The 72,089-nt window shown below is 39.2% G+C and overlaps 2 protein-coding genes and 1 non-coding gene across 7 annotated transcripts in view; 2 read left to right on the plus strand and 1 right to left on the minus strand.

Annotated features, from left to right (window-relative positions):
• Positions 1-29,291: 29,291 nt before the first annotated feature.
• HEY2 (hes related family bHLH transcription factor with YRPW motif 2) lies at positions 29,292-41,711 on the plus strand. 2 transcript variants are annotated; one of them, XM_023230682.1, is made up of 5 exons: positions 29,292-29,378; positions 33,441-33,519; positions 33,647-33,730; positions 36,100-36,181; positions 40,763-41,711. In XM_023230682.1, exons 2-5 carry the CDS (start codon positions 33,496-33,498, stop codon positions 41,446-41,448), a joined length of 876 nt encoding a protein of 291 aa, XP_023086450.1. In that variant the 5' UTR covers positions 29,292-29,378; positions 33,441-33,495; the 3' UTR covers positions 41,449-41,711. The 2 variants fall into 2 exon arrangements, with proteins under 2 accessions (XP_023086450.1, XP_023086449.1); XM_023230681.2 differs by lacking the exon at positions 29,292-29,378 and adding an exon at positions 31,287-31,524 and having other exon boundaries at positions 40,763-41,584.
• Positions 41,712-58,428: 16,717 nt separating this feature from the next.
• On the minus strand, positions 58,429-58,500 carry TRNAE-CUC. Its single transcript has one exon. It is a non-coding gene; the product is annotated as a tRNA-Glu (tRNA).
• A 10,649-nt stretch (positions 58,501-69,149) lies between these two features.
• Positions 69,150-72,089, plus strand: part of NCOA7 (nuclear receptor coactivator 7) — a 149,257-nt gene continuing 146,317 nt past the window's right edge. For 2 of the 4 annotated variants that reach the window (XM_023230600.2, XM_023230599.2), the window contains exon 1: positions 69,151-69,644. The gene's annotated coding sequence lies outside the window, so the exon portion shown is untranslated. Of the gene's footprint in view, positions 69,645-72,089 lie in introns of all 4 variants that reach the window. The other 2 variants (XM_023230601.2, XM_023230602.3) reach the window with 2 other exon arrangements.

Genomic DNA, 72,089 nt, shown 5'->3' on the forward strand with positions numbered 1-72,089 from the left:
TAGCACTTTGGGAGGCCAAGGCAGGTGGATTGCTCGAGCTCAGGAGTTCGAGACCAGCCTGGGCAACATGGCGAAACCCCGTCTCTACAAAAAATACAAAAATTAGCTGAGTGTGGTGGGGTGCCCCGACAGTCCAGCTACTTGAGGGGCTAAGGTGGGAGGATTGCTTGAACCTAGGAGATTGAGGCTGCAGTGAGTTGAGATGCTGAGATTGTGCCACTGCACCCCAACCTGGGTGACACAGTGAGACTCTGTCTCAAAGAAAAAAAAAAAAAAGAAAAGAAAGAAAGAAAAAAGAAAACAAAGGAACATAAACAAATGGATGAACCAAATGGGACCAGGGAGGGCTAACTCAAGGAACTTTTGAGTGGAATATTTGGACTGTATACCTTTAGGCTAAAGACAAAAAGAATCGATAACAATTACAGAAGTCCAATCAGTGGGGTTTTTTCTCACAGGCATATGGGTTATCAATTTTGAAACTACATTCTGCATATATGCCAGAATTAGACAAATAAGTAAATACATTACAATCAATGGGAACCAGGTTTCTCACTGTCAAAAGTGTTACAAATATGGACAGGAGGAAGGCTTTGGTCTTTGCGGCTTTGAATAGAAATTGGAGGTATTAGTACAAACTTAAGATTATATATTTTGTTTGTGTGTGTGTGTGTGTGTGTGTTGTGTAATTCCATTTCCCAGCTCTGTCTGCTGAGAAGGCCTAGAAGAAAAGATACTCATACTACACTTAAAATACATCCAGGGCAGGGAAAGTACAACTTGAATCTGGAATATCTTTTTGTGCCAGAAAGTAAGAAAGTGCTCAAAGACACCAATATGGCACATGTATACATATGTAACAAACCTGCAAGTTGTGCACATGTACCCTAGAACTTAAAGTATAATCATAAAAAAAGAAAGAAAAAGAAATAATAAGTCAAAAAAAAAAAGAAAGTGCTCAAAGAAGTATGGGTACATAAGAAAAAGCCAAAGAGCCACGTTAAAGGCTTCCCATTAGTCAAATCTTGGAAATTTGAGCTTCAAAATAATAATGACAGTAACCAAGTATAACTCATTGAATAAAATAAGAATCCATAAGTTCATAATGAACTACGTACACACACATACATACATACACACATACATGCCTACAAAAGAAGAGAAAGCTCCTTCTTACAGTACAAAGCAAATTAATAAATATGAAAAGAATGATGAACTTGCAAAGTCATCATTTTGCAATGATGGTTGTAATAATTGATTCCGACAAGAATCATTCATGGATGCTAAACTAGAATGTGTAAATTTGATGAGCAACAGGGTATCTACATAGTCTCCAAGTTTCTCTCTCAAATATGTATTAATTGCAATGGAAAAAAAAATAGTAGTAACTGGTGGAGAAACCTGGCAGAAACCACCTTAACCAAATGATCAAACGTCATCAGTAATGGAACCTTTCTATATCATGCACTTTCTAAGAGAAGGCACTGAGAAGGGTACAGCATTACTTCTGTGGAATTCCTGCCAAAATGTGTAACCTGAATCTAATTACGAGGAAACATCAGACAAATTCAAATCGAGGAACATTCTACAATATAGATGGCTGTACACTTTCAAAATGTCAGTACCATAAAACACAAAGAAAGATTGAGGAATTATTCCAGGTTAAAGGAGACCAAACTGAATGCAACGTGTAATCCGTTGTTGTTGTCATTTGTGTTTGTTGTTTATAAAAGGGAATTGTTGGAACAAGTTGAAAACTCTGTCTGTCTAACAGTCATGTATTAATGTTAATTTTCTGATTTTAATATTACACTTGGTTATGTAAAAGAAGGTTCTCAATTTTAGGATACAGACCTGAAATATTTAGAGGTAAGTGGCATCATGTCAGCAACTTTCAATTTTCATCTTTTTGAGAACGTATGGGTCTGAAATTATGTGAGCATAAAAATTTTAAAGAAAGAAACTGTATTATCCTCCTGTGGTTCATTTCCTTCATTATGCATTTGGCAGTTATCACATGCTCTCCACTCTATTTCATTTTGTGTTTCATTCTTCATTTCTTTCATTCTTGTGTCTCCCACTTGCTCATTCTGGTAACAAAATTGAGAGTTTGGGTGGCATGGGCAGCTTTTGATTCTCCTCACTCAGATGTAAAAAGCAGACATATTTCCACTTTTGTTCAACATTTCCCAAGCCCATCTTCATATACAGTAGCAGTTTTTATAGGTACATATGCTGCTTTCATTATGTCATCCACCAAAGGTGGCTCCAAGAATATAATGGGGGACCTTTGGGTCAATTCCAGCCCTTTCAATGAATCTATATAAAGCAAACTGGCCATTCCAAAGCAGTAACACTTAGAGCCCTGTATAACTGGTTCAAAGACAAGAGGAGACCAAAATAGGTACATTTGTGCCTTTTTAAAGTATCTATATTCTTGAAGATGAGCTTGTGCCTACTATATTTAAGTTGTTATGGAAATGTGTGATTCATGTATTCATTCAGAAGGTCTTATGGAAAAACTAGTCCTTGCCAAATTTTATGAGTAAGTTCTGTAGATTTCAAAGCTAAGTAAGGAAATCTTCCGGAACAGCATTTTAAAGAAAGAACAAAGTGGTAAATGCTATAAATGAGTTGTATACTATGTATTATGAAAAGACAAAAGAAAACACAACTAACTTTACAAGACTTGATATTAAATCACAGAAGCAGGAGTCAAAAAAGCTATAAAGCACACGTAGGCTACCTGGCTTTGCCAGTTCCAAATCTTAAATCTTGTCTGTGATTTTCCTAACCAGTGAGCAGGAGGTGGGGTGCAGCAAGCATCCAGCCCTGTCCCCTCGAATTGACTCACAGGCAGAGGCAGGGGAAAGGTAAGGCCCCAAGGTGGGGAGAGATTTGAGCAGAGCAGCAGAGCTTCTGGACTTCTACCTTCTCCCATTCAGACTGCCTCAACTTTAGTTCTTTAAAATGTAGACTTGCCACATATTTCATTACATGATATTTTATTTGATAAAAATGTGAGTGCTAAAATAATTGAAAACTGAACATGAATTTTAGCATATGATCTCTCATATGGGTAGGGGAGGAGGTGTTTCCAATTAGAAGGTAATTCAACACCTGGTATCTAGGTACTCAAAAAGATTATTCAAAGAGGCTGTGCTAATAAGAGTTGGTTTATGTAAAAGAGTATTTACTGCTACAACATTCAAAAGAGTGAAACATTGATACAACTTAAACATCCAGCCATATGATTAGATAAATCCTATATCGTAGTATCTTAAGAAGAAATTTTTAAAGGAGGTAGACTTATATGTGCTGATATAGAAGACTGTCCCAGGCATGCTGTCAAATATACATGCAATCTTGTTAGCATTGCAATGCTAATGTAGTACGAATCTCAGTTTACAAATTCAAATGCACAAGAAATGTAACTTGGCTAAGATAATGAGCTTATTTTCTATTTTAACTCAATTTTTCTGTGATGATAGAAATTTAATTCCTGATGTTGTGTTTGAGTTCCAGGAAAGTTTCTATAGCACCAATATGTGAGCAAGGAGACATCTTGTCCTTTGTCTTGTCATCTATCAGTACTCATGTCCTCAGATATATTCTCCAGTCTGGTCACCCATCTTAGGGTCATGCAAGTCATTGTTGTGTCCTCCTCTTCCCTCCCCTCCCTAAGTGTGGCTCTCTCAGCTTCTTTCATGCTCTTCCAAGAGTCATTTCATTCATGCTAGGCTGCAGGAAATTCTGAGTACTTGTCTAAGGCCCAGTGGGTCTCAACACACTCTACTGCCATGCCTCCTGCTCCTAAGGCCTTGCCACCACCACCACTGCCTGAAGGTCTACTGGGAAAGCAGACACAACCTCTCTACCCTCAGATTCTCTAAGCATGCTTCAGTCCACCTCTCCACTACCAAGTTCATCTAAGTTGGGGAAACAGGGCAGAGTACCTTCTTTCTCAGGAATGTACAAGGAAGTATACTTCATACAGTTGTGTGGTTTGAACACTGCAAACAGTACTTGCTTGGGAATGACTGGGGCTGAAATTTAGAAGGTCAGGACCCTTGGCATAAAGCCAGGGCTGCTGCTAAAAGGAGGGGCCTTTGTTTTTACATGAAGGTGTTGTCAGCTCTTTAAGCCACTGCCTCTGGCAAGGATCCACTCAGCAAGGTATCTTATTGCAATTTAGTCACCAAAATAGGGCTTCGCTAATTTTTGAAGAGAAGCAGTATAAATTGCCAGAGGTACTTTTTCCTCTCTCTCCCACTAAGAATTGAAATCTTTTTTATCTAATCTTGAAATCTCTAAGACTTCTTATGACTTATATTCTTCCAAATCTCCTTTTATGATCTGTCTTTTTCTATTCCCACAAAGACTAGAAACTCAAAAATTTGACACTGAAAAGTTGGCTCCCTTTTTAAAAATAGGTTCAGTTGGGTCATCTTTTATCTGAGGCCATGAATGCAGAATGTGCTGATGGAATGGGTAAAAGGCCAGGACCATTAGGAAATACAGAGGGAAAAAATACTTCAGTTAATATTTTAAAATATCATCCTGCCATCGTGTGTGTATAAAACAGCTCTGGAAGGCTACACACTTGTCTCAATGATTAGCAGTAATTCCCCTCTGTAGTGAAATTTGGAGATGAGACTTCTATTTTTTTGCTGTGTAAATGTCTGCATTCAAATTGTTTTTATAAGAAGCTGTGTGACTTCTGCATCTTTTTCTTGAAACATTTTATTTTTAACTGAAAAAAATGCTCCAGTGTACTTCTAGTGATAGCACTCGGAAAGATAACTTGTTTGTTCTCCCACTTCGTTGCCTTTTTGGTGGTACATCTCTCTATGGCAGAGCTAGACTATTTTTAAGTTCTTGCTCAGTGTTTATATAACATTAACGAGAATTATAGAAATGGCAGAACTGACTGACAGAAACAATATGGATGAAAATGTACATAGTTTGCATAACTTAATATGTCTTATCTCACAGGTGGAACCTCAAAGGGTTTCATATTTTCCACTTCCTTTTGTAAATGAGTAAAGGCTAAGACTTGACAAATAATAGTAAATTCCAGAGGGTGGCTCAAATCAACAGAGCCTGGAAAAACTAAGACAAAAGCTCCAATCCTCTTGATTCCAGTCCAGTGTTCTTTCTGTTACAGAATACTCTTTCTCAGTCTGGGCTACTCCTCTGCCTTCATGAATATAGAATGGTGAGCAGAGGTGAATGTAAGTGAATGAAGCTTAAGCTTCAACGGCCTAGTCTGCACACACCCTTTGCAAAGCAATGGGTTCACATGGACTCATGACTTTTGTACAGTTTGCAAAAGTAATTTATTTTAACTGCAACAGGTTAAGGTCACTCTCTCTTTCCACTCCAACTTTCCTGCATACTAAGTGACACTGGGTAGCCATGTACTTTTCGAGGATATGACTAAGGAGTGGTTTATTTTGTTGGGGATACATATGATGTCATTATACTGTCATATATTTTTAAGTGTACAGATACTTCCATTAAAGTTATTGCCAACTAACCCAGTGTAGGAACAGATTCCAAGGATACCCTTATGGCCCACTATGCCATCTCCCAGTCTCCTGACACGAAGGTGTGGGCCAATGGTGAGTTCCGATGGTGTACAGCTCTAACAGCAAAGTCATGGAGGAGAGGCAAGGTTAAACTGTGTGAAGCCAGTAGAAGCTAATTTGTAGAAAATTCTTCCAATCACCGTATGTATAATTTTAACAGAGAATTTGGTTGTTGTGAAAATCTAATCAAAACAGATTTTTTCCTTGTCAGAAATAGTTTTGATAGTGCAGTATATACAATTATAAAATTTCAGATTTCTCATATATTTGTGGTAATTGTGTAAAATAGAATTTATTTGAATTACTAGGTTTGAAGGGAACAAATCCATAACTATACTGAAAATAGAGAGTAGGCCTATAATAATTCAACAACATAATAAGAGGTTTTCCCAATTTGACAAGTCATAAAATTTCACAGATTACTAATAATAATGAGGCTAAAAATTTGTCAGTTATCAACAATTTTTTAAATATTAAATCATACTAGAGTAAGTTATATTTCCATTTTCTTTACAGAATATATAATTGATGTTTAGCTTAGAGGCAATCAAAGAGTATACAGCCAAAAACAGTATAAAAATAGTACAGATGTGTGGCAGATGGTTAATTAATGAAAAAATTAATTTCCTAGATTTTTTTTTTGTATTTGTAGCTTTGGGAGGTTTTATAATTTTGTTTCTGTGATTTTTTTGTACCTACCTTTGCATTTTTTTGAAAGAGGGCCTCTCAAATTGCATAGGCTTTAGGATGCTATGAAGCCCAGATTTACCCTGATAGTGAGCATAATTGTAGTGTTCTTTTGATTCTTGCCTATAGCAGCTTCATTAACCCCTGCCATTTACAGACTTCCCTTCCCATTTCTCCTCCTCCCCCTCATCCTTGAATGCAATATACACAGAAACCTTTATAAGGTACCTAGTCAGAATTAGTGGTTCTCTTTTCAATTTCCACAATAGCCAATATTTACCTCTGTCAATCTTATTTATCAGAATCTGCCCTAGATTAACTTATCTATCAAATATGTATTGAGGATCCACTATTTGCTGGGGTCTATGCTGAGTCTCAGGACCACTCTTAGACCAGACCTTGCCTACGACCTGTATTTTTAAATATTTTAAAAGGTCCCTCCATCCACATGCCTCCAAATGGGCTGAGGGTCTGCAAGGCCAAGGGCACATGCTTATCCATGGCCCTGGTATCTTTTCCTAAGTCACATTCTGGGTACCTGTAACTCCAGAATTCCTTACTGAAATCCATATTGAGTCTGCTTCCACATGGACCTCTTCCCATGACCCTTCCTCCAGAGGGTTGATTTGCCTCTGGTACACTCATTTCCAGGATGAAGAAGAGGCTCTTCTTTAGGGTGCAAGAGAGAGAGAGTACAGAGCTCGGATATGAAAGCTGGGATGTTCATGCACACGTGCATGTGATCTCATAAAGGTAAGGGGGAAGAGAAAGGGGCAGGCTAGTGGCTCCATTTGTACTCATGCCCTGAAACCTACAAATGTTAGTTATGGGTCTGCTAGAACTGTAGTTGAATTCCTACGTCTTGGTTTTATCTCACTGTTTCCTAAACTTTCTCTGTTGCTATAATTTTTTAGTGTTTCTTTAATTTTTCCATGGCATAGATGGGACAGAAGAAATGCCAAACCATTCTGTTTATTGAGTAATCAAGGCCAAACAACTTAGTAGAAGTAATTTACATGGTGTGACACATGTCACTTTGTTTCCCTCAAAAATATAAAATATCCTTCAGCTACCCTGTGAGTGTGTCACAGAAATCTGGGGTGTCTCAATATGCAGGTTGAGAATCATGCATTTATCCTAGATTGTGAGCTTCTTTGGAAAAGATGTGCATTATGGATAATTATATTTTCCAAAGATGACCATATTTCTAGTCCTACATGCTTTTATAGAACCTCACCACTATCTCAATGAGATACAAAGTCTAATTCCCCTCCTCTTGAATTAGCAGGGACTGGTGACTCATTTGAAATCAATAGGATGCAGCAGCAGTGACACTGCATGACTGTCAAGGCTCCTAAAGGTCATAAAGGTGATATAACTTCTACACTGTTAACTCAAACGCTTGCTCAGACCTGCCATGCTGTGAGGAAGCCCAAGCTGGTCAGCTTAGAGAGAGCATCTGGAGAGGCTCTGAAGCTACACAACTATAGCGTCCTCAGCTGCACAAGCACCCTGCTGTTCCAGCTCCAACCACTGTTAGAGTACAACCATGTGAGACATCCCAAGCCATAACCTGTCATTGGAGCCCTTTCTGAATTCCTGTCTCCCAGAATGTGTAATCATAATAAAATGACTCTTGTTATTTCAAGTTTTGGGGTAATCTGTTAGGTAGCGATAGTAAGTGGAAAACTCATTTTTTATTGCTTTGACAGAACAGTATTTAGAATATTTTGGAAGGTCAATAAATATTCATCAAATTAAATTGAAAACTGAAAAAATTTCAAAGTATTCGTGATTAATTCAGATGATTATAAAGATGTTGAAAATATGAAAACTTAGCTTAAATGTGTGCTGACCCTAGAGCAAACCCTGCATATTAGTCTTTGAGTTTTTTAAGAGTTTTAATAACTCCGTAGACAAGTCTGTTTCCTTGCCCTTTGCTTTTGTCTCTTTACAACAAAGGGCAGAAAAAAAATTCTAAGCACCCATTTGCAAACTCACTACATCATTAAGTCATCATAGAGGTCACATATGTTGAATTATCAATACCAGTTAATTGAGGATTTTAATTAGTCAATTCAGATTAAGGTATTACTATAATTGGTTAATTCCAAAGACAGCCATCTGTTCCCTTTGTGAGTATTAATATTATGCCATATAAAGTCTAGCAGAGAGAAAAAATTGTCGAGTAGAAATTGTCTCACCATTAGCAAAAGGTAGATCCCTAGGAAATAAAAGGAAAGGGTGGGGAAGCAAACTGACCAAGATTGGAAAAAGAAAAAAAAAAAGCCTATGAAGAAAGGAGACTGTCAAATTATTTGCTACGTTAAGAGAATCAAACTGAATTTAACCTTGGACATCTGCTTGTGCCTGGCATTGTTTTTCACTGGAGTGGAGGGAGGTAATTAAAATGCCATGTAGCTACTTGCCTTGTATGCATTGCTAAGCATAATTCAAACTCTTATGAATCTGCCCTCTCAAAGAAATAGCTGATTATAGAAACAGAACAAAACCCCTTTGATCCCTCTTGCGATACCACTAGGTCATGAGAAGCAGAATTCCAAATATATTCTCAGTTTTGGATGACTCTTCATGGAATGTTTAACTTTGGGAGGTTTCAAAATGAACAATGAGGGAAACTAAGGCAGATAAAAAACAATTAAGACTTGTTGGCACGAAAAAACAACTCACCAGAGGTAACCTGAATGGACTTTTGTTTACATGGTTATTTTTTCCTAACCTCCATTGCAATGGGTTTTTTTCCTAACAAACAGTGCTTATAGGGTACAATGATAAATATCAGGTGTGTGAAGCATGGATAAATTGATTGTGGCATGCAAAAGCCCATAAAATCTTGGATACTTGTGATAATCACAAAATGGACAACATTTATGAGTTTCTCATAAACTTTACCAGTTTTTCTAGTGGCTTTGTCATCTAAAATACACAAATGCATTTTTGTTTTCTAGTCAGAGAAGAACTTTTGTGCTTTTGGAATGAATTGTATCTCCTTTTAAAAGCAAACACTTAATCAAAATATTTTGTGAAGAATCTAGTATCTTATTATTTTCATATAAAATAATAAGATCACGATAAGGCTACATATCAGTTAAGATTTTTTCCCCTTTACAACCAAAAATAAACTAGTTATAAAACAAAAGGGACTTGCTCACATAACAGTAAAGTTCAGAGGTGGGACTGGCTTTGGGGGCAGCTCAGTCAGGGACCTGGCTCTTTTCTCTGTGGTTTCCTACGTTTTGCCCTTCTCCATATGTCACCCTCAGGTTTCCCTCCTGTTTCCAAAATGCGTCTCCCATGAAAGTGGGTCTCATGAATTCTCACTCACATCTCTTAATCCTCTCACTGATTGAACTCCCCCTAAACCACCCTAAAGGCCTAGGAACTGACACATATACATACATAAGCCTATAGTAAGTGAGGGAAGAATGTTCTGATTGGTTGGGTAATATAAACTCAGCATCCCGCCGGGCGCGGTGGCTCACGCCTGTAATCCCAGCACTTTGGGGGCCGAGGCGGGTGGATCACAAGGTCAGGAGATGGAGACTATCCTGACTAACACGGTGAAACCCCGTCTCTACTAAATATACAAAAATTAGCCGGGCGTGGTGGCGGGCCCCTGTAGTCCCAGCCGCAGGGGAGGCTGAGGCAGAATGGCGTGAACCCGGGAGACGGAGCCTGCAATGAGCCGAGATTGCGCCACTGCACTCCAGCCTGGGCAATAGAGGCAGACTCTGTTTCTAATTAATTAATTAATTAATTAATTAATTCAGCATCCACCTTGGACTAGAGTCCATGCAATCTCACCCAAACTGAGGGCTGCTACATGGAGGGGTGGCTCTTCAAAGGAAAATCTAAGTACTGCAAGGAGGGAAGGAAAGTGGGTAGTGGATGCTGGGAAGATAATTAACGTCTACTACAGGTAGTTCCTATCAATTATCACAGCAGCTCTTATGTTTTCTGGGCAAGTGTAACTATGAAATAAGACTTTTCCTGGAGAGAAGAAAAAAGAATTCTTCCATTCTGAATTATGCAAAGATTTTCAAAATGCAGAAATCATCTTTGAGTTTATCAAAAACAAGTCAAGGAATCAAACGAGCAAGAATTTCAACCAAGGAAAATGGCTCATGATAGTAATTCCAATTCATTTAACAAATATCAATGGAATGCTTACATGTACCAGGTACTATGCTAAGTTCTTGCCCAGGTTGGAGTGCAGTGTCTACTCACAGGCATGATCATGGCACACTATAACCCTGAACTCTTGGGCTTAAGCAATCCTCCTGCTTCAGCCTTATTATTATTTTTCTATATTAATTTTACATTTAAAAATGCCTATCAAACAAAACACAAAACAATTAATTTGCTTTCCCAGATTAAAAATTAATCAAAGACATAAATTATAAATCCAAAAAGGTAAAAAATAACCAGTACTGAAGCATTAAAGACAGTTGGCATTTTTAGTGGTATATTCAGCATCATTGTGACATAAATAGATATATTATCTATGGTAGTCTAAAAAGCATTATTAAAGATTTAAATAAATGTGTGTAATTTCTTTTAGACATTTTGAAGTAACAGCTTTTTTCCCCAAAAATATCCATTACTACTATTCTGAATCACTAATGATGCAAAATTATGATCAAAATAAAACAAAAAAGATTCAGACACATATATGCTACACATTATATATACAGCGATAGTATCATATAAATCTTAGACACTATTCCTACAAACACTGAGGCTCAATTCTCCACTAAATCATTTCCTGGTGGTAAGATATATTCTGATGAGAAGCCATCAAGTTTCTTATTCACCATGTAGTACAGGAATCAGATTGAGCTCAATTTGGGGATGTCTCTTCATCAGATGATACTAAGTAACTCAGTCCCAGACATCAGGGTGCCACTGACTATGCAGTATGCTGAATTAATCATAAAAATTAACACCTTTTGTATTCAAGCAGCTCATATCGCTCACAAATTTCTCTTTAACAAAGAAAGGCATACATTTCGTACATGGGTAGGAAATCTAGCAGAAGTATACATAGGACCAGCCAGCGCCACACTGCTGACTTTTTATCAGCAGTGAATGCATGCCGAGCAGCCACTTCCCACTTTTCCTATTTCCATACTGCCCCCATATGCCAACCTGTGTTCAGATGATCACTTTTACTCAACACTTAGCCTCCCACAAAGCAATAGTGTGCAAGGTTTATATAATTAATGTTTGTGCAGGGCTATTAAAGCCTTGTCTGAAAGATGCCTTTGAAGAGGAAAGGATTGTTGATACTATGATGTCCTGGATTTGTTATCCTTATCAAGACTGTTTCTGTGAGGAAAAGCTACAGCAATGATAGATGAAACCACTTTTATTCAACATAGTTACAGGTGGCAAAACACTGCTGCAGGACTCAGGCAAGAATGCGTCCCAGGGCAACATCAACATGCGTCCTATCAATCACTAAGAATTCAGGTACCGTATTTTATAGACCAGAGATAATGTTAATTCTATCCTGCTTACAGTATGCTCTGTACTAGAAAAGTTTGAGGTGCCTTGCAAGCACCATAATTTAGTGAAGCATGAAATGAAAGCTACACATAGGAAAGTTAAGGCATTATGAAAGTTTAAGACATTATCTTTATTCAGCCATTAATCCAAGCAGGGTTGACATTTGGTGCTAGAAAATATTTCTTCTATGCTACTGTTGTTGTCATTCAGGAAAGAAAGAAAAAGGAAATTGATCTTCATTGCATATATACAATGAACTATATACTGCCAGGAGTTTCACATTTAAGTTACTTGATCTTTAAAACAACTCAGTGAGGTATATTTTTTAGTTGAGGAAACCAAGACTCAGAGAGAAAAATTAACATGGCTTAGATAACATAGGCTACTTAGTGACAGGGCCATGAATTTAACCCAGGTCTCTATGATTCCAAAACCAATGCTTTTCCCACTATATATACAAAGCAGAAGAACTAATATTACCCATCTAAGTTTCTTTCTCCTAGGATTTTACCTTTACTTTTAAAAAGAACAGAAGTTCTATAACTCACATTTCCAAAGAAATTATTCTAGAATTATCCATGAAGCAGTCTCATACCACGCCAACCCTCATTTCTCTTTCCCATCCCTGATTCGTGGACTGCAATATAGAACTTAGCATTTGGTTACTTACAGGAAGATTTCATCTTAAAATAGTACCTGATTTACACCTACCCACTGCCAATCACACATGCAAACCACCTCCCATTTCCACCATCGCTGAGGTCACTAATGTCAGTACTATGGTAGGAATTCCAAAATAAAATAAAATCAATGGATTCATTAGTGAAAATAAAAACAATTTCTGGAAAAAAACGAAAAAACAAAAAACAGGAATGCCTTAAGATAGCATGTATGGGAAGCCAATGCAAGAAGCTGGCCCTCGATTCAAAAATATGTTACCCATGTGTAGAAAATTTTAAAGGATACTTTATTATACTATTGGAATTCTACAAAATAGAAAATCATTTAAATTCACAAACATCTTTTTCCTAAAACACACATTTCACCAAGAGGGCTAAGAGGATGTAACATTCACAACCTAAGGACAATTCGTTCAGACTGTTTCTTCCCAATACCTCTATGAGATCAATTGCACTGAAGGAATGTCTATTTTTACTAGAACGAAGGTGGAAGTCAATAATTTTTTTTTTTTTACGTAGATGACAGTAAGTCATTTATTTATTTATTTATTTATTTATTTATTTTTTATTATACTTTAAGTTCTAGGGTACATGTGCATAACGTGCAGGTTTGTTACATATGTATACATGTGCCATGTTGGTGTGCTGCACCCATCAACTCGTCAGCACCCATCAATTCATCATTTATATCAGGTATAACTCCCCAATGCAATCCCTCCCCCCTCCCCCCTCCCCATGATAGGCCCCAGTGTGTGATGTTCCCCTTCCCGAGTCCAAGTGAGCTCATTGTTCAGTTCCCACCTATGAGTGAGAACATGCGGTGTTTGGTTTTCTCTTCTTGTGATAATTTGCTAAGAATGATGGTTTCCAGCTGCATCCATGTCTCTACAAAGGACGCAAACTCATCCTTTTTTATGGCTGCATAGTATTCCATGGTGTATATGTGCCACATTTTCTTAATCCAGTCTGTCACTGATGGACATTTGGGTTGATTCCAAGTCTTTGCTATTGTGAATAGTGCCACAATAAACATACGTGTGCATGTGTCTTTGTAGTAGCATAATTTATAATCCTTTGGGTATATACCCAGTAGTGGGATGGCTGGGTCATATGGTACATCTAGTTCTAGATCCTTGAGGAATTGCCATACTGTTTTCCATAATGGTTGAACTAGTTTACAATCCCACCAACAGTGTAAAAAGTGTTCCTATTTCTCCACATCCTCTTCAACACCTGTTGTTTCCTGATTTTTTAATGATTGCCATTCTAACTGGTGTGAGATGGTATCTCATTGTGGTTTTGATTTGCATTTCTCTGATGGCGAGTGATGATGAGCATTTTTTCATGTGTCTGTTGGCTGTATGAATGTCTTCTTTTGAGAAATGTCTGTTCATATACTTTCCCCACTTTTTGATGGGGTTGTTCGTTTTTTTCTTGTATGTTTGTTTGAGTTCTTTGTAGATTCTGGAAATTAGCCCTTTGTCAGATGAGTAGATTGCAAAAATTTTCTCCCATTCTGTAGGTTGCCTGTTCACTCTGATGGTAGTTTCTTTTGCTGTGCAGAAGCTCTTTAGTTTAATTAGATCCCATTTGTCAATTTTGGCTTTTGCTGCCGTTGCTTTTGGTGTTTTAGACATGAAGTCCTTGCCCATGCCTATGTCCTGAATGGTACTACCTAGATTTTCTTCTAGGGTTTTTATGGTATTAGGTCTAACATTTAAGTCTCTAATCCATCTTGAATTAATCTTCCTATAAGGAGTAAGGAAAGGATCCAGTTTCAGCTTTCTACTTATGGCTAGCCAATTTTCCCAGCACCATTTATTGAATAGGGAATCCTTTCCCCATTTCTTGTTTTTGTCAGGTTTATCAAAGATCAGATGGTTGTAGATGTGTGGCATTATTTCTGAAGGCTCCGTTCTGTTCCATTGGTCTATATCTCTGTTTTGGTACCAGTACCATGCTGTTTTGGTTACTGTAGCCTTGTAGTATAGTTTAAGTCAGGTAGCGTGACGCCTCCGGCTTTGTCCTTTTGCCTTAGGATTGTCTTGGCAATGCGGGCTCTTTTTTGGTTCCATATGAACTTTAAAGCAGTTTTTTCCAATTCGGTGAAGAAACTCATTGGTAGCTTGATGGGGATGGCATTGAATCTATAAATAACCTTGGGCAGTATGGCCATTTTCACGATATTGATTCTTCCTATCCATGAGCATGGTATGTTCTTCCATTTGTTTGTGTCCTCTTTGATTTCACTGAGCAGTGGTTTGTAGTTCTCCTTGAAGAGGTCCTTTACATCCCTTGTAAGTTGGATTCCTAGGTATTTTATTCTCTTTGAAGCAATTGTGAATGGAAGTTCATCCTGATTTGGCTCTCTGCTTGTCTGTTACTGGTGTATAAGAATGCTTGTGATTTTTGCACATTAATTTTGTATCCTGAGACTTTGCTGAAGTTGCTTATCAGCTTAAGAAGATTTTGGGCTGAGACAATGGGGTTTTCTAAATACACAATCATGTCATCTGCAAACAGGGACAATTTGACTTCTTCTTTTCCTAACTGAATACCCTTGATTTCTTTCTCTTGCCTGATTGCCCTAGCCAGAACTTCCAACACTGTGTTGAATAGGAGTGGTGAGAGAGGGCATCCCTGTCTTGTGCCAGTTTTCAAAGGGAATTTTTCCAGTTTTTGCCCATTCAGTATGATATTAGCTGTGTGTGGGTTTGTCATAAATAGCTCTTATTATTTTGAGGTACGTTCCATCAATACCGAATTTATTGAGCGTTTTTAGCATGAAGGGCTGTTGAATTTTGTCAAAAGCCTTTTCTGCATCTATTGAGATAATCATGTGGTTCTTGTCTTTGGTTCTGTTTATATGCTGGATTACGTTTATTGATTTGCGAATGTTGAACCAGCCTTGCATCCCAGGGATGAAGCCCACTTGATCATGTGGATAAGCTTTTTGATGTGCTGCTGAATCCGGTTTGCCAGTATTTTATTGAGGATTTTTGCATCGATGTTCATCAGGGAGATTGGTCTAAAATTCTCTTTTTTTGTTGTGTCTCTGCCAGGCTTTGGTATCAGGATGATGCTGGCCTCATAAAATGAGTTAGGGAGGATTCCCTCTTTTTCTATTGATTGGAATAGTTTCAGAAGGAATGGTACCAGCTCCTCCTTGTACCTCTGGTAGAATTCAGCTGTGAATCCATCTGGTCCTGGGCTTTTTTTGGTGGGTAGGCTATTAATTGTTGCCTGAATTTCAGAGGCTGCTATTGGTCTATTCAGGGATTCAACTTCTTCCTGGTTTAGTCTTGGAAGAGTGTACGTGTCCAGGAAATTATCCATTTCTTCTAGATTTTCTAGTTGATTTGCATAGAGGTGTTTATAGTATTCTCTGATGGTAGTTTGTATTTCTGTGGGGTCGGTGGTGATATCCCCTTTATCATTTTTTATTGCGTCTATTTGATTCCTCTCTCTTTTCTTCTTTATTAGCCTTGCTAGCGGTCTGTCAATTTTGTTGATCTTTTCAAAAAACCAACTCCTGGATTCATTGATTTTTTGGAGGGTTTTTTGTGTCTCTATCTCCTTCAGTTCTGCTCTGATCTTAGTTATTTCTTGCCTTCTGCTAGCTTTTGAATGTGTTTGCTCTTGCCTCTCTAGTTCTTTTAATTGTGATGTTAGAGTGTCAATTTTAGATCTTTCCTGCTTTCTCTTGTGGGCACTTAGTGCTATAAATTTCCCTCTACACACTGCTTTAAATGTGTCCCAGAGATTCTGGTATGTTGTATCTTTGTTCTCATTGGTTTCAAAGAACATCTTTATTTCTGCTTTCATTTCGTTATGTACCCAGTAGTCATTCAGGAGCAGGTTGTTCAGTTTCCATGTAGTTGAGCGGTTTTGATTGAGTTTCTTAGTCCTGAGTTCTAGTTTGATTGCACTGTGGTCAGAGAGACAGTTTGTTATAATTTCTATTCTTTTACATTTGCTGAGGAGTGTTTTACTTCCAATTAAGTGGTCAATTTTGGAATAAGTGTGATGTGGTGCTGAGAAGAATGTATATTCTGTTGACTTGGGGTGGAGAGTTCTATAGATGTCTATTAGGTCCGCTTGGTGCAGAGATGAGTTCAATTCCTGGATATCCTTGTTAACTTTCTGTCTCATTGATCTGTCTAATGTTGACAGTGGAGTGTTGAAGTCTCCCATTATTATTGTATGGGAGTCTAAGTCTCTTTGTAAGTCTCTAAGGACTTGCTTTATGAATCTGGGTGCTCCTGTATTGGGTGCATATATATTTAGGATAGTTAGCTCTTCCTGTTGAATTGATCCCTTTACCATTATGTAATGGCCTTCTTTGTCTCTTTTGATCTTTGATGGTTTAAAGTCTGTTTTATCAGAGACTAGGATTGCAACCCCTGCTTTTTTTTGTTCTCCATTTGCTTGGTAGATCTTCCTCCATCCCTTTATTTTGAGCCTATGTATGTCTCTGCATGTGAGATGGGTCTCCTGAAGACAGCAGACTGATGGGTCTTGACTCTTGATCCAGTTTGACCGTCTGTGTCTTTTAATTGGAGCATTTAGTCCATTTACATTTAAGGTTAATATTGTTATGTGTGAACTTGATCCTGCCATTATGATATTAACTGGTTATTTTGCTCATTAGTTGATGCAGTTTCTTCCTAGGCTCGATGGTCTTTACATTTTGGCATGTTTTTGCAATGGCTGGTACCAGTTGTTCCTTTCCATGTTTAGGGCTTCCTTCAGGGTCTCTTGTAAGGCAGGCCTGGTGGTGACAAAATCTCTAAGCATTTGCTTATCTGTAAAGAATTTTATTTCTCCTTCACTTATGAAACTTAGTTTGGCTGGATATGAAATTCTGGGTTTAAAATTCTTTTCTTTAAGAACGTTGAATATTGGCCCCCACTCTCTTCTGGCTTGTAGAGTTTCTGCCGAGAGATCTGCTGTCAGTCTGATGGGCTTCCCTTTGTGGGTAACCCGACCTTTCTCTCTGGCTGCCCTTAAGATTTTTTCCTTCATTTCAACTTTGGTGAATCTGGCAATTATGTGTCTTGGAGTTGCTCTTCTGGAGTATCTTTGTGGCGTTCTCTGTATTTCCTGAATTTGAATGTTGGCCTGCCCTGCTAGGTTGGGGAAGTTCTCCTGGATGATATCCTGTAGAGTGTTTTCCAATTTGGTTCCATTTTCCCCCTCACTTTCAGGCACCCCAATCAGACGTAGATTTGGTCTTTTTACATAATCCCATACTTCTTGCAGGCTTTGTTCATTTCTTTTTCTTCTTTTTTCTTTTGGTTTCTCTTCTCGCTTCATTTCATTCATTTGATCCTCCATCGCTGATACTCTTTCTTCCAGTTGATCGAGTCGGTTACTGAAGCTTGTGCATTTGTCACGTATTTCTCGTGTCATGGTTTTCATCTCTGTCATTTTGTTTATGACCTTCTCTGCATTAATTAGTCTAGCTGTCAATTCTTCCACTCTTTTTTCAAGATTTTTAGTTTCTTTGCGCTGGGTACGTAATTCCTCCTTTAGCTCTGAGAGGTTTGATGGACTGAAGCCTTCTTCTCTCATCTCATCAAAATCATTCTCTGACCAGCTTTGATCCATTGCTGGCGATGGGCTGTGCTCCTTTGCAGGAGGAGATGCACTCTTATTTTTTGAATTTCCAGCTTTTCTGCCCTGCTTTTTCCCCATCTTTGTGGTTTTATCTGTCTCTGGTCTTTGATGATGGTGACGTACTGATGGGGTTTTGATATAGGTGTCCTTCCTGTTTGATAGTTTTCCTTCTGACAGTCAGGACCCTCAGCTATAGGTCTGTTGGAGATTGCTTGAGGTCCACTCCAGACCCTGTTTGCCTGGGTATCAGCAGCAGAGGTTGCAGAAGATAGAATATTGCTGAAGAGCGAGTGCACCTGTCTGATTCTTGCTTTGGAAGCTTCCTCTCAGGGGTGTACTCCACCCTGTGAGGTGTGGGGTGTCAGACTGCCCCTAGTGGGGGATGTCTCCCAGTTAGGCTACTCAGGGGTCAGTGACCCACTTGAGCAGGCAGACTGCCCCTTCTCAGATCTCAACCTCCGTGTTGGGAGATCCACTGCTGTCTTCAAAGCTGTCAGACAGAGTCGTTCACGTCTGGACGGGCCTCTGCTGCTTTAGCTGAGCCCTGTCCCCAGAGGCAGAGTCTACAGAGACAGGCAGGTTTCCTTGAGCTGCTGTGAGCTCCACCCAGTTTGAGCTTCCCAGCGGCTTTATTTACCTACTTAAGCCTCAGCGATGGCAGGCGCCCCTCCCCTAGCCTCGCTGCTGCCTTGTGGTTAGATTGCCGCAGACTGCTGTGCTAGCAAGGAGGGAGGCTCCGTGGGCGTGGGACCCTCCTGGCCAGGTGTGGGATATAATCTCCAGTGTGCCGGTGTTACAGCGCAGTATTGGGGTGGGAGTTACCCGATTTTCCAGGTGTTGTGTGTCTCAGTTCCCCTGGCTAGGAAAAGGGACTCCCTTCCCCCTCGCGCTTCCCAGGTGAGGCGATGCCTCGCCCTGCTTCAGCTCTCGCTGGTCGGGCTGCAGCAGCTGACCAGCACGGATTGTCCGGCACTCCCGAGTGAGATGACCCCAGTACCTCAGTTGAAAATGCAGAAATCACCGGTCTTCTGTGTCGCTGGCGCTGGGAGATGGAGACTGAAGCTGTTCCTATTCGGCCATCTTGCTCCGCCCCCCGGAAGTCAATAATTTTGAAGCATGGGTTAGCTTGAGAGGAGGAGAGGTTCGGGGATCAGGTACAAGGCTTGGCTTGGGCCAGGATAAAGGTACTCAGTATTAACAACCTGAGTAGCATTACTAGATTATAATAGAGATAGAAAGGGACATGAAAGGATGTTAGGAAGAAATTAGGAGGATTTGGGAGAGTTTCAACAAAATTATTCTGAAGTTCTTCCAAAAGTATAAATACAAGGGATGTCCTTAACAGAGGAATAGACTAACAAAATGCGGTATACATACAATGGAATCTTTTTCAGCCACAAAAATAAATGAAGTTCTGATACATGCTACAGCATGGATGAATCTTGGAAACATTATGCTAAATGAAAAAAGCCAGACCAAAAAAGGACAAATATCATATGGTTCTACTTCTGTGAAATATCTAGAATTGGCAAATTGGTAGAGACAGAAAGTAGATTACAGGATACCAGGAGCTTGACAGAACGAATAATGGGAAGTTATTGCTTAATGGGTACAGAGTTTCTGTTTGGGGGTGACAAAAATCTTAGAAATAGATAGTAGTGGTGGTTGTACAATATTGTGAGTATAATTAATGCCACTGAATTGTACATTCAAAAAATGGTCAAAATAGCAAATGTGTATATATTATACCACAATAAAATTTTTTTTTAATGCAAGGGACAAGTCGAGGCAAAATTTTAAAAGTAAGAAGAATGAAGATAGCCTTTGCCTTACTATTAAAATGCATTGTTTTAAAATTATAGTAATTCAAACAGATGCTGACACAGATACAGAGAAACAAATGAATGGAATTAAATAGTAAGTCTTTAAGCAGACCCAGTTCTGCACATGAATTTGGTACGTAATGAAGCAGACATTTAAGTCAGTGAAAAAGTCATGCATGGGCATCAACAGTTGATAATGACACAACCAGCCATTTGAAGGAGTAGCTGCTTCATGAGGATAGGAATTCTGCCTGTGTCATGCACCAATTATTCCCTAGGCAAAAGCATGATACCTGGTACACTGTAGAAATGAAGTTAAGGTTTTCTTGAATTAATGGACTAAAAACAACTCTTATATCACAAAATATATACCAAAGTAAATTCTAAAGTTTTTTTAAGTGGGAAAAAATATTAAAAACTGATAAACTTTGGGGTGGGGGAGGAGGCAGGGATAGCATTAAGAGATATAGCTAATGTAAATGACAAGTTAACAGGTGCAGCACACCAACATGGCACATGTGTACATATGTAACAAACCTGCACGTTGTGCACATGTACCCTAGAACTTAAAGTATAATTAAAAAACTAATACACTTCATAAATTAGAATATAAAAATTTCAACATGTACATATCAAAAAGTTCATAAGATTTTTTAAACAGCAAACTGAAATAAATACATATGTAAATTTGTGATATATGAGGCAAACATTAAATGCCTTGATTTAAAATGACCACTTTTAACTTTCTAATAACAAGACAATTATTTCAAAAGCATTAAGTATACTAATAGTCAAAAAAGTATAAATAGCCAATAAAGACTACGAAAACAATCTCTAACATCATTAATAGTAAGAAAAAACTAAAATTAAAATGATAGCTCCTATTTCACCTATCAGGTTGGCAACTATCAAACTACCAAGTATGAAGACGATTCAGGGAAACGAGTATGAGTACTCATTTTTCTGGCAGAGATATAAGTTAGTCAACTGTTATGAAAGGTAATTGGGCAGAAAATATCAAAAAGTGTTTAAAGTGTGAACACCATTTGGTCACCTGACTCTATTTCTAATAATTTAGACTACAAATAATCTAAAACATGTATACTTTTTTAACCTGTAAGATTTCTTCAGCACAATACATTTCTTCAGTCCACAGTAGAAAAAAATGTAAACATTTAAATGCCCAATAATAAGGAATAGTTAAGTCAATGTATGATACATTCATACCAAGGATTACTACGCTATCGGGGGGACAATGATGTTATAAAAGAATATTTAATGAGACGGAATATCCAAAAAAGAAAATCAATGAAAGAAAATCAATGAAATATTAACAGCAACTGTCTCTGGTTATCAATTAAGTGGCAATTTAAATGTTCTTATTACTGCTAACATGATTTACTAATTTTTCTGCATTTAACATGTACTGATATCATGATATAAAAGCAATAAAAGATGCTTTTAATTTTAATGAACAAAAAATAATAGGCAACTTTGTCCCCTGTCCTTGGGAGTCACGATTAATCAGCTACATCACCAGGCATGGTGGCTCACACCTGTAATCCTAGCACTTTGGGAGGCCAAGGCAGGCGGATCACCTGGGGTCAGGAATTCGAGACCAGCCTGGCTAACATGGTAAAACCCCGTTTCCACTAAAAATACAAAATTAGCTGGCCATGGTGGCGTGTGCCTCTAATCCCAACTACTTGGGAGGCTGAGGCAGGAGAATCACTTGAACCCGGGAGGCAGAGGGTGCAGTGAGCCAAGACTGCGACACTGCACTCCAGCTTGGGCAACAAGGGCGAAACTCCATCTCAAAAAACAAAAACAAACCAAAAAAATCACCTATATCTGTCTCTTTCCATATGTCAAACTAGTTTTAAAGCATTTTATTTGAACTTTACTCCACTGTTAGGTATCATTAACCTCTTGGATGAGGTCTAGATTTCAGAAAAAGTAGCACACTCAAGGTCATGCAGCTAGTGACAGCTGAATATGACTGGCCCCCCTGGCATCTGATTCCAAAGCATATGTTCTTTCTTTATTATTTCCATAGGTTTTTGGGAAACAGATGGTGTTTGGTCACATGAATAAGTTCTTTAGTGGTGATTTCTGAGATTTTGGTATATACATCACCTGAGCAATATATCTTTTACCCAATGTGTAGCATTTTCCTGCGGTTTATTGTAGAGTAGTTAGGCTTTACGAGAACACACCCAAAAAACTAACTGCCACATATCACATAGTTTCTGTGAAAAAGTTTGGCACTCTAAATACCACACTTATAAATGGCCATTGGGAAGCTATTTTTTCTTAACCTATGTGTTGCTTCTGACTGTTTACACTGTTTATGTTTGTGTCACATGCATTATTATTCTTGGAGGCAATGTCCAGTAATGGGTAGGAGCACTGGCTCACAGTTAGATTCCCTTGGTGGAACCTGACTCTACCCTTTAATACCAATAAAATACTTATCTTCACTGGGTCTGCTTCATCACCAGTAAAATAAAGGTAATGACTGTACCTACCTTAGGTTGTTCTAGTGAGGATTAAATAAATCTACATGGTGCTTTGTGGATTTAAAAAGTGTCAGACACATAGCAAGCACTAGATAAAGGGGATCTATGATGATCATTATTAATGTATTCGCTAAATATTAAATCCCCCCAAGGGCAATAATCACATGTTGTACTGCTTTTGAATTCCCTAAAAAGCTCAATAAATGGTTGATCAATGGATAAAGCTGGAGGTAAGGTAATTTCTGACAAGAATTTCTCAGTGCTGCAAAATACCCTCTCTAATTCAACAAGAATGCTCCCTGATTAACTTGTATTGACTAATAGAGGCCTTATTTTTATCTTATTTTTTCTTATCTATGAAAGGGGTACTTAAAATTACTATTTAAAGCTGTCTTGCATTTCCTTATTAAACATCACTTTAATTATTGATTGAATACTCAATATTTAAATGCAAGTTACTTCCATTTCAACAAGGCCTTTCAGGGAAGGGCATAACTTTATGTGACTAAAAATAGTTAAATGACACCTGAGTTTTAAAATCCTTGAATGTTTATTTATGGCACCCTGTAGAAAGATAACAGTAACATAGTTCTTTCAATAAGAAAGTAGCAGGAAAGAATCATGGCTCAATCTTTCACTGAAAGTATTTAATCTGGATAAGTCCATGATAGCTAGCAGTGTTAATGTACTATGTGTTACTTTGAAGTCAATGAAGCTGAAAATCTCACTTTAGAAAGTTCTCTTAATCGCTGAGAGTATAACCGTGTTCTGATTTTAATTATGACATGGCAGATTTTAAAACAAATCTGTAAAAATTGATGTGCAAGTCCTGGCATAATTATTTGAGTACTCCACCAAGTAGGCAGTGCACATGTTTTCTTTTTCATATAAATTGGGTCATATTAAATAAACCCAAGCAACCCAATTAAAAGCAATGAGCTTCCCAAGTGCTGAGCCAACAGTCCTACCTGAAAATGCTATTCTAATGGCCAAATGACTTGCACTGAGAAACAAAAAACATAAAAAATTCCATTTACCAATGCGAATTGTCCTGGAATTTATCTTTTACTGTAATGTTTTCAATTTGATGTAGTGACAACTAGAAGAAGAAAGAAACTTGACTAGATTGAACAAGCATATCTAATGAATTAATAGCTCTGAACCTGTCACTTCTCTTAAAAACCTCCAGTGGCTCTCAAATAACTTCAAGAATATATCCTGCTCAGAACGCAAGCTCCTCCATGATTTGTCTATAGCCTAATTCATTTTCCCAAGACAACTCTCTCCCCCTCTTTCCTTCCATTTCCCTCATTCCAACTAAGAATAATCCATCTTTCCCTAAGAATCACATGCACTCTTCAGCTTCTGTGTCTCTTTGTAAATGCTGGTCCCTCTCCAAGAAAGTCTACTTACAACTGTAGCTATTTGGTATATCCTTCAAGGCCCTGCTCAACGCCACTTTTTCCCTTAACCCCATAATTGCACCAAAGAATAGATAAGATGTTAGATACCTATAAAGTTTAAGAACAATGGAAAGATATTCCAATAAATGTAGTATCTAAGTAAAAATAGTGTGTTGGTTATATAAATGGAGCTTGGCGACAAAAATCCTTGGGCCACTCCCAGCCCTCCAACAGGATTGCTGCCTCTAATTCTATACAAAAAGTTTGGAGCTATCACTGCTGAACTCTCCTTTAAAAAGCAATCTTCTCTCTCTTTGTGCCGATAGCATGTAGTCTGCTGTTTACTCTGGCCTTGAATACATCTCATGTTGTCTAACAGTTGTTTGTTTAGACTCCCATATTATTTTCTCTGCTATTGCCTGAGCAGGAATTAAATCTTGTTCACCAGGTACCACTACACTACTTAGCAGACAGTATTGCTCAAAGTAGGTAGGTGTTCAATATTTTAGTGGTCTGGAAATAAGAATGAATGAATGAAGAGAGGTACAGTCAGAAAAATCAAGCCATGATTAATGAAAATGAGTCTTATTACTTTCAAGTGCACACACTAACAGTTTGTCAGTGATCTCTGTCCATAGCTCTTTGGTTTCATTTTTGGATCATTTCTCCCACAGTTATGTTTAAGTAGTCCCCACTATGATGTCCCTATTAGTTCTCAAACTACATTTTTAAATAAGAGCAAAGTGTTCGTTATCAAATTAAAGAACGGACATTATTTTTCCAATTCATATTCCACAGAAATAAATTAATGATTAAAACTTTAAAATTTGAATTGAAACTTTTTATCTCAACTAGAATCTATGCTCACAAATATACTATCTAATTTAGCAATATTTCATGGGTCCATGCAAAGAGGACATGACTTTTCAGGTGTTCCACCTGAACATCAGAGAAAATCATTCTCCCAACCCTTTGGTATAAAAATCTTATTTCCATCATACCAAGAGTTTTAAAATACTAGTCTGTTTTTCTAAAGGTCTACATTTTAAAAACTGCATAAAGAAATTTATTTAAAACGTAGACAACGGAATAGACAAAACATAAGGATTTCAGTATCTAAAATAAAACAAACTGAAATGAAGTGAATGTAATTTTCAAAAATAGAGAAAATATGCAAATACACATAATATATAAACTCTATTTTGCGAATGGTGGTTTAATTACAAAATGCAGCATTTTCCTCTCTGACTTGAGCTACTGTCTTCTGACAGATATTACCCTAGACTTTCATATAGTAAAAAGTCATGTTAATTATAAAACCATTAATTATTCTGTGCCTTTTACATCTATAGACAGACAAGTATATACCCACACACATCATTCATATTTGTCTTCTATTTTCTATTCATATATTGTTTTCCATTTTCAGGCTTTATTAATGTTCCCATTACAACTGTTATTTTAGCAAAATCCTGCTAGCCAGTCTTGACAAGTAAATCCTGCAGCGCTGTGAGTTTTGATACATGATTCAATAATGACTTAGGATTCTCAGATTAAAAGTGCTGTGGAAATGTACAGTGTCCCTTTCTTCCATACTCAAGGCACAGTACACTGCCCTTCTCCGCTGTGCAGTTGAGCATGGTTTTCTCTGTTAAGCAGCAAGACATTTGGTTTCCAAAGAGATTGTGTTGCCCTAATGAATACTGCAATTCCTCAATAAACTATTCGTTTCTTTAAAGTATTCATGTCCTAGAAATGTAAGGAGCTACTACTGAAGACCAAAATCAATCTCTAAAAATGTTCAGTCCAATATTCTCAATATACTAATATATTATTAAATTATTTTGAAGGCTAAATCCAGAAAAATCTAGTCAAATTCTTACCCAGTAGAATCAATCCAGTCCTGTCTAGGGAAAAAAAAAATTGCTATGTTTCTGTATCTTGTAAAGTATATATTTCAATAAGTTTGCAAAATATGGAAGTCTAAAAATAGCCTGCATTTTTTCCACAGTAAATCTAAAATTAGCAAGTTCTTATTTCCAATCTATGAAGGTTTTTTTCCCCAGAAAGTCACCTGCCAATTTAAAAACAGTTTGATAAGGGCAAAAATGTGCATACATCTAATAAAAATATTTTAATAAAAGTGTTGAGAAAATATAAATGTCATTTGCAGTCTAGTGGGAAAGACATTTAGCCTTAAATATTTCCACAGCATTTGATATTTCAGAAACCTGTAGAGCCTCCTCCTTTCTTTCACTTTTATCAAATAATGCCAAACAAGCAGATCCAGGAATCTTTGATTTAAAATTTTTTTTGTGACACCGAAAGAAGAAACTTTCCTACAGAGAATCCACATTTTTGGAACTCTGTGAGACGGTGGTTTTATTAATGTCAATTAATCTTGACAACTTAGTAGATGGTTTATACAGCTATTAGAAGATAAACTATTGTCTTCATTTACGCATAATGTAAATGCTATTTTTCATGTTATAATTAACAGAGATACATGAGAGTTTTAGACAAAATAATTTTAAATAATTAAATTATTTAAAGTCTATGAACAAGGCAAGCATGAAGTTCTTTTAGAATTCAGTGACTGGGTAATAACTTTCTTTTTTGAAAAACAGTGTGCTTTCTCTTTTCTCATTATGAAATTTAGAAAACTCACTGTGCTTCTCTTCTGACTTGGCCACCAGGAAGCTCAGTGACGAACTAGGTCTCATTCACAGTAAGTATTCCTTCCCATATGAAGGCATATTCTCTTCATCTTTTCATAGTTTTTTAATGCATGGTTGCTGACTTCTATTTTATTATTCCAATGAATGTAAATTCTACATATACATGTAAAGAAGCAGAGAGTTCATTAATTTTAACAAGCAATTATCCTGAAACCATTTATTGTACACCCACTATGTGCTGGGCATTTTTCTAAGGGCTGGGAATGTAGTTTATTAAAAGAACATTTTCATAAGAGAAGTGAATATGTTTCACTGTATCCTTAAGAGAGGGGGGAGATCTGCCAATCAAACCAACTTCAAGAAAATGGAAATTTAAAAGAATGTCCTTAAAGGCAAAGCCTGCCAACATCAATTTAACTCCCACAAAGAGTTAAGCTAATACACTGAGTGTTCTCATTGTTGCTTACTGGGGTATGGAAAACTGGTTACTTGCTATACACCCCTCTTCTCAAGGGTCCTGCAATAAAACTAGTCTTCATCCAGGGTCATGCTAAGCACTAATAACACCATAAAATAAAAGCTTTTAAATAAATTGCCCCTCAAAAACAGTTTCAAAGATCAGTTTAAACATTCTAACTTTCAAGAGAGAGAGCTTTGGGTCTTAGATTTCCTACCTTGAAGCTTCTGCTGTAACAAGTAAGTCGCACTTACTGGGCAAGCCAAGAAATACAATGCATTTTGTGTGGCTGACTGGGCAAGAAAAATTAACTGGTAAAGCAGCTCCCTTTCAGGGATGACTTCAAGGTTGGTGGGCCTAAATTAGCACTTGCTTTCAGCTTTGTTTTGCTTTACTGGCTTGCAAATATGTGTCACACAGTGACCCTAGGTTGGCCTGCCTGCTGCCAGCCTGATGTTGGAAAAGGTATTGAAATGTACAAGGATCTTGCCCTTGGCCTCCACTCCTAGGGCGCAGCATTCTCACACATTTTAAGGCGTTACCAGCTCACAAAAGCCTTGCAGTCAGGGAAGGCAGCCCAACAAGGCTGCCCACAGATACACACGTGTTTGTCACCTGCCCCAGCAATTGCAAATAGAATAGCTCTTCTCAAGGCAACCTGTTTGTCCTCCCTTTGAAAGAGAAGCCTGTGCAAATAATTATATTTCAGATGGGGCAAAATATTGGAATTTTCAATTTGGACTATGCACTTAGGCATCTCAGACTAACACAAAGATTTCTAAATAACAGAGATGCCCTTATTTCACTGAGAAACCAAGATAAAACTTTTAAATGGTGTCACGTCTTGGTGACTTTCTAAGCCCATCCAATACCTGAGTGGCCAACGTTTTTTAAGTAGCTGCAAGCAGCATCTCAAAAGATTTAGAGAAGCAACAAATAACAAAGTGTGACAGTCGGTCTTGGAAAACCAGAGGGCTCTAATGAAGCAAAAAGCAGAACACGAGGAATAAAAAAAATCCCGGTTCGTTCCAAAAGAGTTTTACAATTATAGCAAAGCAATCATTTCATCGGTTTGTGCAACAAAACTCAAAATTTGTGGGGCAAGATAATACTCGGCCAACATCGCCAAATTCATCAATGCGGGTGTAAAAACTGTAACTTTTTATTAAATGGGTGTGAAAAGAGTCGGGGAGGAGGAACAGGACCACTGAATCTGGCATTTCCACATCTCTGCATTCAGCATCTCACTCCCACGCCATTAAGTTAAATAACATTTAGCACAAAACACAGGCTAGACTACCAATTTCGGGAAGGTGTCTGAGCCTTCCCTTCTCCATTCCCTTTAGATCTGCCGTCCTGGCCTTTCTTTCCTAATGGTATCTTCTTTCTAATAAAGTCCCTCGCATCTTTTGATGTAATTAACTCATGGTACAAATACTTCAAAAAGAAAGAAAGGAAAGAACTGCGGTTTGCTCTGCGCGCGGACATCTTTTCTTCCTAAACCTTCACTTTCGCTGAAAAGGTTGTCGCAGAAGGGCTGGGAGGCTTGAAATCCCGCCATTCCCTCATTCTTTCTCTTTTCTTTCTCTCCACATACGTCTCCCCTACACCTCCCTACCCCACTCCCCACCTCCAATCCACTACCTTACTTAAGTCGGCGGGGGCGCTTTAAAGGGTTTCTTTCCTGTGTCTGTTCCTGTCTCTCTGACCCGAAACGCACTTTCGGTTACAACAGACAAGGCGCTCAACCAGGGGACAGGCAAATGGAATAAGTAGTTGAGGGGGATAAACGACCTAATGGAGAAATCTCGTGCTGCCTAATTGCTATTGTGTTTTGCAGATAAATAAGCATATTCTTTTAACAGCGTTCAAAACCCTGAGCTCTCTTGCCCTATGCATTCTTCCTTATTAAACAGACTTCTATGGCGCTTACTATATACCAGGCGCTGTTTTAAGTGTTTTTAAAATACGACCTTCTTTGCTTAAAAAATATTTTTAACAGATTTAAAATTCCTTGTGTGCTTTCGAACGTCCCTGCTATATTCTTCTTTACACATAGTACAGCAGTTAAGTCTTCAAAGATAAATATGGAAAAAAAATTAAACCAGTTGCTACTTAATTGCCAGCAAATCGTTTCCCTCTTTGCAGTTTTTCGCAATCATTACAATTAAATACACTAGTATAGTGGCAAAGAACTGTTAGATTTTTTTTTTCCAGTGATTATCTCAGGTTTTGCCTCCGGCGTTTGGACGCGCCAGCTAATTGCTCGTGTGGCAAACATTAATTGCACCTGTAGGCATTTGAATTCAGAAAAACGTGCAGCCCTCACGGAAAGTTGTGACGGTGGCGCTCGCGCCTGGCGGGCCCCGGCGCGTTCACCTGAGGCCAGGAGGTACTGGCCCAGGGCGCTCGGGCCGGGAGGTGGCAGACAACCGGCGCGCGTCAGGCTCGTCACCCGCTGGATTGAGGGGCTGGAGTGGGGACGGGGTCTGGGTGCTGGCCCGCCCTCGTGTAGCCGACCGAAGGCCCCGAACTCCGCGCCGACCCAGCACCCGCCCTGAGGCCGACAGGGGAGCTGGGGTTCACCGACCCCCGCGGCCCCGCCGCCGGGCGCGAACGCCATCCAGTCCCACCTGGCCCCGCCGAATGTGTGCTTTGCCTTAAGTTTCAGAAGCCAGGATGGAACGATTCGCGTTTCTATTCACACGGTTATTGAAGGCAAGGCGGCGGGGACCGCGCAAAAGAGATGAGAGTGTGGGGGGAAAGGGGTTTCTGTTCTAATAAGGGCTAAGCACGCTGGCTGCAGGTCCTCCGCGCCTACCGGGGTCCTTCCTGCTCTCCCCCAGGCCAAACAAACCCCGCCAGGGTCCCGTCTTTTCCATTCGCGTCCTTTCCTCTTCTCCCTGCCCCACGCCGGGCTTGTGTGGACAGAAAACGGAGTGTCAAAGGGACGCCCTGGGCCGATCCCCACGAAGCTATGAATGCGTCCGTGACTGAGGGCTGCGGGGATCGATAGACGGACCTTTCTCAGAGGCTCTCCACTACGGACCAAGCGGCCCTGCCAACGTGTGGTTTCCGGCTGGACCCCAACCCAGCCGCCACCCGTCTCCCGGCACTGCCGCGCCGGAGCAGGCGAGCGGACCCCGGCGCCCCCAGCTGGGTCTCGCTCAGTCCCTGCCCTCGCAGACGCACAGCGGGGTGGCCAGTTCAAAAGTCCTACATAACTTGGAGAGAACCAGCGGCTAGAAAACATGTTTTGAACACACAGCTTGAATTTTACACAAGCCACGTTGTCCAAGGCACGAACTGTTGGACACGAATTCATACTTTAGAAACCAAATTTAATTTCCAAGCGCCAATCTTCACGTCCCGGACTCTAACTCTGCGGCTGCGAGTGCACACACCAGGGGGACTGGAGGGAGACTGGAGGCAATTATCTGGATAATCCAAGCTCGGAAAAACTAGAACTTGAAAATCTACAATTATGTCCTGAAATGCCCGCGTCATTGATCTAGTCTTTCCTACCATCAGAGCTGACACAGCTCCAGTCCACGGGCTTCTCCGCGGGGTATACGATCCACAGTCCCTGGGGGCCGAAGACCCAATGGAAGTAACTGATGGATCGCAAATTGGAAATCGTATCTTGGCCGACCGACCTGATCGGGAAAACTCGCGTCCTTATATGAAACAGCCCCGAGGCCGCGGAAGTAGTCTCGAGAGTTATCAGATTCAAAAGCAATTTTGATTTAAGGGTTTCAAAAGCCCAGAGGGCAAATGTGACTGCTCGGGTCAGCCAGTCAGCAGTTTTGGTCCAGACAGGGGACCATCGAGTGGGGCGGCCGGCGGAGCCGCGGCGCCTCCCTACGTCACACGCGCCTGCTAGCACTCAGCCAGGCGCTCGAGGTTATTCTTTACACTTAGGACTGAAACTTCGCCCGCGAGACCGCGCGGCGCGGAGGAGAACAGAAACCCAAAGTCCAGGACCCGCCCCCGCCGTGCCCGCGCGCTCCCTCGGCTGGGGTTAGCAAGACCGCGCTCACGCTCGCCCCGGCATCTCCCGGCCGGCTCTCTGCGCCCGGGTCCCAGGTCCGCGGCCGCGTTCCCACGCCTCGGCCGGAGCCCCGCAGCAGGCATTGGCGAGCGCGGCCCCGCCCCCTGGTCCAGCCAATCGCGGGCCACGCCGACCAGCGAGGGGGCGGTGCCAGGCGGGCGGCCAGGGCCGGCGCGCGGGGGCGGGTGAGGTGGCCCCACCCGCGCGAAGGGGCGTGGCCGGCGCCGGCTCTTGCGGCCAGGCAGAGTCGCGGCGTGGGAAAGAGCCGCTAGGAGCCGACTGCGCCGCCGCCGGAGCCGCGCCTGCCCAGGCCCGGGGAGGGAGGAGGCGGGCGCGAGGGTGCTGCGCCCAGGTCGGCGTCCGAGCTTCCGGCCGGACTGCGCCCCGCGCGGTCTTTCGCCGGGATGAAGCGCCCTTGCGAAGAGACTACCTCCGAGAGCGACATGGACGAGACCATCGACGTGGGGAGCGAGAACAATTACTCGGGGTGAGCGCGGGCTCGGCGGGAGCGGCCCGCAGCTCGGGAGCTTGGGGTAGCTTTGTGCACGCATGGCTCCCTGGAAATCCCGAGGCTCCCTCTGCAGCATCTGGGTGGAGAGGGAAAGTTTTGCCTGAGAAAGCTTGGTGGGCTCTCGCAGAGCGTGAGTTGGGATGAGGCAAGGGATGTGGGTTTTCCCCTTAGGGGTAGAGTGGCCAGGATGGGAGACGCCACTGAAAGGCAGAGCGCAGGAGTTGGTAAGGGAGGGTCCTGGCTGTCACAGTTGGGCGCGCGAACGGCAACGTCCGTGCGACAGGCGATGCCCCAGCCACTGAAACCGTATTTGGGAGCACTTTCAAAACAGATCTGGAGAAAATAGAAACAATTTGATTTTTTATTTTTAGAGATACCAAAATCACAGCTTGATTTTTGGCGGAATTAAAGCAACCTGCGATGTCAAGGCTAAGTAGGTTGAACTTTGCAGGTTGACCGTGTGTGACTTGGCTAACGCAAGAGTGACAGATGTAAGGATCGGAAAGGGCATCATTTCTTTGACTGCTTGTTCTCAAGTCTGGAAGAGATCGGCGTCGTAATCACAGAAGCCAGACCTCCACTTTCCTGCGACAGAGGGAGATTACCGAGGCATTTTAGAGCCAAGGCGGGTCAAATGATAATTGCTTCTAATTGGCATCACCAGAAGCACCTTAATTATTTATCTGCAGCTGTCACTCAAAGAGGGAAATTCTTCCTACCTTTGGAAAACTGGTTTTCTTTTATATTGTTATTCTAATACATACAAAGCAAAGCCTGAAATCTGCAAGAGCAAAGATATTTACACGAAACCAACGGTTTAAGTATCTAATCATTAAAGTGTTGTGCCGTCTTTAAAAATGAGGTCTGAAAAACAGAAGCTATCACGTGAAAGGTGAAACCCGTAAAGAAGGGGTGAAAATGAGGGGGACAGGTAATTCAGAAATAAGATCCAGAAGTGAGAAGGTGGGGTAATAGCAACCTGGTGTGTGCAGCATTTCTAAAATGAAAGAGAACAAATAACAGGAACCTGGGCAATTTGAGAACACAAAGAAGCATAGTATCCATGAATTATGAAGAGAAACAGATACAAACTAGAAAGGGTTGTAAAAATTATGTGACCAAATAATACTTTGATAGAACTTTAAATATAAAAGTATATTTTCATTAGTCAATCCAAGGTGAATTGCAGCTTCTAGAGATTTAAGCTTAGACTAAAGGCTGAGACACACCTACAGTTTCATTTTCAAAATAAACCATTCACCTAATAATAAAATGAGTTTTAATTTTCCTATCAGTGGCATATTTAGGGAATATTTTTGGAAGATTAGTATGCAAAACATCAAGTTTGTCAGTTTTTTTCCTGTTGCAATATATGACTAACTGAAATTTTGAAACAGTAGATAACTTCTATTTATTTTGAAGTTTGCACCTAGGGACAAGAGTTTGACGTATGATGACTGCACATCTGTTTAATAGTGGTGATTAACATAACCCTGATTTGAAAAAGTGGCATTACTTTTTTCAGTGTGTGTGACAGGAGGGAGAAGGGAAGCTATTTGAGATTAGTTGACTTTAAAATATATGAGTGGAACTAGAAAATGCTAATACCTAACTTCTCACCCTAACTGCCCATAATTATTTCACTGGGACATTTTGGCCAATGGGTTAGCATCTGGATTACTCATTTAAAAAAAATTAAGGCATAATTTCTACCTGAAAAGAGACAGCCGGGCTGAAAGCAAAGTCTGTTAAGAGTGAAACAAGAACTAAGAATAAAATAACACAGACTTGAACTGTGGAATCACTCTGAATATTTAATGGGTGCCACAAGTACCCAGAAGAAACTATTGTTATGTTAATGTAGCACCTGATATACTCTTCTTATTTCATAGGCAAAATACTAGCTCTGTGATTAGATTGAATTCTCCAACAACAACATCTCAGATTATGGCAAGAAAGAAAAGGAGAGGGGTATGTGATTTTTTCCCCTTTTTATTTCATGTAGCTCATACTAATGTGTAACAGTTATATTTTTCCATTTGAGTAATTTTATCATTTGTGAATTCATAAACTTTGGTTGTTTGCTTCTTTTGGATAGATTATAGAGAAAAGGCGTCGGGATCGGATAAATAACAGTTTATCTGAGTTGAGAAGACTTGTGCCAACTGCTTTTGAAAAACAAGTAAGCTATCCCCTCCCCAGACTCCCCCCCCATCCCACCCACCCCCCCAAAAAAAGCTCAAACAATCCGATTCGCTCATCTGGGAATGTGGGTTCTTGTTAAAGCTCATTAAAATAATGGTGTATGTGCCCTGATCTGGCACAGAGCAGCTATTTCAATAAAATGCTTTGTTGTGGCAAAACTATTAAAAACATAATCCATCATGGAGTTGAAAAACATTTCCATTCTTTAGCTTATTTTCCCCTTAAGGGTAACAGTGTTCATGCTTTCTCTGTTCTTTCTATGAATACCAGTAGTGGTTTTATTTAAAACTGTGCTGTATACAGTATCCTTCAAAAAAAAGAAACCATTTTTTTTTCTCAAAATGTTTTTAAAATGTAATCTTTTTAATTAGAAAACAATCAGAGCCCAAGAAATAACATCTCTAGCTCTATTTCCTAAATAATAATACTAATAAAATGTATTTACCAAGCCATTTGCTTTCATTTTTAATCCCTGGGTTGGTAGAATGCCATTTGATTTGGGACATCTTTTTAGAAGTTTGGTAAAAAAATGAAATTAATCATAAATGCCCCTTTTCAGAGTTCATCTATTCCTTTACCAAAAAAGAAAGAAAGAAAAAGATTTTGCACACTTGGAAAAGCAGAAAGCCAAATGTTTAAATCTTTTGTGGTTTTAGAAAAGTCATGGCTCTCTCCCTGCCGCAATGGCTAATGACACAGATTTCTAAGTGCATCTTTCAAAGGATATGGCAGCATATCCTTGTTGAAAATACTTTCAATTTAATTCCAATAAGACGGCAGTTGTTTGTTTATTCCATTTTGTTTGTTTACTTCATGTATCTGCAAACATTATAAAACAAGCCCTACAAAGTCCTCGGAAATTATCCAGAAAGTGCAGTTTCAATTATTAGTGACTTTACTGAATCTGCTTGTACCATTTTCATGGAAAAATTAAACACTGACCAAATACAAAACAAAATATGCTACTGATTATACATTTTTAAGACAAGACACCCAATCTATATGCAGAGACTGTGTTTGATAAACTAAAAATAATGTGGAAATTGTAGTTTTGATTAGTAGCGTTTTCAGTGCCAATAGGCTTCAAGTGAAAATGCCAGTAATCAATGATGTTTTTAAAATTCGGGAGTACTGAAATGTCTGCAGTTATGAGGCGAAGTCTGTTTGATTTTTTTTTTCTTGGTTTGTTAGATTTTTTTTTCCTTAAATGTTGACTTAAACCTTAAAAGCAAACGTCAGTTGTTTGGCAGTTAGTTACCATAAACACAAGCTTTCCCATTTGCAGAGCTTGGCTACCAACCCTAGTGAGTTGGCCCTGTCACAATATGATTAGAAAAGTGTTCTTTAGAGCAGTTAAGTAACTGGCACTCTCACCGTATGTGGTGCTGATAATTTTTACAAAACAAGTAAAGCATAGAGACCTGAAATAAACCTTAGTGTCCTTAAAAAAGGAAAAAAAGAGAACATTTTGGTAATTACTTAGCTCTTCCAGGAAATGAGAAGCCACCCACAGTCCCTGAGACAGTTTGAAATGATACATTTGTATTTCAATTAATTACTAGAGGTTTCCTTATTTTGAAAGCAGGGACATAAAAGTATATTTGCAAGACGATTTTGTTAAGAACTATTTTAAAAGGTTCAAAAATCCTCAAGCATTTATGATGCTTCCTAGGTAAGTAGTAAATTATTGCTTCTTGTCTGTGAGCTTAGAAATTCACAGTGACACCTGCTGGTAATTATTGGAGGGAAAAAACCGTAAAAGTCTTCCCTTTTAAAATGTTTGGATCTGCTTGAAATGCAGATCCAATTATATTGTTCTAGTGTGAATACCTTATTTCAGGATTTAGTAGACCTGTGAAAGGACTTACTGAAGTTTTCTATTTTAAAAAAAATTTAACAATCTATTGCTAAAATTCTATCTCCTTATCTTCTGCAGTTGTTATGCAACTCCTCTAGACTTTGGCTTTATAGAAGACTATTGATGCCCCATAATAAAACATACTGTTGACCAAGATACAGATTGCATGCAAAGTTTGAGATTTTTACAACTGAAATCGTTTTGCTGTGGTGATCTTAGGAGAATAGTTATTCTTATGATTTAAAAGAGTCATTTATTCTAGTTTCTTTTAGTCTTTAAAAGTTCAAATAGCAAATAGTTGTCATTAGGTATGACATTAATTAGTGCTTTCATGTAAAGTTTGAATATAATTTGAAGTTTTCTGTGAAAAAATAAAAGTTGGAATTGTCTAGTGAGAGGGAAATTGAAGCCATACTGCTAAATTCAGTGTATAATGTTTCATATTAGTTTCTGTAGGACATATGATAATTTATTATTTATTTATGAAGGGATCTGCAAAGTTAGAAAAAGCTGAAATATTGCAAATGACAGTGGATCATTTGAAGATGCTTCAGGCAACAGGGGGTAAAGGTAAGTAGATGACTTCATTTTTTTTTTTTTTTTTTTTTGCCTTTTTTACCTTTCTCTTTTCATATTATTCCCACTAATATTGTAAGGAAGTCATAGCTGAACAGTTCTTTAACAAGCTGAGATAGGTGGCCCCAGATTAAAGCCCTGGAAATCAATGCTAATGGCAGGATTGAACTCGTGGGAAAGAACTTCTGGAACAAAAGAAGCACTTGACCCTGGGCTTGTGTTTGCTTTCATAATACTGTGGGAGTAAAGCTTCATTCACAGCAGCCTGGTCAGAGATTTGTTTAGGACTTAAGAAGCGTATGCTGGAATCTGTACAGAAAGAACAAAAAACAAACACACAAACATCCAAACATAAACAAGGAGGTTAGAGGCAGTCCTTTTCTCCTCCTTCTCCTTCTTTCTTCCTACTCCTTCTCCTCCTCCTCCTTCATTAAATGAAGGCTAAGACTGAAAATAATTCAGCTATTCCAAAGGAAGTGAGTGTAGAGTTATTTTCATTATTATTTTCAAATTTTGACTGGTCTTGAATTTAGACCAAACAGAACAGTTGAAGTGCAAGTAGGAAGTCTCTACACTAGAAGCCATTAATGGAGCAGAGTCATTCTTGGGGAAAGCAAACAGGGGCAGGCACTCCAGGTCCAGGGCCCTAGAGAGGTGTCCTCTGTACTGAATAGTGATTTAGGGAGGAATTGTCAAGATGGTGAGAGAGGATCTCTTCATCAATAGCCTTGAGATCCTAGTTCACTCAGATTTCTTTATCCCACTTACGTATCACAAGTCGGACTTGATTTTGCCCCCTTAATGTTTTTCATCCTTCAAAGAATCCTTGGATATTCACCTTAGCCAAGGGCGTTATTCAGTATATTTAACAACTGAATAAGGAGAAGGTATCAGAAGGATTTAAGGGCTCCAACTAAATCCTGGAGGCCTCCCTGTGCTCAGCATTAACCTTTTACTACACAGTATATGGGTCCTAGATCAGGGCAGAGGCAGGGCACTGGAGGGAAGCAACTGTTACCAGTATTTAATTCCTATATGGCCATACTGTTGAGGATCTCTAGAACATCAGCCCTGATCTTAACCATCTTTCTCCTGTGGCTAGTAGGAGGGAGGGTAGCCATTGTACAGAGATGCCCCAATGGGTTGATTTATCCCAGATTGTACCTTCTCAAGGAACCGTCCTGAATGATGGCATGAAACGCAAACATTCTTACATAACAGAAAAGATAACTGGATTAAATCACAGAAGCCAACGAACCATGTAGCTTGACCACTGCTGTGCCTCTGACCTAAGAAAAAAGTCTGGGCTGCACTTTGAAGGCTACACTAGCAACATGAGCACCAAAGGCCCCTGCAGCCCCATGATGCTGTCTCTACAACTGCTACTTCAGGATATTAGGATACTGATTGAATTAGTCATGCTACAAGAAAATTTGTTTGATTGCTTTACTTCCCTTAGCATTGTTAGCCATAAGTCTAAGTTTTCTTATCAGGGTTTCAAATATTTGGCATGAGCTGTACTTCTAAAGAGTAATATTGTTCTTAGGCTTTATTATAAAAACTAAGTTCCATCTTGGTTGCTATTCTTGGCCACCTAGATAGTCCTAAAATTTGTCCCAGAATAGTTTGTGAACAGATATTTCCAAGTAGGCTCCATCCACCCATCCACGTCGCCTGTCAGGTCATTGAAGAGGTCATTGCACTGAAGAATGGCCTTCAAGAAGGGAACTGGCAGCCGGGAGTGGTAACTCATGCCTATAATCCCGGCACTTTGCAAGGCCGAGGTAGGCAGATGACCTGAGGTCCAGAGTTTGAGACCAGCCTGACCAACATGGAAAAATCCCGTTTCTACTGAAAATACAAAATTAGCTGGGCATGGTGGCGCATGCCTGTAATCCCAGCTACTCAGTAGGCTGAGGCAGGAGAATCACTTGAACCCGGGAGGCAGAGATTGTGGTGAGCCAAGATCGCGCCATTGCACTCCAGCCTAGGCAACAAGAGTGAAACTCTATCGCAACAAAAATTAAAAAATGAAAAAAAAGAAGGGAGCTGGCAGTTTGGGTTAACATTGTAAAAGACTACCAACTGCCTCATAGAGCAGTGGTGAAGAGCATCGCATCTGTAGCTGGATTGCCTGATTTCAGATCCTGGTTCTGTCATTGATTAGCTCTGTGACTTTGGACTTTGGGTAAATTACTGTCCCCGGGGAGCTGGTCCAATTTTATCATCTGTAAAAAGAGGACAGTTGTAGTATCCATACTATATAACTTATAAGGCTGTTACCAGCTAATTCAGTTAAGGCTGATAGAATAGTGCCGGCATAGAGGGAGTGGGATGGACATGTATGTCGCTCTTGGCCCAAGATCCATGCACAAAAGGAAGCTACTTATCCTCAGTTCCCTCTGAAGTCCACAATAGGATAGGAATTGCACAATTTATATTCCTTAAGATACAACAGAGAGCTCAACCATATATGACAACATAGCAGGCAAGCCACAAATTTCAATTACTTCATGACTAGTAATGAAAATTCTTAGAAGCTCTTGGGGCTCCAATTCTGTTAGTTCATTCTTTATAGTCTGTCTTGGTATGACAATAGTATCTAGAGAGGATTTAGTAGAATAACCTAAGTTTCGAAATCCTTCTGGATTTCCTGACTCTGTCTATTCTATTCATTACCCCTGTCTTTCTCTCATGGGAGTCAGAAGAGGTCTGCAAAGCCCTACAGAACCCTGAGGACCAAATGTGAAATCTTTCCATTAATACCTCTTCTTCAGGAATAGCTTTTCATCCTAATCCAAGAGGCTCTGTTTGTTAACTGTGTCAGAGTCCTGGGATGATAACTATTTTTGCTGCTGATCTTCCATATTTCATGGTATTCTCTTGGTTTCAGCTTTGTACTATTGTTGTTTCTGTTTTAGTAGTATATATATTTGCCACAAATATCTTTTGGGGACTTCCAGATTGTTGGAACTTTAGCTTTAGGAATTTGAATATATGTGACTACTATTTCTGAAGTTCTTTGATTACAAATTAAGATAGTCAAATTTTTAATAGATGATGAATAAATAGGTAATGCTTTGATCAGCAAAAACTTAAACAGATAATTTAGTAAATGTTCTAGATAAAAATAACTGCTGGGTGTGGTGGTTCATGCCTGTAATCCCAGCACTTTGGGAAGCTGAGGCAGGAGGATTGCTTGAGATCAGGAGTGCTAGACCAGTCAGAGCAACATAGCGAGATCTTGTCTGTACTAAAAATCAAACAGATTAGCCAGGTGTGGTGGCACATGCCTGTAGTCCCAGCTACTCAGGAGGCTAAGGCAGGAAGATCATTTAACCCGGGGAGATGGAGCCCGCAGTGAGCTGTGATCGGGTCACCGCACTCCAGCCTGGGTGACAGAGCGAGACCTTGTCTCAAAGATAAATAAATTAATAAATAACCTTGTTCGAATGTGATATTTCTTATTCATGTATATACACATCCCCAAAATGAATAGACTAAAGTTTTGATTTGGAAATTGCTTTTTAAAAAGTTGTAAATGAAAAATAATCTGTTTGTATATACCAGGTGTCACTCATTCAAAGAGGGCAATATTTCCCCAAATGTCTCATTATTATTGTGCCTTACATGGGCACTCTGATAATTAGACATGATTGTTTTCTATTCTAATGTATTATCTTCAGACAGACACTCAGATAAATGTGACCAAGATCTAACCATTTTTATGGTAGTAACCATAGGTATAGGAGTGCATGCATATACACTGACAAAATTAATATACATTTTTTTCTGGGGTGTATGCCAAGAAAATGTAAGGACATATATTTGAACTTCAGAAAAACTAGGAGTTAACATACAGTATTTTCATATCAGGAACTTAGCCTTATATTACTGACAGAAAAATAAGATCTTCAAGTAAGAAACCAATTCTTTTAAAAAAACTCATTTTGTTTTCATTAAATTTTTTATACAAAGTTATGACAAGATGTTTTCACTTTGTTGATAAAAAACATTGTGAGTCAAGAAGGAGTTATGAATTTATTGCGATTCTAGCACATTTCTAAAGTCCTCAAGCTGCTAAGATGCACTTGGCGTTTCTGTTAAAATGCCAAGAGAGTAAAGATGTTTCAGATAAGCCCTTTAATCTCCAACTCATGTGACAGAGACAGAGAGACTGGAACTCTCTATTTCCATGAAAAAGTTTTCCGGGGAATTTCACCATCCCACAATACAAAAGGGGAGACCCCATTTCTCTCTCTGGAAGTGTTTGAAACGCAGATGTTCTTAATTTTTTTCCCCACTGTGATATTTAGCTGCAAGAACAACTGCAGCATATTGCATTGCCAGAGTTGTGACACATGTGAGTGGCAAAGTATACCTTCCTGACTTCTGCACAAAATTAAAACCATAAATAGCTGGCAATATTTTCAGAAAGGATTATCGTTCCACTTAAGTCTTCTGAAGGACAGAGTGGAACATCAGTGGGTGGTTATTCTTAACTATACCATTTTCTCACCCCTACCTCCCCCTCATTTCTCTCCTGTCCCCTACTTTGCTCAAACCCACTTTTAGGCTACTTTGACGCACACGCTCTTGCCATGGACTTCATGAGCATCGGATTCCGAGAGTGCCTAACAGAAGTGGCGCGGTACCTGAGCTCCGTGGAAGGCCTGGACTCCTCGGATCCGCTGCGGGTGCGGCTCGTGTCTCATCTCAGCACTTGCGCCACCCAGCGGGAGGCGGCGGCCATGACATCCTCAATGGCCCACCACCATCATCCGCTCCACCCACATCACTGGGCGGCCGCCTTCCACCACCTGCCCGCAGCCCTGCTCCAGCCCAACGGCCTCCATGCCTCAGAGTCAACCCCTTGTCGCCTCTCCACAACTTCAGAAGTGCCTCCTGCCCACGGCTCTGCTCTCCTCACGGCCACGTTTGCCCACGCGGATTCAGCCCTCCGAATGCCATCCACGGGCAGTGTAGCCCCCTGCGTGCCACCTCTCTCCACCTCTCTCTTGTCCCTCTCTGCCACCGTCCACGCTGCAGCCGCAGCAGCCACCGCGGCTGCACACAGTTTCCCTCTGTCCTTCGCGGGGGCATTCCCCATGCTCCCCCCAAACGCAGCAGCAGCAGTGGCCGCAGCCACAGCCATCAGCCCGCCCTTGTCAGTATCAGCCACGTCCAGTCCTCAGCAGACCAGCAGTGGAACAAACAGTAAACCTTACCGACCCTGGGGGACAGAAGTTGGAGCTTTTTAAATTTTTCTTGAACTTCTTGCAATAGTAACTGAATGTCCTCCATTTCAGAGTCAGCTTAAAACCTCTGCACCCTGAAGGTAGCCATGCAGATGCCGACAGATCCACAAAGGAACAATAAAGCTATTTGAGACACAAACCTCACGAGTAGAAATGTGGTATTCTCTTTTTTCTCTCTATCTTTTTTTTGTTTGGTTTAAGGCAGCTCGGTAACTGACATCGCAACTTTTGAAAACTTCACACTTGTTACCATTTAGAAGTTTCCTGGAAAATGTATGGACTGTACCATCCAGCAATGCATCACTATGTCTGAATTGGGGAAGAAAAATGCCCTGACTGAATTATCTTGAGACTAGATGGGAAATATAGAGAGAGAGAGTGAGAGAGTCATGTTTCATAAGTGCCTGAGCTTAGGAAGTTTTCTTCTGGATATATAACATTGCACAAGAAAAGACGAGTGTGGAGGATAGGTTAAGAAAGGAAAGGCACAGAAGTCTTGCAATACGCTGCAGACATTTTAATACCGTGCCAGAAAGAGTATTCTGCTGAAACTAACAGGTTTTATTGGTCAAAATGACTGCTGAAAATAATTTTCAAGTTGAAAGATCTAGTTTTATCTTAGTTTGCCTTCTCTGTACAGACATGCCAAGAGGTGACATTTAGCAGTGCATTGGTATAAGCAATTATTTCATCAATTCTCAGATTAATAAGCATTTCTGCTCTGCCTGCAAGCCCCCAGGCACTTTTTTTTTTCAATGGCTCAAAATATGGTGCTTCTTTATATAAACCTTACATTTATATAGTGCACCTATGAGCAGTTGTCTACCATGTGCCCACCAGAGGCTATTTAATTCATGCCAACTTGAAAACTCCAGTTTGTAGGAGTTTGGTTTAATTTATTCAGTTTCATTTGGACTATTTTTATATATTTATCCTCTTCATTTTCTCCTAATAATGCAACATCTATTCTTGTCACCCTTTGGGAGAAGTTACATTTCTGGAGGTGATGAAGCAAGGAGGGAGCACTGGGAAGAGAAAAGCTACAATTTTTAAAGCTCTTTGTCAAGTTAGTGATTGCATTTGATCCCAAAGCAAGATGAATGTATGCAATGGGATGTACATAAGTTATTTTTGCCCATGCCTAAACTAGTGCTATGTAATGGGGTTGTGGTTTTGTTTTTTCGATTTCGTTTAATGACAAAATAATCTCTTACGCTGAAATCAAGCATGTGAGAGTTTATGTTTAAAAGATAAGAGACACAACATGTATTATGCACTTCATTTCTCTACTGTGTGGAGAAAGCAATAAACGAGAATGTTAAACATTATGCAAAATTATACTTTTAAATATTTGTTTTAAAATTACTGTACCTAGTCTTTTTGCATTACTTTGTAACCTTTTTCTATGCAAGAGTCTTTACATATCACTAATTAAATGAAATCCTTTTTGACTATTTTTTATGTGGATGAGTTGCTTTGCAGAAAAGTTTCCTTCCACTTTCTATGTGGAAAGTCGACATGAATTTCAAGAGAGGTCTTTATTTACTAACAATCCAAGCTATGGCTTTTCTTTATGTCTTTCAAAATCATTTGATATAATTCACAGCTTGCCTGAAAATAACATTTATCTGAGCTTGTAAACTAAGCATAGGCAGGTAAGATACTTGGAGGCAAGAAATAATCAGTTTCCTCTGCCTTTTAACTACAGTTCTTGGGAAAGTGCAAATTCAAGACTTCCAAATGGTATACCAAATATAGGATAATAAGCTAGAACATGTCATACATGTTGCAATTCAAAAAGATTTGTAGAGTGTTTTAAAGATGTCACATACATACATGATAGGTATGTGCATACATCCTAATGATAAATCCCTTGTGCTTCAATGACAATTTTGTTTGTTGCTGTGGAAGTTTTATGGGTATTGCCTCTGCTTCAGTGAGGCCTAAATAAACCATCATAGAGTTCCTGAAGCTATTGGGCCAAACAACATGAAAAGAATGAAAGTGATTTTTATTATGCTTATCAATTTGTTCAAAGGAAAAAGTAGGAGGGCTTTTATAGTATTCTGGTTTTGAAAAAATCAAGCAAACAGTTTAATTTCTGTCTGTAAATGGGTAATGAAAAGGTCAGGGGGAGGCAAAAGCAAATCACCTTGTTTATCGTGTCTATAAGCCTTGTGGTTCTTATATTTTCAGTTGGCTCTAATAGAATAAGATAGCAAATAAGAAAATTGATTTCATTGTCTTAGGTGTTTATAATCATGATTTGTGGACAACGGCCATATAATTTTTGCTTTAAGATCTACAACCTGAATGTATGCCTATTGTTAATGTCAGCATTCAGAGAACTTTTCCTTTTTTGAAATGTAAACTTAGAGATCAGGAATTTAAAATTTATTTGAATTAAATATTTTTAAGATAAATTCCTTTCCTTCTTCCTTCCCTCCCTTTCTTTTCCTTTTATTTTTCTTACATTTTGTATTACAGGTTATATATATATTACTATTTTTCTTTTTTTCTTTTCTTTCTCTTTTTGTCTTTTTTGAGACAGGGTCTCTGCTCACTCTGTCACCCAGGCTGAAATGCAGTGGTGTGATCATAACTCACTGCAGCCTCGACCTCCCAGGTGCAGGTGATCCTCCCACCTCAGCCTCCCAAGTAGCTGGGACCAAAGGCATGCACCAGCACACTCGGCTAATTTTTGTATTTTTCGTAGAGACAGGGCCCTACTATATTGCTTGGGCTGCTCTTGACCTCCTGTGCTCAATTCATCCTCCCGCTTCAGCCTCCCAAAGTGCTGGGATTATAGGCATGAGCCTTCATGCCCAGCCAGATTATTATTTTTCAATTCCACTGACTTAAGTATTTGCAAACGAACTTGCAACATAGTGAATAAGAAAGTGTTCCTAAAGATAATCATTGTCAGTAATTCAATCATTTCAAGTTAATTATGATCAATGTTTCATATGATTGACTTTTAGCATCACATATCACTGTTTATATCAACCTGACCATCGGAGGTTGCCATCCCTCATCCAAGTGTTCTGTGAAGGTGGTATTCCACCTTCAGATGTGGTAATTTTCATGTTTGCTACCAAAATAGAAAAAGAGTCATACCCTTTAAAGTTGTTTTAGGGAAAAAGAATTTTCAGGGTTTGATTTATTGATGGTTGCTTTTATTTGTGTAAAAGTCCCAAAATTAACTCAAAGGATTTTTAACAGGATAAAAGGAAAAAGGGAACACTTTTAGAAATTTGTGTTTTCCCAACTGTTTAAAGCTATGTGCATGACTAACTAGAAGTTTTGTTTAAAGTTCACATCAGTGAGCCAGAAGCTATGTTTTTTAATAACTGCTGTGTGCCCAGCATTGCACCGTATATGTTGAGTTTTGCATGGCGTATAGTGGCACATCAAAGTACAATCCTATAGACTGACAATGATAGGTATGACTGCCACCCTAGCTATTCACAGGGATTCTCAGAAGAAGGAGGTGCAGTAAGAGTGACAAAAGGAGATTCTGGGAGCTAGGGGGAGGAGGTTTTTGCTCTTCTTTGGATATTTTACTACCACAAATATGATATTGCATTTTTGAAGAAACATGAAAGAACTTTAAAAGAGTGATGTTGAAACATTAAAAGTTGAAAAAAAAAATATATATATATATATATGTATTTTTGAGACAGAGTCTCCCTGTGTCACCCAGGCTGCAGTACAGTGGTGTGATCATGGCTCACTGCAGCCTGAACCTCCCGGGCTCAGGTGATCCTCCCACCTCAGCCTCCCAAGCAGCTAGGGAAAAGTTCAAATATTAACTAGAGAGATGGCTCTCCTATGCACCTGTGCATATGTATTATCAACATAATGAAGCCTTTTGGATTATCTTTCTTATATATTCAAATTGTTACTTTGCTAATCTTTAAGTTATCACAAAGTCAGACTAATCACCTTAGGTAACATCATGAGAAAACAATATGATTTTAGAATTCCGTGTTTCCATGAGTCTAAGACTCCATTAGTTGCGAGATACACTATTGGTTGAAGATCAGTTTTTAAAGAAAAAGAACCACTACAGCATAACTTTACACATTGACCATAAAACTCCCTAATTACTAGAATGTAAAAAAAGAAATTTCAATGCATCTCAGATTTCAGGCAATACAGTAACATAGCATTGTACTCCAATGCTATTTTAGAAATTCATTGCTAGAGTTGTACATAGATTAAAATGTGGCTGTTTTAGCTTACATTTAGAATGTCTCAATAGGATAGAGTCCTAGTCAAATCAAAGAATCCTGATTGACTTTGAAAGCCTAATAGTCTAAAAATAGATGCATTTTTTAAACTTTTTATTGCCCAATGGGACTGCTTCTAGTTGTTCTGCTGCATTTTACTGAAGAATGGAGTTTGACTTCCCCTTATAATTCTTTTAAGATCTAAGCACTGACTGAGGCTGTGAATATTTCAGCAACTACAACAAAGCATTGCAGCAAACATGACATCATAAACTGTGACTGTAGTTCATATTATTTGGAAGGCTAAGTCTTTGAACTTGGTTGGGAGACTTACGAAGAAGAAAAGCCCCTGAGCTTACGTAGACAATCTTGCGTGAGGGGCCAGAGGCAGACGGGAAATGGGTCTGTAGGCACCAGGTGGTGCTTTTTCCCATGGCTCCCTCACTTCTAACTTGAAAGGAAAGGAAGTGGTCAGGGAATCTGCTCTGACTGTTGGAACCAGTACCTGCTGTAAGGTGCAGGTCTGAAAAAGAAAATCAATTATGATACTAACTGCTAATACTGGTCAGTTGTTATCTGTACTAAGCCCCATGCTAAGTGTTTGAAATCTGTTTCTTCATTTAAGCCTCATAACTGTCCTGTAGAGTAAATAATAGTTTATTTACTTACATATTAGGAACTGGAGAATAAAGCTTAATTGTCCAAGGCCATTCCTAGCAGGTTGAGCTATGAGTTAAACTATCTGAAAACTGATACTTAAATTCATACTTTTGACCTCTAGGCTGTGACTTTTGACATTGCTTTTTTGGTCTCAGAATTATTCAGACTCCCCCAGGATTTCAGCCTACCTAGGATCAGTTTGGACTAAAGAATGACAGTAAATCCAGCTGTAGTATTATCGTAAAACCACTCCATCTCACTATTTTAATATATGAAAGGATGAAAAAAGGAATAACTCCACTTTATAATGCAACATAAAAGGAAAATTATTTTGGCAGTTCTCTAGTTTTGACTCAACTTTCAATCAAGTCACACCTATCTTTTCTTAATCTATGAACTTACTCTTTAAAGGTTACCAAAGAAAATTCTATAATCTCACTTAAAGTGGTTGACAAAGGTGGCAAAATGGTGAAGTATTAAAGTGCTAAGCAAATTGAATTTGAAAAAAAAAAAGTCATTTCCAATCTTCCATTGGATCTAAAAGATAAGAAATTGTTATTGTTGTTGTTGTTGTTTAGGGAGAATGCTGGATTATTCTGAATGTTTATACTCCATAGGTCCATTTGCCATAAAACAAAATTCTTCATTTGACTTATGAAGACCTGTCCAGTAACCCATTAATAATTATTTAATAATTCTCATTATCAGAAAGGGCCTTTTAACTGACCTAACTCTTCGGCCTATAGTTAAAGAATGTTTTTGATAGCAGTTAACAGTTAATATGTGTATAATTTTTCAAAAATCTTATGCCGAGACGTTTTTATATGCCTCTAAGTTCTTAGCCTTCTGTAAACTAAATATTTGGTTTTCTTGACCTCTGTTGTCGTTCTGTTAGTGTGTGGAAAAGAAGAGATTCATGCATATGAAGTGTGACATGGGTGTAACAGAATGTATTATAAGCTTTTTTTAAGGGGTAGAAAGAGGTTGAATAACCTTGGCATTTAACTCTAAAGTTTCTTGTATCAAGTTTGCATTGTAAGTCTTGTGTTTTCATTACAATGAAAACAAAGTCACATTTTCTCATGCGGAAGAAAAAGTATTTTGCAAAGAATGGCTATTATTCATAATGTTTTACTTGTATAAGTGTAGTGATAAATTACGACTCTGAACACAAGTGAATATCTTAGTTGAGTTAACCCCTCCTTTCCTGGTTATAAGCTATCAAGCTGAACAGGATTTACCTTCCTAGGTCTTTCAGCACTTCTTTTTTAACCTTTTTTCTTAATTGCAGAGAACCTAAAGATTTTTTTTTTTTTTTTCACCAAAACAATGTGACCTGAGCTTTACATAGCTCTGTTTGGGTGGACTTTCCCCTACGCCAGGAATGACTGGCTTCTTTCCCTGTCCTAACCAGTCTGTCCCAGCACAGCTGCATCAAATTGGTTTCTCTGGGGACCTGGCAAGTTGACAGAGATGTGTTTGCAGTCATGAGGGCAAAACACAGAGGCACATAGACCATATTTGACTCTCAATGATAACACATTTCTGTCACAGGCACAAGCCACTCTTAAATGAGAACTAAGCCAGTCACATTTTGATCTTACAAGCAGCCACTGTTAGATTTATTTTATGGTTTTGACAATGAAAAGATAAGCGTAACATAGTATAAATGGTTGGGTGTGGTAACATCATGAAAACTCATGTGCAAGCCAGGCACACACATGTGCCTGTGGTTCCAAGTACATGGGAGGCTGAGGCAGGAGGATCATTTGAGTCAGGGGTTCAAGCCTGCAATGAGCTATGATGGTGCCACTGTGCTCCAGCCTGGGTGACAGAGGGAGATTCCATCTCAAAAACAAAAACCGAAAAGACCTGTGCAAGCTGGTGACCCATCAGCTAAGGGAGGTGAGGGTATGGCCAAGCTCAGTGGACAAGCCTTGCCTGTGGTAACACATATCTTTTACTGATACTTGGAAGGAAGCTTGAGAGGCCGTTGGGCCCATGTAAAATATATTCATAAGTCCATCACTACTAAATCATTAACAGATTTAAGGCATATGTGTTGCATCAAGAAAACAGGCTTAAAACACCAAGTGCCTCCTGACCAAGATGATCATGGGAAACGAGTCTCAGCGCTCAACCCATGAATTATCTGGCCACACTGACCATTTCTCATACCAGAGATACTTTTTTGATGTGATCCTCAAACCCCAAGGATTCCCAAGAGTGGGAGCCACAGTCAAAACAACACAGGAACAATAATTCAACATAAATGCATTTAGCCACTTCTCCAAACACCAAGATGCAGCAGACAAGACAATCCCTTTGCTCTGGATATCAGGAGCTTGGACAAAAGAAGAAACAAAGTTCACAAATGGTTAGTCTTTAGGATATGACACAGTGAGACAAGTGGTGAAAGTTATTTGTTTGTTATGCTTAAATGTATAGTATAAGAGTTGAAATTCTGGCTGGGCACAGTGGCTCACGCCTGTATTCCTAGCACTTAGGGAGGCCGAGGTGGACAGATCACAAGGTCAGGAGTTTGAGACCATCCTGGCTAACACGGTGAAACCCCATCTCTACTAAAAGTACAAAAATTAGCCAGGCATGGTGGCAGGCGCCTGTAGTCTCAGCTAGTTGGGAGGCTGAGGCAGGATAATCGCTTGAATCTGGGAGGTGGAGGTTGCAGTGAATTGAGATTGCGCCACCACACTCCAACCTGGGCAACAGAGCAAGACTCCATCTCAAAAAAAAAAAAAAAAATTGTGTGTGTTTTCTACTGATACAGTAAAGACATTAACAAGGAAGTTGTTTGCTTAATAATACAGCAACTTCATAGCCATATCTAGGAAAATGCATGTTTAATTACTTAAATCAAGTTTTCTAAGCAATGTTGTTTAAGATATAGGAGCTTCTTAAAATTCTTGGTGCTAATTCCTCAGACCACTTATAAATACTTATAAACCACTTATGAACAACTTGAACTCCATATTTATAATTCTAGTGAATTTATCTCTATTTGATATTTATAAGTCATTATAAAATATCTCAACTCTTCAAAAAGTATAATAAGTATAAAGACTAGAGGAACAGGTTTTGAAATCAGACAGACCTGATGCATCTTGAGATTTAATGGCTATGCAACTTTGGACAAATTACTGAACTTTAGACAAATTACTAAGCTTTGTTTTTATCATTAGTAAAATAGTTTTGTTTTGTTTTGAGACAGGGTCTTGCTCTGTCACCCAGGCTGGAATGCAGTGGCACGATCACAGCTCACTGCAGTACTGACCTCCCAGGCTCAGGCAATCATCCGACCTGAGCCTCCCTAGCAGCTGGGACTACAGGTGTGGGTCACCATGCCTGGTGATTTTTTTTTTTTTAGGAGGGGGGGGTCTTGCTGTGTTGCCCAGGCTGGTCTTGAACTCCTGGGCTCAAATGATCCTACCGTTTCTGCCTCCCAAACCGTTAGGATTACAGGCATAAGCCCCCATACCCAGCCATAAAATAGAATTTTACAAAAGAAAGCTATCTCATAAGGATTTTCTGAGGATCACCTGAGATAATGTTCATAAGACCCGACACATAGTATATTATCAATAAATGGTAGTGCAGTTTATTCAAATTTAGTTTATTAAAGGTGTTTTAATATCCACATTAAGTCTCATTTGGTCTTTTTTTTTTTTTTTTTTTTTTTTTTTTCTGATTCAGAGTCTTGCTCTGTAGCCCAGGCTGGAGTCCAGTGGTATGATCTCAGCTGACTGCAACCTCCACCTCCCAGGTTCAAGCAATTCTCCTTCCGCAGGCTCCCGATAGCGGGGATTACAGGCACCTGCCACCATGCCCGGCTAATTGTTTGTCTTTTTAGTAGAGATAGGGTTTTGCTGTGTTGGCCAGGCTGCTCTTGAACTCCTGATCTCAGGTGATCCACCTGCCTCGGCCTCCCAAAGTGCTGGGATTACAGGAATGAGCCACCGCGCCTGGCCTCATTTGTCTTATACACAACTTCTGCTTTCCCACTCAGACACTTTCATTCGAATATATACCAAGGTACTCCCTCAATATCCATTCTCTTTACATTAAATGAATAACGTGTACATACTGATTTTTATGAATATATTCACAGATTTGCAGAAGTTCAGAGTTAGAAGAACATAAACTAGACCATGCTTCATTTTTCAGATGAGAAAAATGGAGGCACAGCCAAGTCAGATCATCTTTCCCACAGTGACATGATCCAGGTCTCCTAATTTTGAGTACATGATTCTTTCTGAGACAAACTGACCATAAAGCAAACAAACATTTTCTTTTATATCTTTTATATTTTTAGGTGCCAGGAGTTTTTATTTTGTTGTGGATGAGCTAAATAGGTCTATCTGTTTGTTAAGATAGCACACTTTGTGTTTCCTGTCTTCAAAAGCAATGATTTTTAGTCTGATTCAAAATAAATACAATGGGGTCATGTTTCTTTAAAAGAAAAATCTTTAATCCGGTGAGCATGGCTGAGATTAAAATTGCATTACTGTTTTCAAGTGATGTCCCTCATTATCTAAAAGTGAATCACACAAAAGTGAACAGAGTTGGGCCACTAATACTCAGTGCAGGATCTTTCATATATACAGTACTCATAAAACTACTGAACCACCCGTGACTGGGCATGGGTTTTGAGCTGCTACTTCATCCTCCTTGCTGTGGCTCCTTAATGCTCTTAGAGTGAAGACAAAATCCTTCACCTCACTACAAGGCCATGCAAGATCCATCCCCTGCCTACTTCCTAGGCCTCTCTTCACCTCTCTCTGATACCTCTGCTTTGCCAACCAGCCCTCCTGGCTTTCTTTCAGCCTCTGGTATTCTCCTTGCTCCCTCCTACTACAAGGCCTTGCACATGTTCTTTCTGCGTGAATGTTCGTTTCTCTCTTTCTTACCTAGGTAACTCATCTTCATCTTTCAGATCTCAACAAATGGATCACTCCTCTGGCATCTCCAACTGGTTCAAAACCTCACTGTAGAATTACATGAACCAATTATTTCTCCTTTCTTCCTCACAGACTTTGTCGGTCACAATTTAAATTTGGCATTGTATGATTACTGTTTATCTTTGCCACCACACTCAAAGCAAATAAAAGTGACTATGTTTCTGCTTATCATTGAGTCTCCGGGACCTCTTTGCCCTGCGTCTATTTGATATAGAAAAGAGGCTCAACAAATATTTTTGGATATTGGTTAAATGAATGAATACATGAATGCATGAGTGAAGGAATGAAGAATGAATGAATGAACGTCACATGCTGAACCAGCATACCTGCTGCATTGAATTTATTTGAATGGCTTTCCCCAGTCTTTAATCTGACAGCACAGTATATATACAAGTAAAATAAAGCACATTGATAACAAGAAGAAAGAAACTAAACGAAAAAAAAAATCCTCAACATTTCAAAAGTGGGATTACTTTATTAAAGAATCAGAAGGAGACACATGAGGCCAGGATGCCACCTTGTGGTTTACTTTCACATTTACCATTTTCAACCTGCTTTCAGAACAACTTCAGAAAGTTCAACCTGGAACTTTTACTTCAGAAAAAGCACCATTATAAAGTATGACAATGGAGCGGAGTGGAAGGAAGTTTGCTTAAGTAAATATCACTTACATGCCATAACCCCAAAGAGTTGGCCCAAACATTACCTATCATTTATTTTTATTTATTTTTATTTTTTATTTTATTTTATTTTTTTTTTTTTGAGACGGAGTTTGGCTCTGTCTCCCAGGCTGGAGTGCAGTGGCCCGATCTCAGCTCACTGCAAGCTCCGCCTCCCGGGTTTACACCATTCTCCTGCCTCAGCCTCCGGAGTAGCTGGGACTACAGGCGCCCGCCACCTTGCCCGGCTAGTTTTTTGTATTTTTTTTAGTAGAGACGGGTTTTCACCGTGTTAGCCAGGATGGTCTCGATCTCCTGACCTCGTGATCCGCCCGTCTCGGCCTCCCAAAGTGCTGGGATTACAGGCTGGAGCCACCGTGCCCGGCCTTTATTGTTCATTTTAATTCAATATTGAATTAATATAGAATAGCATTACATATATGCTATTCTCTCTATATAATATATAATATAACATATAGAATAGCATATTATAACATTATATATAACATATAGCATTATATATGTTATGCTATTCTATATATAATATACAAATATATAATATATATTTATCAATTAAACCAAGAAGTAGACTTCTAGGACTTCACTTGAAAACAATTACATGCAGGCTGAGCCCATCATAATGCTGTTCTTATATGAATGACAGCTCTACATTTCTGTCTATATATATATAATGCTATATAAGTTATCCTATTCTATATATTATATATAGAATAGCATATATAGTATACATAAATCATATTATATATTATATATAGAATAGCATAACATTTATATAATGCTGTATTATATAATATATAAATGTATAAATAATCAAATGAGAATCAATACTTTTGTACCCACCACCCAACTTAGCACTTAGCACCTAGCACCACTAGTACTTTGAAAGTCCTTTGTGTACTTTTTCTTTTCTCCATCTTCTCCATTCCCCATTCCCCACTATTTTATTTTTATTTATGGTTTATCATCTATATGTCTATCAATGAACAATATATTTAATTTAGCATTTTAAAACTTCATATAATATGGGATTATACTGTATTTGACTTGCTTATTAAGTTAAACATTATTTTCCTGGAATTCATCATGTTGATAAGAGGAGATGCAATCCATTTTTTTTTTTTTTTTTACTACTCTGTAGTATTTCATTGTATGACTATACCACAATATATTTACCTACTTTACTCTTGATAGACAATCAGCTTGCTTCCAATTTGGGTCTATTATGAATGGTGCTGCTGTGAACATTCTTGTACACATCTGGTGCACACATGCGGGGATTTCCCAGAGGTTGAATTGCCAGGTATGGGAATCTCCAAATTTAGATAATATCAAATGTTTTCCAATTTATTTTATTATGCCAATTTATACTCCCACCATTAGTGTATAAGACGTTCCATTGTTCTATATTCTTGGCAACAGTTGATATTGCCAGATTTTTCCATTTTGCCTCTTTGACGGGTGTAAACAGTATCTCTTTTGTTTTAGTTTGCATTTCCCTGATCACGAAAAGAGGTTGATTCTGTTTTCAAAGATTTATTGGTCACCCTTGTTTCTTCTGAAAAGTTCCAGTTTCAGTCTTTTGCCTTACTCTTTCATTTCTTCATGCAAGAGTCATTTGAATTGCTACTATATGCCAAGTACTATCACAGCCTGGAGGATACAAAAATGAATACAACATAGACCCTGCTCTCTGCTGTGGAGCTCTTGGCTTGTCTATAATTTTGTTGCCTTCAGCGATCAAATGTAGACTAAAAAACAGGAAAAATTTTTGAGCACCAATTATATGATTACTACTTTAACACAAAGTAATAAAAGTTGTGAACTCTGGTCTCAGAGAATTTACAGAAGCACAATTTACACAAAACAATAGCACACTATATAAAGTCCTATATACACTATAGAAATTCAGAGGCTATAATAAGCAGAAGAAAAGGTAATTGATCAAGTAGATTCGTAGTCTAGATTTAAATTTGTTTTTTTTTAACTCGTGGAAAAATATTTTTCTATAGTCTACTCATTAAAGTAAGAAGATAAAAAAGAAAGGAACCATTTTTAAGTCAATAAAATAATAATCAACATGGATATGTGGCAAAGATTATTTTAAAATAGGTAAAAATTGTACTAAAGAATAAACCATTGTCACATATAAACAAGCCTATTCATAAGGGCGAGTACACTTGTATTTGTCGTTAAACTTACTAATAAAAATTTCCCACTTCTTTCTATCAAGTCTGCTAACGCCTAATAAGCAGCTACTAGATTAATTTTCACCAAACCTGGTAATGCATAGAATTCAATTATACATTTTAAAAATAACTTGCAATATCATATGATTTTTCTTTGCTTCTATGCAAAAACTCCCCATAAACCACCCTATTTGTAATGATCTCTCTAAAGAAGACTCTCCATAGTGCCACCAGACAATTTGTTGTAATGGGGGAATATTAAAGAATTTAAGATTCAGGCTGGGCACATCCTGATTGGAATTCTGATTCTTCCACATACTTGTGTGACTTTAGATAGATTTACATAAACTTTCTGAACCTATGTTTTCTAAGCCACACAATACAAGAATAATTATTATAAAGATTGACTTGATTGGTATGGACAAAGGACCCAATTCGGTGTTCAGTATCTAAAATAACTCAATAAAAGTCAGACATTATTCACAATAACTCAGTTTAACTCTATTTCCAGTTGCTCTTCTCTCAGCAGAAATGTAGAGCTATCATTCATATAAGAATAGCATTATGATGGGCTCAGCCTGCATGTAATTGTTTTCAAGTGAAGTCCTAGAAGTCTACTTCTTGGTTTAATAATTCCTTTGTTCATTCAATACTAATCATATGTAAAGCACCGTACTAGATGCTGGTAAAATCCTTCCTTTCCTCCTTCCACACTCCTGGTTACTCTTTCAGTATGCCTCAGCCCAAATCATCATTCACTGTAGTAGTCCAACTCTAGATGAATGACAATTTTGTATTTAAAACAAAATAATTGGACAAGTCCAGGAGAAAATATTTTTGATATACAGCAATAACTTTTGTTTTCTTTTGTGCAGGTTAAATAATTCCCATTCCTTTACTTTTGAAGCACCTGTTCACACGTGGAATATTTCTGCAACTAATACTTCAGCATTTTCCCCTTCTTCACAAGCACAGAATTGTGCACAATATTCTGGCTCTACAAAGCAGCAACTTTGAGCTGTGTGTGTAGGTGATGTAGTCTATTGCTGTGTCTAAATAACAATACCACTTTGAAATAATTTCATTCTTGACTAAAAATAACAATAGAATAAGTAAAGCACAACAAGGAAGATAGTAACTAAAACATAAAAAAATCCACTAAAAACATTAAAAATTAATCAAACAAATGACATATGCTGGATTCTATTAATGACTACACAGCAATCTCCAGACTGTATTTGCTTTTGTCTTTATTAACCTGACTTTTCCTGACTCTCATCCTTCAAACTTTCCTCGTATGTCCTCTCCAGCCAAAGTCAAGCCTGCAAACCTTGGCCCTTTTTTTTTCTTTCTTTTTTTTTTTTTTTTTTTTTTTTTTTTGCTGCACCAATCTCTTGGCAAGCATTTCAACTATTGAAGCTTCAATTCTCACTGCAGAGCTGGATCTCCTTCAAATCTATCATCATTAGTAAAAAATATCAACCCATGTACAAGACAGCTTCACTTGAGTGACCTCTCTTCAGTCCAAATCTAAATGCAACATGGCTTCCTCTATTGTCCCCAGTCTCAAACAGCACCCTTTTTAAAATTAATAGTCCATGATCAAAACCTTAACGATTTTCTCCTTTGATTCCTATTCAACTGTCATAGAAACAGTCTTGCTCATTTTTCTATACCTGTGCATACAAAGATGACTGGCATGGAGTAAGAATTACATAAGTGTTTGCTAAATTGATGAATGAATGACAATAACTCTGTGAAGTAGGCATGGATGCATGCAGGTTAGTATCTCTCTTGTACTCGTTCAGATCCAGAGGCTCAGAGAGCTGGGTCCTTAACCCAGATAATGCAGCTGATATTGGCACAGTTAGGGTTAATTCACAGTCTCTGGCTCTGGAATAACAGTATTTCTTTATTTTCATAAGATCTCTTTTTCTTCACTATATTTGCCTTCTGCAGCATGTAGGTCATAAATAAGTTTGTTATCTCTCACATTAGTCCCTCAGCACCTTGAATCATGTTTCTGGCAATAACCTCCTGGACAGATTTCCTTACTGTGGTATGGGCTCCACCAGTCTGTTCTGTACCTAACGGTCACTGGTCACTGTCTTACCATCTGACCGTGCTTAATCTCCTCCATTTTCTCCTTCATCTCTTTATAGTATGCTATCTTCTTCACTGCTACTTCCTTCTTGAAGCTCTCTTATCCTTTTATTGTCTTTCTGACTACTCTTTCACCATTTTCTACCTCTTCCCTTCCTCCTTTACTGTATACTCTCCTGGGTTTTTCCCTTGGTCTTCTATCCTTTTTATAGGTTTTTTTCTTTGGGAAGTGCCCAAATCTTCTCAAACTTTTAAATTAATGGCTCCAAAATCACTTCCTTCAATCCTAATTATCACCAAAATTCCCATTCTGTATTTCTGACCACCATTTAGCTGTGCCGCCTCTGTGGGGGCTCAAACTGAACTTGCCTTCTCTTCTTCATCAGTTTCTCCATCTCAACCTTCCTATTACTTTTAATGCCACCCCAATTTTACCAGCCACACAGAACAAATCACGGCTTCATAACAGATTCCTCCCTATTCTTAATCCTTTGTATCCTATCAGACATCGAGTCCTCTTGGGTTCCCTTTGTAACTCCTTGATTTGTCTTCAGGTCCTCCATAATCTGGCTGCAGCCACCTATCTGCCCTCATCTCCACTGTTCCTCAGCACAGGTTCCCTACTACAGCCATTCTGATGCAGTTGTCCTCTTCCTTGCAGATACTAGACCGTGGTCATACTGGATCCCTTAGAAGAAATGCCCATTCTGCTTTTCTCAGGCATTCCAGATACTTCTAACCTTTAGATCCAGCTTGAAAAACAGTTTTAAAGTTCTATTTTGATTCTAGTGTTCACTTCCTTCTCCCTTCTTTTACCGCATATTGTGATTATTTGAAGTACCTGATACATAGCAAATAATCAATGAATGGTGCCAATTATTTTTGTTAATGGTAATAACATATTTTTGTCTTAATTGTCCAATGAAGTGAAAGTCTTAAGCACCAAGAATCACATCTTTTCTTAACCCCATGGCACCTATCACAATCGACTTCCTGGAACATTAAGTACTCAGCATTCTCCTCTTCCCAATCAGTCTCAGCACAACTAAAAGGAAAGCAAAACAAATCCATTTGAGTTGCAATCAAGCTTTCAGTCTGTTTCTATGCTATGATGAAATTTCTCCTTAAAAAAAAGGCAAAAAAAAAAAATATATCCAACAGCTCAAAAATTGGCAAAGGTTAGGATGGTTTAGAACTTTCAGGATCAAAAAAAAGTTAATGTCTATATAACACCATTTTTCTTTTTTTGACTCCAACATTTCCATATTTTCCTTTGAGGAACTCCCAGAATTCTACTTTACCCTGAATGTGGGAGTTACTAATGATAAGTAGGTGCATTTTTGAGGGGGCTATATGATTTATATACTGGCAATTGATACTCTGGATGGAAGACAATTACCATATTTGTGTAAATCTGTCACAGAAAATTTGAAATTAGCAAAATAAATAAATAAATAAATAAATAAATAAATAAATAGGTTATTAGAACACTATAAACTAGCTATGTAATAATTAGCCAACCATACATCTCAGACAAGATCTCATATTTATAAAGATGAGAGTAAAAATAGCTCCAATATAGGCAAATAATCTCCAAAGTACATAATCTGAATGTACAGAAAAACTAAAAATGAACTCTAAGGATGACACTGAATACGTATTATTCCTCATTAACTATTTTCCTCTTTTATTAGTCAAACAAAATCAAGGTTAAACAAAGGCTTAACTGACTGCTTGTAAATATCTAAATTATTTTTAAAAGCTGAACAATACAATTTTAGAATCACAGAACTTTATGTTATTTGATTGATTATAAATTACATTACTTGTAGAGATGGCGTATTTTAAGCCTTAAATAACATTTTAAAATAGTCCATTTTTAATGATGAAAAAACCCCAACAAGCAAATGAAAAGTACATAAAACTTATGATTTAAAAAAAACTATAAAAAAAAAAAAACCCAACCAACAAATGAAAACTACACAGAACTCATGACTTTTAAGTTGCTTGCAGGATTCAAAAATCAAAGATAAAACTTATGATTAAAAAAAAACTATATAAAAAAACCCAACCAACAAATGAAAACTACACAAAACTCACGACTTCTAAGTTGCTTGCGAGATTCAAAAATCAAAGAAAACGTTACTTCCCTGACCGGGAATCGAACCCGGGCCGCGGCGGTGAGAGCGCCGAATCCTAACCACTAGACCACCAGGGAACTTACTTGATATTTCTCTCTAAATATACTTGCTGTGTTAAAAATCTGCATTTAGTTCCTCTAACCAGTAGGAGGTAGAGTTATTGCGTCTAAGCCACACCTACTTTGTTCTTGCACTGAGTCTATTTCCTGAAAATTGAAGCAAATTCTCGGCGCCTTCCGCCGAGCTCCCCGATGGCCCCTTAAGGAAAACACCTATACCCTCCAAATCTAATCCTCTTCCGACTGCCATGCTGGAAAAGACATCCTGGAAATTCTCATTCTTTTACGTAACATGGAAATCTCTTTACCAAGACAAGTGTTGTCTGGACGCGTACTGTCCAGAGCCTTGTAATTTGCTTTATTATTTTATTAACCATTTTAGCCTCTCTTTCAAATCTAACTTCTGTCCCTCTCCGTCTTCCTTCGTTCTCTGTCACGTGGATGTTAAGTCCCTCTAAACATTTTACTAAATCTAACGATAGACTGCCACCAACTGAGAGCGTTTCTCGGTGAAGAGCCGGAGCGACCCCGCGCTGCCCTGGGTACAGAGCGCGTGCTCTACAAATGTGGGTGATGAAGGGCCACGTGGCCTCATAGCACGCGGTTCTATTTTATTTATTAGGTATACGCAGGCTAACGAGGCTGGGAGAGCTGTGGGTGGTATGCCTAGTGAAGGATCAGGACGTCTGCCCAAGGTTCCAGGCAAATCCTTCAAACCCGCTGTGTTTATTATCCAACTTTCCAAACTGTGTTATTATCTGGGCAATTGCTTCACTTCTCCGCATTATATACTAGACACGGCCAGGAAATGATGCAATTACCAAAGGAGTCAAGACACCTTACAGCAGAGTCTTAATTCCGAAACTCTCATAAAGTAAATGCAGAGGGCAGTAAGATATAACTCAGCTTTGAAAATGCCAGCCGTTACAGTTGAAGAAATCTAACCCAAGAGACTTTGCTCCGCTGCAAGGTGGAAGGAGGCTTAAGTAAGACATAAATTTGTAATGAACTTGCTCACAACGTCCGGCGCCACTGTGAGCTGCAGTCATCATCCATTACCACAAAATTAGGTGAGCCCGTGCTTGAATCGGGTTTCTTTTTTTTTTTCCAGCAAATCAGAGATGAAGTTTAAATCGATATACTTTATCCGAAAATATGTAATAATATGAGAACAGGAAGATTTAAGGGGGTTATTAAGATAATAAGAAAAATCATCAGAAGAAATTTCTACACTTCATTGTATTTTAAGTGGGACACTTCTTTCCTATCCCAAGGAATCTTAGATCAAGTTCAGTAGGTGGAGCTCTTACCTCTTAATTAAGGGGTTGCTAGACCTTAGCATTAGAGTATCGGGTTTTGAATAAAAAGATTAAGCAGGTATTAGTTTAAATTTGTATAGGTTTAGTCACAATATTTTACACAAAGTACAAAAGGGTATGGTGAAAACCACTCTCCTACTCACTCCTTTCTTCTTCCTAGAAGTAACCAGTGTTACCAGCTTCTTCTATATCTCCCAGAAATAATTTATGCACATACAACACGTATCTAGTTCATTTTCCTCCAACCTTTTGGTTTTGAAACATATCAAACCAACAGAAAGTTGCAACTGTAGTACAATGAACACACCGATACCCTTCATCTAGACCAGTGCCTTCCAATTTACAGCTCCAGCAACTTGTGGCTATTAGGCACTAAAATGTAGCCAGTATAAATAGATATTCTGTAAATGTTGGATCCACACTGCACGTTTAAGCATTAGTATTTTAAAAAAGAAATGTAAAATATCGCGTTAATACTTTTTACTTTAATTACATTTTTAAATGAGAATAATTGGATATATTGGGTTAAATAAAATATTAAAATTAATTTTGCTTTCTTTTTACTTTTTTAATGTAGCTACTAGGATATTTAAAATTATACATGTGCTTACATTATATTTCTATCTTACAGTACTGGTCTAGATTCATCAATTATTAATATTTTTCATATTTGCTTTCTCTATTTTTTCCAGAACCATTTGAGGTTAGCTGCAGACAGCATGATACTTTATCATACATACTAAACACTTTATTATGCATCTACTAAGAGCAATCAATATAATTATCATCTCAGGAAATTCAATTCCACATTGTCATTTATTATATGGTCAATAATCAAATTTTCTAGTTGTCCTAATAATCTCGTTTATAGTTTTTCTTTTAATCTAGGATATACTCTTGGATTATACCTTGCATTTAGTTGTCACCTGTCCGTAGTCTCCCTCCTTTAATCTGGAACAGTTTCCCCAAACTTTTTTCTTTTACATCATTGACCTTTTTGAATAGCACAGTACAATAGTTTCAGAAAGTTCGCCAATTTAAATATTTCTTTTGGCAGGACAACTATCCTAAGTGATGTGTCTTTCTCAGTGCATTATATCAGAATGCACATAATTCCAGTGTATCACATTACCTGTAATGGGTAAGTGTGGTAGGCAGAACCATGTCCACTTCACCCCACAACCCCAGAGATGTCACTGTCCTAATCCCCAGAACATGTTGACATGTCACCTTACATGGCAAAAGGAACTTTGCAAATGTGATTAAGATTTTGAGATGGAGGAGATTATCCTAGATTACCTGGATGGGCCCCAAATCATCACAAACATTCTTATGAGTGAAAAAGCAGGGCAGAGGCATCAGGACAGAGTGATGTGATGTGCAAAAGACTCATTTGGCCATTGCTGCCTTTGAAAAGGGAGGAAGGAGAACCACAAGCCAAGGAATGCAGGCGGTTCCTCTTCTCCCATAGGCTTCCAGACAGAAAGCAGCTCTGCCAACATCTTGATTTTAGCTCAGTGAGACTTATGTTGTGCTTCTGAACTACAGAACTGTAAGATAATAAATTTGTGTAGCTTTAAGTCCCTAATTTAGTGGCAACTTTTACGGTAGCAACAGGAAACTAATACAGTAAGTATGGTCATTTGATTAAGATGTCTGCCATATTTCTCCATCACAAAACTACCTTTTATAATTGTAATTAATTGGCAAATGTTGGAAAAAGCAAATATCAATGGTGGAAGTGATACTTTGAGACTGTAGACCATTCTGTTCCTCAGCAAACTTTTAGCCAATGGGTTTAGCATCCACTGATGATCCTTGTCTGAATCAATTATTGCTACAGTGATGGCAAAATGGTGATATTTTAATTTTATCATTCTTCTGAAAAGAACTTTCCTTCCTCTCCTCCTCTCCTCCCTCTTTTTATTCTTTATTTAATTTTTACATATCGGCCCGGACTCATATTCTTTTTTCTGTTTTAGTGAGTTTTTATTCAGTGTGTTATATTCTGTTGCTGTCATTATTCATTTAAAACCTACATTGTCCCAAATTCAGCCAGAAGGAGTCCATTCAAGCTGGCTCCTGTGTTGTTTTGGAATGTCCCTATACATTTTTGAGCACTTCTTTACTTTCAAGCACAACATGACCCAGGTACAGCCTGTATTTTATAACAGGAAGAATTAACATCTTTGTGCGTAGATCTATTTTTCTTTAATTTCCTTTTTAAATTTTTTTACACAAAGAGTAGCATACTCTACATGGTTTTCTGTATTTTTTAATTAATATCTTTAGAGGGTGTTCATTATTTAAATGGAGTTTCCTCATTGTTTTTGACAACTGCAGGGTAGGTATTCCACTGTACAGATATCTTACTAAAGCAGTTCCATATCATTGGGCATTTACATTGTTTACAACCTTCTACTGTTACCAAAGTACAGCCAAAAATAACCTTGGAACAACATAATTTAACATTTAGTTTTTATTAACTTGCCCACAAATGATTCATCTTATAGAGTGCCAATTTCTGATTTGAAAATGCTAGAAGAAAAATCATGGTGTCCAATTCATATTCAACTATCATTATAATTTATTTATAATTTTTCAATTTGATCTCAACCTGAGTCAGCTGTCCTTCTTTTGTTTATTAAGCTATTCATTCATTTGATAAACATTTATTGAATCTAATATATGTCAGGTACTATGTTAGACACCAAAGACACCACACTGAACAAAACAGGATCCCTGACCTTCAAACTTAGTCTGGTGTAGTTCAAGTAACCAAGTAATTATAGTATAATAAGAGAAATGTATCTTTATACTAAGTTTATTTAATAGATTAAAAATCCATCTTTTATCACATATACAGGGAATATAAAATGGAATAGCCACACTAGAAAATAGTTTGGCAGTTTCTTAAAAAACTAAATATGCACTTACCATATGACTCAGCAAATGTACTCTTGGGCATTTATCCCAGAAAAATGAAAACTTATGTTCACATAAAACCTGCAAATGAATGTTCATAGCAGTAGCTTTATTCATAATAGCCCAAAACTGGAGACAACTGAAATGCCCTTCAATGGGTGAATGGTTAAGCAAACTGTGGTATATCGATATGCCTTGGAATATTATCTGAAAAGGGAAGGAACGATTGATACATGTAATAAGTTGAATAGATCTCAAGGGAATTATACTGAGTGGGGAAAAAAGCCAATCTAAAAGGTACCATTTGATTCAATTTATATAGCATTCTTGAAATCATAGAGATGGGAGATTAGTGGTTGCCAGGAATAGGGATGTGGTGAAGAGGAAGATCAGTATGATTCTAAAGGAGTAGCTTACGGGAGCCTCATGGTGATAGCTCTGTATTTTATTGTGGTGGTGATACAAGATATGATAACATTGCATAGAAACACACACACACACACAAAACATGCATGAATGTATGTGAAACTGGTGAAACCTGGCTGGGCACAGTGGCTCATGCCTGTAATCCCAGCACTTTGGGAGGCCGAGGCGGGTCGATCACCTGAGGTCAGGAGTTCGAGACCAGCCTGGCCAACGTGGTGAAACCCCATCTCTACTAAAAGTATAAAAACTAGCCGGGCATGGTGGTGGGCGCCTGTAATCACAGTTACTCGGGAAGCTGAAGCAGGAGAATTGCTTGAACCCAGGAGATGGAGGCTGCATTGAGCTGACACTGTGTCACTGCACTCCAGCCTTGGCAATAGAGTGAGACTCTGTCTCAAAAAAACAGAAAAAGAAAAAAAAAAAAAAAAAACTGGTGAGATCTGAATAAGCTCTCAAGATTGTACCAGTGTCAATTTCCTGGTTCTGATATTGTAATAAAATTATGCAAGATATGCAACATGGGGAGAAAACTAGGAGGAAACACAGGACTTCCCTATACATTTTTTGTAACTATTTATTAATCTGTAATTATTTCCCTATTAGTATATTCACTGTAAATTTCTTGTACGCAATAATACAAACCACCACCACATAATGTTACTTTTTTAGGGATTCCTTTCAAAATTTTAAATTATATTTTGGCACCAATGTTGTAGCAGCTTATTTGAATATGTTTTTCAGAAAGTGTAAAAACTATGTCACAACTTCTCAGGCTACTGAACAGACTATTTGTAGAAGAAATAAGACAACAGGAAATTGTTCAAAAGCAGATATTTTTTAATTAACTGTGAATAAAAGAAAAGGACAGATGTATTGGGCTAACTCTAAATAATCAGCCATAAGTATGAAATGAGGACAGCTATGTGGACAACAATCCATTTCTATATACAGCAATATTTCTTTCTCAGTACACTCTGGTAGACTCCACAAAGGCCAAGGTGATTTCTACCTCCTCTTCAGATTTATAACAAGCCAAATGAAGCACTGAACATAGGTCTATCCACAAAAGGACACTTTTACATTTTTCTCAGAACTCAAGATATTATCATAATTAACCAGTAGACAAATGATCCCAGTTTGTGAAAATGAGCCACCACCTTCAATACTATTAAATAATAAACTCTCTTCTGCCTCTTTAGTTGCAGGATGGCTACTCGTATACCTCCACACATAATGATCAGTATTTGCCTCCTGTGTCTCAACCAGCCTGAGTCAAGTGTCTGAAAAGAGGTGTTTCTCTCTGTGCTAGAGAAAGAAGGATAGGTTCACTAAAGAGTGAATTCTCTTGGTGCTAGTAGCCTGAGCTCATCACCTAATGCATAAAACTCGTCTCCTACACCTTTTGAGAGACCTTCTAAAGACATTTCAATATTTTCAGTAGCTCCACTGTCATTACTTAACCAGTTTTGAAATTACACTCAAAACTTAAAAATTTTGTTAAAGGGTAAGCAACTTCCAAATTCTTCTAAGTGACTTCATCCTGTTATTTATACATCACATATGTACATATCAATTCCTGTAATCAAGTAATTCTAAATTTGGGACAAAATATCATACATAATAATCATTATCTTTTTTTTTTTTTTTTTTTTGTGATGGAGTCTGGCTCTGTCACCCAGGCTGGAGTGCATAAGTACGATCTCAGCTCAGTGCAACCTCTGTCTCTGGGGTTCAAGTGATTCTCTTGCCTCAGCCTCCCAAGTAGGTGGGATACAGGTGTGTGCCACCATGCCCAACTAAGTTTTCTATTTTTAGTATTGGCAGGTTTCATCATGTTGCCCAGGCTTGTCTCAAACTCCTGACCTCAAGTGATCCACCCACCTCGTCCTCCCTAAATGCTGGGATTACAGGTGTGAAAATAGGCCAGGTGCAGTGGCTCATGTCTATAATTCCAGCACTTTGGGAGGCTGAGGCAGATGGATTGCTTGAGCCTGGGAGTTTGAGACCAGCCTGGGTAACATGGCGAAACTCCATCTCTACACAAAATACAAAAATTAGCCGGGTGTGGTGGTGCATGCCTGTAGTCCCAGCTACTTGGGAGACTGAGGTGGGAAGATCACTGGAGCTGGGAGTTGGAGGTCGCACTCTAGCCTGGGTAACAGAATGAGACCCTGTCTTGGAAAAAAAAAAAAAAAGAATGTAAAAGAAAATACAGTGGCCCTCTAGATCAGCCAGAGACTCAGGAGTCTTTCATTTGGGCAATGTTAGAGCAGTATTTGCCAATATTTTTAGCATTCTAGTTTCATGAGAAGTTACTAGTGTTGTGTTCAGAAACAGAAATACTAATCATGCTTCTTCATTACAAGAATTGTCTTTAGATAGATAGGTAAGAAAAATACCAAACACATTTGTAGGATTGCCACTGTTTGGCAATGTTTCTCTAAGCCCGCCTACCTTAGTCCTCTAGAAAATCACTTGGGAGAAATCCTGTTGCCTGAACCCGGAGATCCAGCTGCCTCCCACAGGTTCAGCAAAGCAAACAAATGGCAGAGTGAGTGAAGTGATCCTCCTCTTCTTCCTTTAAGAAAGGAAGGGGGCCGGGCGCGGTGGCTGAAGCCTGTAATCCTCGCACTTTGGGAGGCCGAGACGGGCGGATCACGAGGTCAGGAGATCGAGACCATCCTGGCTAACACGGTGAAACCCCGTCTCTACTAAAAAATACAAAAAATTAGCCGGGCAATGTGGCGGCGCCTGTAGTCCCAGCTACTCGGGAGGCTGAGGCAGGAGAATGGCGGGAACCCGGGAGGCGGAGCTTGCAGTGAGCTGAGATCCGACCACTGCACTCCAGCCTGGGCGGCAGAGTGAGACTCCGTCTCAAAAAAAAAAAAAAAGAAAGGAAGGGATCTCTGCTCCTCTTATCTACTCCAAAATCTCATCGTACAAAGGTTGTTTCTTCCTGCAAAAGTTAAATGACAAACCCACCTAAATTATCCTACAATGACCTCTCTACCCTTCAACAGAGAAAGGCCAGTTTTCATATTTAAAAGAGGCCCTCACAGCCATAAAATCAGTGTAGTATTACATTCTTTCATTAATTCAGCATTTACCCAGTAACTTCCGCTAGCCAAGAACAGTGAAAAGTGTTAGGGATACCATTTTTAAAAAGAACAACTTTATCATAATAAAGTATATTATTCTAGTAATACCTTTGATTGATGGCCACATTCTAGACTTTAGTCTAAGAACCACTCAGGATTATCTCCTTTAATTCCTATATCCACCCTATAAAGTTGGTACTGTTGCCATTCTTTATAGATAAAGCAGATCCTTTATGGATAAAGCAACTGAAGTTAAGTAGTTCACCCAAGGTCAGCACATGGTGGAGCTGTAGTCTGAAGTCAGAGCCTGAATTCTTAAAGATTACCATGTTCTTAAGAAGTACACTTTCTACTGAGGTTTGATCTGTATTATACTAAGATTTCCTAAATTATTTCATGTATTATATCTTATCTGCCAATTAAAATTTGACCTTCTATATAGGGCAGCACTGTTCAAAATGATTTTCTGCAATAATGAAAATGTTCTAGTCTGTGCTGTCCAAAAGCACAGTCCAGCCATAATTTAAATTGAAACGGCTACAAGTAGCTAATGCATACAGTACTGAACAACACATATAAGGAATAGTTTCATGTCTTCTGATTTCTCAATAAAGCCAAGGCTTAGGTAAATGAGTTAATGGAAAGGAACGAGTGAAGAATCTTTAGGAAGAGTTTGTACTCCCTTAGCTGGGGAGCAGAATCTTTATTATATCAGGACTTTCAGTATAATAAAAATGTTATAAGAAGCATATGATACAGCATGCAGTCCTAGAGAAGTTCATAAAGATAGATTTTTAAATTCCTTGCAGTATCTTTGGAAGACTGCCTTTTTTTTTTTTTTTTTTTTTTTTGAGATGGAGTCTCACTCTGTCACCAGGCTGGAGTGTAGTGGTGTGATCTTGGCTCACTACAACCTCTGCCTCCCGGTTTCTAGTGATTCTCCTGCCTCAGCCTCCCAGGTAGCTGAGACTACAGGTCCGCGCCACCACACCCAGCTATTTGTGTGTGTGTGTGTGTGTGTGTGTGTGTGTGTGTGTGTGTGTTTTTAGTAGAGATGGGCTTTCACCATGTTGGCCAGGATGGTCTCGATCTCTTGACCTCGTGATCTGCCCGCCTTGGCCTCCCAAAGCACTGGGATTACAAGCGTGAGAAACCATGCCTGGCCAGAAGACTGAAGTTTTATAATCGATGGTCACAACTTTAAAAATACATACTCAGTTATAGCTTTTTGTCTAATAAAAAAATCACTGCTTAATTTATTTACAAAACATGGAGTCCATAGAGAGAAAAACAACAGGGTCCTCTTGGTAGTAAAAGGATGAGAAACAGTGACAACCTGTAAGTCAATGGACATTTCCTTCAGAAACTACATTCAAAACAAAAATTTTGTTAAAGAGTAAGCAACTGCCAAATTCTCCTCCTAAGTGACTTCATCCTGTTACTTATACATCAGATATGTACATATACATTCCTATCATCAAGTAATTCTAAATTTGGGAAAATATCATAAATAATAATAGTTATCTTTTGAAAATAAACTGGGGCTCTAGATCAACCAGAGAGTGTCAGGAAGCAGCCAAGTCATGCCCCACTGGGTGCTTCCTGGACAAGCGCAGTGCAGCTCCCACAGGGCCTCACACCCAACCTTCAATTTGCTTAAAAGAACTATCTCAAAAAATCTTAGCTATTTAGTCACAATTTGTCCTTGCCATGGAACATGTTTTACTTTTGCCTGATTTTTAATAACCTTAGATTTCAAAATCATAAAAGCACTTATCAAAGAACTGTGAGAGCACCTCAGCTTCTCTGAAGATCTCAAACCATGTTCCTTTGATACAATGCAATCAACTCTTTATATTTTAGGAAACTAATTTTCCCTTACTAAATGCTAAATAATTTACAAATAACACAATGGCTACGGGAAAAAAAATCCAACATCTTCATATTCAAATCCCAAAGATACAAACCTGACGTCTAAATTAATACGTGCTTAGTGCAAAATTGGACAATTATTCCACATTTGCAGTATAGTATAACATGATCACCTGCTACTGAAATGCCAAAGCCACCACTGTTAACGCTTTGCTCCGCCTTCCGGAGAGTTTATTACAGCTTAAGCAGCGTCAACAACCCAGAGGAGGCCGCTATCTAGTTTATCTGTGTGGAAGGCCTGTGACACAGTTAACAGACTATTGCAGGCCCTTCCTTGGGATATTTTTCTGCGTATAAGAGTGAATGAACTCCACGGCCAGATCCTCCTAGTCATCTTGCAGTGCTGGTCATGGGACCGCAGAGGGAACAGCACCCAACTGGGGATGGGGAGCTCACAGCACAGGCCCCGCAGCTGATGCAAACCATCCCCCTCCAAGGTTCTCTCGAGTATCTGCCAAGAGTCGGCTGGAGGGCCCGACTGCTATGTTCCTATTGCCGTAATGACTGCAATTTGGCAGCAACCAGGATACTGTACCGGGAACGGGAGGGGGAGGAGATGGTGGGCCCCTCTGCTAAATGCAACGCCGGAAGGGGCAGAAGGATGAATTTATTGTGGTCATCGGTCCCGAGCTGGAAGGAAAGTCAAAGGGCTTTAAAGCTGGGCAGACGCTCTAACTACTGCTCTGCTGTCAAAGCCTTACTTCCCAGGAAGAGTAGGGGCTAAGGCGGGCCAGCTCTAAGGGGGATGCTGCCCGGGGTGAGGTAAGAGGACCCTCCTAGGTGCCACTGCCAGGCGGCGGTTCGCTGGGGTAGCAAGGCGCCCGGACTCGGGAGGCGCCACAAAGGGCCGAGGCCTGCGGAGGCCGCGCGCGCAGCTCTCCGGGGCGGAGCCGCCCGGCTAGAGGCAGCGGAGGCTGCAGCAGCCGCGGGCAGCCGGAGTGCCCAGCCTCCCAGCTCGGAGGTCGCGGGGGGCGGGGAGGATGCCGCAATTGCAGCCCGAGCAGCGGAGCCCGGTAGCCGAGCTCCCCGGCCCCCGCAACCGCGGTGGGGCGCAGCGCGCGCCACGGGCCGGGCGGAGCTAGAGGCGGGCGTCTGCAGAGTATCGCGCCACCCGCGGCTCCCCGCCTTCGGCCGGGTTCAGGAGCCCGTCGCTGCCGATGCCCTGACGGTGGGCGCAGCTGCGTGGCTGGCGAGGCGTCGCGCGTGGGGAGAGGCCTAAGACACCCCGACTGCGGCTCCTGCGCCCACGCGATCCGGGCGCGGGGCCCCGCGGGCGCGCGCCTCGGAGCTCCCGCCTCCTCCCCTTGCTCCTCCTCGGCGTACGGTCCTCCCCTGACCCCTCCTTCCACCCGCCGAGAGGATGCGCTCCCCGGCGCCCAGCAGCAGAGGCCACCGCTGCCAGAAATGCATGCGTCTGATCCCCTTCTCCCGGACCCTAGGAGCCGGCGCCCCCGCCCTGTAGGTAGGTGGTGAGGCTGGGCCCAGCCCTCGCCGCCGCCCGCTGCTGATGCTGCCGCCGAGAGGCCGCGGGCAGGGTCCAGGACCAGCCAAACTTGCCTCCCGCGGGGGGGCTCGGTGGAGCGCTCGGAGGTGTGCTAATGGCGCTGGGCGCAGCCCCCTGTGAACCTGAAAACCTCTGCTTGAGCTCGGGAGGCCGAGCGGGGGCGAAGGAGAGCTTGACCCTTCCCCGCCAACCCCCTGGGGGCTGTGGGGGTGCGCGCCCTGTGGTGCGGGAGTGGGGAGGACAGGTTGGCATGGGGCTTACTTGGGGAGAAGACCGTTGGATTTTCAGCAGCTCAGGTGGAAATATGTCACTGTGTTTTTCCGGCTGGATTAGCAGATGCGTTCTTCCCGTCTTTCTAGCCAAAACATGTAGACAGGCAAAGGGTTATATTAGCGGCATGTAGAAGTCGCTGTGGATTTTTGTGTATTTCAGAGCTAGTTGGTTGGTATATAAAACCGATGGTGCAAACCCTTACCGTCAAGACGTTAGGGCCAGTTTAAAGAAGGTCCTTCTAGAAGTCAGATTATTCGGGAGATCGATGAGGCTGGGGGATATTGTTGTGCTGCGTATTTAGGAGCCTCTGCTTACGTGAAGGGATGTGTTTTAAGAGTGGCAACTTTGATACAGGTGTGGGGAGTTGAGATTCTGCTGGAAGGATGTACCAGGTCAGCCAGCAGAGGCAGCCTTGTGCCCAGCCTAACTTCCAACGCGGTGTTATGCTCTGTATTTCTTAGAAACTGGTTATCTGTGAATGATTTTCCCCTCTAGGTGTAAAGTTTATACATCAGAGCTTTTGGCAAGATTCTCTCTTCCCAGGCTATCATTTTTTATTTTATATTCAGCAATAAGGTTTAAAGTTTTGAAAAATGCGTCACTGTAAGCTCCAATTTTATAGTCACTTAGGTATAGAAATTTGGAGAAGTGACTCAGTATAAGCTCAAAAAGGACAGAATCTTGAATCTCTCTTTTAAATCCTATAATCTTTTGCATCTTATGCAGAATAAGTGCTCATTAGTTATTTGTTGAATGAATGAACTGTGTTTCAAGCTTTCATCTAAAAACCACAATTTAGAATCACAGAATTGTTCTGTGGCTGGTGAAATTTAATTGGATTTCAAAAATTGCTTCTTCGTATAAATAGGCAAACTCAGTTATTTTAACACATTTATATTTCAATTCTGACATTTTTAGGACCATATGCTGTCTTTCTGTAATGTGTCATTAAGGTTATGAGGTAATTCTCCCCAACTCCTAAGTTCATTTCGTGTCTAAGCTTGCAAAATTTCCAGTCTCATTGGTAATCATGCCTACTTCAACTGTGCTCTCAAACACAATTTAAAAAGTAAAAGTCGTGTTTCAAAGAAAATTCTAAGTTACCCCAGAGGAAACAATGATTTGGTTAATAAGTGATGTATTAACTTGTTTTAGAGTTGAGTTTTTCTGGTTTGATCTAATTATCATGTCTTTTATTACAGGCAAAAGTAGAAATAAAACATTTAGAAGTGTCTGTGATTCTTAAATGATTCAAAATGTAAGATATAGATGCACAATTTAAACTCTTTTCTCCTCAGTATAGAAACACATCAGTTTCCAAATTTGACAGCCAGGGGATTGTGAAATGAGGGTTTGGAAGATACAGTGGAAGATAACTGCTTTAAAATGTTATATCTTTTTGGAAAACAAAAAACAAAACAAAACAAAAAAACAAGGTTAACTGCATCACACTTTATTTGCTTTATTTTTACACTATGATATTTTCTGTTTTGATTTCATTTTTTTTCCATCATATGAATTTCATGAGTCAGTGTAAACTTCTTTCGATCTCTGCTTAACAATATTATCTGGGTGCGCTCCCAGATTTTCTTTCTGACATTTTAATGCATCTTTACCATCTTCACTTCATATTACCCAAATGACTTATTTTTACACAATATGGTAGGCCATGCTTTATTACTATTGCTTCTCCAGCCTACTTATTTTCTTCCTAGATGGATAAGGAAACAAAACTTTTCTGTAAAAGGTAACAAGACTGCAGGAACCAACAGTGAGAGAGAACTTATGAAAAAAATTAATTTGTTATGATTTATTAAAACAAATCCTAAATTCTCTCCTGTAAAGAAGATAATTACATTTTACACTTCTTAAATTTGTAACTCAGGGTATTGAGCAATTAATTTACCTGACTCTTCCTTGCACACTAAGCTTTTCAAAAAAGCCCTCCCCTTTGGTTACAGTAAGCTCTCTTTACCTTGTTACTTATAAGCACTTATGTGTTCATTTTACACGTAGGAGATAAGCCTTTAACTGCTCAGTTTAACTGTTATTACTTTGGCCTTGGAATCACAGTCAAATAAAAGCTCTAATCTCAGATTCGAAGAGATATTTTTCTCTTGTGTGTCCTGC

This window comes from Piliocolobus tephrosceles, chromosome 5 (genome assembly GCF_002776525.5).
Source record: "Piliocolobus tephrosceles isolate RC106 chromosome 5, ASM277652v3, whole genome shotgun sequence".
Classification (NCBI taxonomy): Eukaryota; Metazoa; Chordata; class Mammalia; order Primates; family Cercopithecidae; genus Piliocolobus; species Piliocolobus tephrosceles.

Bases quoted from the DNA above. Each gene is read 5' to 3' on its own strand.
- HEY2 (XM_023230681.2), top strand. From the start codon at position 31,442: ATGAAGCGCCCTTGCGAAGAGACTACCTCCGAGAGCGACATGGACGAG. The intron at 31,525-33,440 runs GTGAGCGCGGGC...CTTATTTCATAG, and splicing joins AGCGAGAACAATTACTCGGG to GCAAAATACTAGCTCTGTGA. The intron at 36,182-40,762 runs GTAAGTAGATGA...ACCCACTTTTAG, and splicing joins TCAGGCAACAGGGGGTAAAG to GCTACTTTGACGCACACGCT.